The sequence below is a fragment of the Prosopis cineraria genome, unplaced genomic scaffold (assembly GCF_029017545.1).
Source record: "Prosopis cineraria cultivar Desert tree isolate PC_DT_omini unplaced genomic scaffold, ASM2901754v1 PC5, whole genome shotgun sequence".
In the NCBI taxonomy this organism is placed as follows: Eukaryota; Viridiplantae; Streptophyta; class Magnoliopsida; order Fabales; family Fabaceae; genus Prosopis; species Prosopis cineraria.
This window is the reverse complement of record NW_026555336.1, coordinates 35,730,926-35,801,448: the sequence shown is the minus strand read 5'-3', so window position 1 is coordinate 35,801,448 and position 70,523 is coordinate 35,730,926. Positions and strand designations below refer to the sequence as shown.

Here is a 70,523-nt window from a genome sequence, read left to right as displayed (position 1 = left end):
TTTTTCTTCTTAGATTGGCATGTTACTGACAAGAAAAATAATTTGATGATTAAATTTATATTTGGTTGGATTGGATCAGAAACAACGAGGAGATTGTAAAAAATGTAAATAAATAGTTATCAATCTTAATACCCTTAACTTGCTCTTTGTCATCCCAGAAAAATTCAGCCACCCAAACTAACTTATTAAGGGCCCATTTTACTGCCAGCATTGAGGGCCCATTTCAGACAACCGAACAAGGCCCAAGTTCAAACATCAAATTAATAATGCATTGCACTGATAAAAATACTATTTCAATAACGAGATAATCCTACATTTCATAATTGCAATTAATAATGAATCATGCATGCAATACTCCTGGTGCGTCATATTTTTTTGATAAAATAATAAATCAATTTATAATAAAAGATTATAAAATCTCACAGAATTGTTTACACAGAAATTCAAAAATACAATAAGATGACAAAAGTTGTACATATTTAAACTAAAGCTTTCAGACCAGGGAAAAGAAAAACAAGTAAAACTAGTGTCGGTCCTGGAGATGGACGGAGGACGGTTAAAGTATTTTCAAAAGCAAAAACACACACTCACACTCACACACACTATATAATAAAAGAACATTGGCACGAGGCAGAGGCCCATTTCTCTCGTCAAAATCTTAATTAGGGCCTTGTCCTTTATTGAGCTGATCGACTCTGCTTCACAGGCCTTCCATGTGACTGAAATTGGCGATATTTTTTACGTGGTCCCTGGTTTCAGATATTTTATATTTACGAGTATTTTCATATTTTGGATAGGCAAATCAAATAATAATCCCGTACAAAATAAATAAGGGAAAATCACAGAGAAGTCCCACATATGAATTCTAATAACTAAAAAATCCCATGAAATGTAGAAATGATTCCAAAGCCCCGTGAGTTTTAGTTGTAATTAAATTTTAAAGAGCATTTACCAAAAAAACCTCTAGCATTCACTCCCCCTCACTCGTCTCTCTCCTCTCCTCCTTCTCCAATGCCTGTGACGAGAGGACCTATGCTGACGTGGGAAGGCCCACCAAGTGAAAAGAGTGAACCTCAGGCCACCCACTTCATTCTGTGTTTTGATCTGTTTATAATTTTGCTCGTCTGTAAATATGCCTAGATCAGATTTTGCATTTCTATTGAGGTTTGATTTGTTATTGATTGATAAACATAGGCGAGAAAGCAAAGATTCTTGCCATGTTCATTGTTGCTTCATGGTAAGTACGAGCCCAGTCATCTTCTAGGTCATGACACTTTCATCGAGGCCTACCACGCCAAGAACTTTGTGGGGCGGGAAAACCGTGGCATGGGCTTGATGAGTTCCTACAAGCCTCTCATCTCTAGGAGGCTTGTGAGGGTAGATAAATCCTCATTAAACTGCAATTGACTCAATCGCTATTAAAAATACATTTTAGATGGCTTTATTAATGGGTGATTAGACATTATTAGAAGTCCAAGGTCGCGAGGAGTTGCAAGTGTTCTTTCCTTTCTCATCAACGTGACCAATTTGAGTTGGTTCGGTCAAATCAGTAAATTGATGAACCAATTTTCTGGCTGGGTGAATAATTTCAAACATGTCTATTGGATCGGATTTTATATTTTTTTCGTCCCTTTACTTTGTCTGAAATGATATTGTTTTATTAGATGATGTATGGTTTATATAAAAAAAATGTTATATTTAGTTGTAGATTAATGACTTTCTTATTTAAATATTATTCCCTTCCGTCTAAAATATGAATATCTTTTGATAATAATTCATGCACCATTAAAATTTTTACTATTGTAAAAATATATATTACTTTTGCTTTTTATTATTAGTTTCAATTATCTTTTGATAATAATTCATGCACCATTAAAATTTTTACTATTGTAAAAATATATAGTACTTTTTTCTTTTTATTATTAGTTTCAATTTATTATAAGAAAGTTGTAAATTCATAAATAAAAAAAATTTAAGGTTAATAAATACAACAGATAAAATAATTTTTTTATAAATATTAATTGTTATAATTTTATTTAAAAATATTTTATAATTTAAAATTAAAAGATTATATTTTAATTAAATTATATTATTTTAATCATGATTTACTTGATCTTGAACTCCAACTACTGGTATTTGAATAACTGCCTTATCTGATTCAATAAGGATTTGATTTTAAATGGCTTGAAATGCCCAACCCAGCTACTGTTTTCAGTGAAAGGTCAAATACGGTCGTAGTTAATAAGTGGTAAGTTAAAAGTACGCTTTTTCATTCTGTCACGGCTGTCACGGTGCCGGAGCCGCACTATTTTGGACAACACAGTCAGTCATTCATCCGAATATTCTAATCAATTCTTTACGATCACAAAATCAACGATCCAAACCTCGTCAATTATCACGTAATTATATTGGTGAACTCATCATTTCAGAATCAATTCCTCTCTTTTCAATCACAGGCTTTCCTTAAAACTCGGCGAACCAAGCGTAAATCAAACGTGATAGGATCTGCTTTCTCTAGCTTCAAGCGTGAACTTTGACGGCCAAATTCCGATTCTCAGAAACCGCCTTCTGCAAATCCCACAGACCCACGTCACTACACCCCACCACCATTCCCTGCATTAGAGATTCGTCCTTCATAACTACGTTTCGAACGTTCCTCCATTTGCAGATCCCGTTCACAATCTCGCCGGCGATCATCTCCGCCGGCTCCGATGGATTGTGAATATACACGAAATCCCCCATCGCGTTCATCGCTATTGACGCCACACGTTCACTCTCTCCTTTCAGTTTCTTCACCATCTCGTTCGGCATCTCACCCATTTCCATCCACCGGAACTCCTTCCCCAATTCGCCCCTCACTTCCCACAACTTCACACCCTTCAAATTCTCCATGTCGCCCACCAGTCCCGCCACGATCAGGCTCCCGTGGAGAGTTCCAATGACGCAAGAGTACACACGTTGATCGGGTCGAAGATCGTACGGCCCGTACCAGATCTCGGCGTTCGGATCGAAAGAGTATGTGACGCCGGAGTTTTTCTCCGTCATGTGCATTCTCTGCTCGTCGACGGCAACGGACAGCCACATACTGGCTGTGGAATCTTTTAGGATCTCCGGCATGGAAGGACCCGTGCTCCAGGTGCGGGTCCCTGGATTGTAAATCTCCACCGCGAGGGGATCATCCTCGAAGTCGCAGGCACCGCCGGCGACGACGATGAGGTGGCCTACACGAGCGACAATCGGGTCAATTCGCCAGACGCGGGGGGCGTCGGCGTGGTGCCACGTGAGATGCAGGGGGTCGAAGGAGAAGGCGAAAATGGTGGGAGACAGAAGGTAGAGCAGAGTAGAGTGGGATGACCGGAGGGCGGAGGCGCGTTTGACGGACGGTGACTCTGGGCGGCGAATATCAAGCCAGAGATGGGAACGAGGGTCGTAGGCGTGTGTAGCAGTAAAGTGAGGAGACCTGGAGCTGTGAGTGTGAAGGATGAGCCAGGGCTTGATGGGGTTGAGGTGAGCGAGGGAGGAGGAAACAGCACGGTTCCAGGACCTGGACACGTGGCAGGCGGAGAGGAGGTGAATGAGAGGCACGTGGGAGAATATGGCCTCCAATACGTCTCCATGAATGGAAGCTTCTCCTTCTGGTTCAGTGGTATTGTGTTGAGTCATAGTGATCTGAGTCGTGTTTGGTTTGAGAGATGAGAGCGACGGAGGAGGAAGTTCGATGTGCTTAAATAGTGGGCAATGCTCAGCTTGAATTATTGCATTGCCTCTTTTCCAGTTCTTGCGTCAAGTCTGGGCAACTGTTTTTGCTCAAAAAAAAAAAAAAAGTCTGGGCAACTGTAAACTGGTTTCTCTCTGTTCCTGTTTTCCCCAACAGCCCCAAGAAAAAAAAAAAATCGTAAATTATTGTTTTTAACAAGTTGAGAATCAAAATATTATTGTTATTCTATATTTTAATTCTCTAAAAATTTAAAGAATAAAATGCAAAAAAAAATATTATATCATGAATTTGAACTATTTACATTAAATCTAGATGGCAAGGATTTCTTACAGAAACATATTACACTAAAAGAAAATTATCTATAAGTTCTTATAGTTTTTTTTTAAATTTTAAATTAAATCTTTGTAACTTATTTTATTTCAACTCAACTCAATTCTTAAAGTTTTATCTTCTAGATCTTCTGGAGGTTGAACTTATTAATAAATAATTAATATTTTAAAATTTATATAAAATTTAATGCAATCATTTTGGCTAAAAAAGAAAGAAAAGGTTAATTTAATACAATATTTACATTTTTATTGAAATTTTTGTAAAAATTCTACCTATGTGAAAAATTAGAAAGCATAACCTGTATATAAAATCTAAATTATAAAAATTATTATTTATTATTTTCAAATTTATATATATTAAAAAATATACAAGTTCTTAATCAGTTTTATTTTAAAAAAAGCTTCAAAAATTTTACATTTTTGGGATTAACATATATAATCGATTAAATTATAAGAGGATGATCAAAACAAAATGAATTATAGGAATTTAATTCAAAACAGCGTGAAGTTATAAGGACATGCAAACATGAAAAATTAGCATCATGCTATTGGTCATAATTAATAAAGAAAAGGGTAATGAATTAGAGCTGATAGAAAAGGGATTCCTTTCAAACACACCAACGTAACATTAATGGTTAACCATGATAGTAATTTCAAATATTATTTTGTATAAGTATTATTTTTTATTGCTGACGTGTTGTTAGGTTTATCTGATTCTCCATTGTCTTGATTAATCCATTACTCCATGGTCCATGCCCAATTTTGAAAAGTGCAATTATGAATCGGTTGCTAGTCATGCCGCTGATATTATAAAAGGGCCGGCTCCGATTTTTCTTTTAAAAGCTACTCATATTTCTACTTATAACATGTATAAAAATAATTTAACAACTAACCATAAAACATTAAGTTAAAAATCATATTCATATTTTATTTTTTCAGTGGAATAAATGAAAAATTATACACAGACACACACACCTTCCAATATAATATACTCCATTTATTTCAAATTATAAATCACTTTTAGATAAAATTTTACGTATAAATAAATTTTATTAAACATACTTAACAATTTTATTTTTTCAAAATAAAAATGTAAAATTTTAAAAATACTCATAATTTAATATATTGAAAAGAGAAGGGATGAAAATTAATTATAGAGAAATAAAGAATAATATTAAAATTGATGCATTTAATGAAATCTTAATTTACTCAAATTGTCTTATATATTAGGATGAAGAAACTTCTTTAAAAGTGTTATATAATTTGAAATGGAGAGAGTATCATATTAAGTCTGTAGTTGAATTTTTTAAAATGATGATTTGAGCCATGTAATAAAAAAAAAGGGGTCAAAAAATAGAAGAAAATGTGGAATTCGGGTAGAAATGACTCTCGAGTATTGATGTTAAAAAAGAAAGAAACAGAGTAAGAAAAAACTCGCATAACTGTATTTAAATGCAGAAAAAAGCGAACACTTCTAAATAAAAAATCAATATAACGTGAGAAGTGACGTTAATTTAAAAAATCATTTTCCTGTTGATTGTGCAGACATCCCAACCAAACGTCCAGTTTAAAGAATCAAACAACCAACAAAGATGCTATGCATGAATGTGACGAGTCGTGATATTTTGCACTCATCAATAATTCATAATTGACAATTGTGATTTTCTCCCACACTTAGCTGGCTTATACCCCACGTGTCACTTGTTTAAGACGACTCCTTCGTAACTAATTAATAGACTCAAAAAGTTTTGTTAATTTGGTTGTGTCGACCAACAAAGTTTTTTGAAATTCTCGCACTATTTCTAAACGCTAGCTTTGTACTTTCACTTATTTTAAATTGGAATAAACAGTTATCGAAGTCGTTGTTTTATCTTTTAAATAATTTTACGTATATCATATATAGCATTCGATGTTATTAAATTAGATTCCACAGTCATGGCAAAATTATTAAAAATATTAAAAAAAGAGAGAGGAAGGAGTAGATTCCAGCAGCTTCACACAAGGAAGGTTCTCTCATGTCTAAATTTTTATTCTTTCTTCGTGATACATGAACTTAATATCTTATTTGAAAATTCATTTACTCTTAATTCAAAAATAAAATCTCCTACCAAGAAAAGAAATAAAACCTGTTACATCAATATTAAATATAGAACAACTTTTTTTTGGGTTAACTGAAGAGAATTTAAATCATGTATGTACTTCTATTTACACCACACCATATACCTTGATGATCAAGCTTGTCATTTGGATTGATATAGTTTTTGAAATAATAAATTGAAAGACACTATATTAAGAAAAACTAAAACGAGCTAACAATAATTCTTGAAGAATTAAATTGCCAATTTTTTTAAAAAATTAAGAAGTGGTGGAAAATAAAAAAAGAGGTCCAAGGTTTCCCAATCCCAATACTGTGCTTGATTACATGGTTAAGAAAAAACAACAGAACTTAAGAAGGATCGATGAAAATTTCTCTTGCATATTTTTATAAAAATAATTTAAACTAAAAAAATATTAAATGATAACTACAAATATAAAGTTTTTTAGTGATCATAATGTACTTTGTGAGAGAATTATAGCAGGGCTCCAAAAAACATATTTAATAGTAAATGGACATCGCAAGAGTATTTGCAAGTTATTCTCTATAAATTTGTAACTTGTAAATAAAAAACTATTTGTTATAGATAATTATTTTATTAGTTAATTGTTATTAAGATAGTTTTTAGACATAATTACCATTTTAAAAATTTTTCCCCGGCGTCTATTATTCAAGATGATCCAATTACCAGAATGAGCTTTTTCCTTCTAAACTTCCTCAGCCATGTGTTATTTTTATTCTTCATAAAGTAATTTTTGTTACAAGGTTTTTAGGAAAAAAAATAAATTATAAGTCCCTGCAATAATAAAAATTGAAAAGCAGATTGAGGGGATGTTGTATATTCACTGGGCGTTTAGAAAGTCGATGTTGTAATAACGATAATTTATTTATTTTTTATTTTTATTTTGTAAAAAAAAATTATATAAAATTCAGTTGGTTGGATAAGTACATCGTCATATCATATACTGCTGCATGTATGAACGAATAAACGTGTGTGAGTGCAAACGTGGGCATATGAACAGAACAATTTAATTTAAATTTTTGAAACGGCCTGATGGACCTCAATTTACTTGGTACATTTTTTATTTGAGCAAAAAGACAACATTTTAAATTTATTTGGTACACATTGATCTTTATCCATAAAGTAATGATTTTTATAACTGAAGAACACGTAGACCATACATTTTTTGTTTGGATAAGTTTCCTATCCACTTGTTTGAAAATATCATGTCCTAACAAATTAACATGACTTTAAAGCAGCCCTTCTTTTCAAAGCATGGGTACTACACCTCATGGATAGAAAAAAAATATTTTTTAAAGATATTAAAATTAAATATAAACTTTTCTAACTATATTATTGCATTCAAAAGTATCAAGATTCAAATATCCTGTCAGGGATTTTTGAACCACATTAATCAAAATAGTAATTTATTAGCATAGTAATTTGTTAGCATCTCTTTGAGAGTACGTCTTTCATAAAGAATTTAATCATTGCTGTATATATCTAAATTTGGATATAAGATTTTTCATTCAATTAAATTGACCTCCTTATTAGTTAATCCAAACACTGTATCTTTGAATTTTTGTGGTGGTGATGGGTAATTTACCCCCTTCCCTTTCTTTTGTTTTCTTTTTCATTGAGGGAAATTATATAATTTTAATGTTGTGTTAGTAATTATTTAATTAAAATATAAAAAACTTATATATTTTTTAATTGATGTATATATTATTCTTTGTAATTGATAAGATAAATCATGAGCTTACAAAAGCAAAGCCCAAGTTCAAGTCTAAGACGTAGATTAGTGCATGGCTGTTGTAACTATTCACCTGATGTTGTCATTCAGTTTGTGTTATTTGCTTTGTAGTTATTTTCTTGTTGTAACCTATTGTGACTTTCTCTTGGTTATCTCTATAAATAAAAGGCAAAACACCTCTGTATATTATCAAATACAGAGTGTGTAATTCAAATCTTAAATTTACTATTTAGTTCTCGCTTGGTATCAGAGGAGTCACTGACAAAAGAAAGTGAAGGACCCAATGGTGAAAGTGATGAATTAGACATAGAAGTATCAAATACAGAAGAAGAAACTGGAGAAGCAAATTCTGAGACTTCAAACCACTCAGATGAATTATCAATGGATTGAACAATTGGTGAAACTTCACTATCTGATAAAAACTCACTTGTAAAGGGAAACCCATTCTCATTAAAAATGACATGACGAGAAATATAAACATGATTTGATGGAGCCATACATCTAAACCCTTTGTGATTGCCACTATACCCAAAAAAGACACACCGTTCATTGTGAAATTGAAGCTTATGCTGATTGTAAGGCTTTAAACAAGGATAACACTCACAACCAAAAATTTTAAGATTACCATAATTTGAAGACTTATGCCATAAAACCACATATGGAGACTTGTTATTTAGATCAGGCGTAGGTAACCGATTTATAATATAAACACCAGTTGCAAAGGATTCCCACCAGTAGACTAACGACATATGGGCTTGAGCTAAAAGGCTTAATCTAGTTTCAACCATACATCGGTGCTTTTATTTTGCATGTCCATTTTGAGCAGACGTGTATGGATAAGAAAATTGAGCAATGATGCCAGCTTCAAAAAATAATGAACTAAACCATTTATATTCACCTCCATTATCATTCCTGAACGTCTTGATTTTAAGACTAAACTAATTTTCAACCATATTTTAAAATGAACAAAAGCAAAGTATGCATCACTTTTGAACTTGAGTGGATATAACCACGTGTAATGACAAAAATCATCAATGAAATATATGTAATAATGAAAGCTATCAGAAGAAGAAACTGGTGCAGCTCCCTAGAGATTAGAATGAATAAGCTCACGTGGAGTAGAAGCACATGAGTCAGATAAAGTAAAAGGTAATGCATGTGCTTTCCCATACTAACAGGCAAAGCAAAAATCAATTGTTTCATTGCAAGTTAAAAGAATATTGTAGCTAACATGTTTAAATATTTTAGAGGAGCAATGGCCCAATCGACAATGCCAAGACTCAAGAGCACTACACACAGCTATATTGTAGGATTAAGCAGATGCAAAAGACACAGTTGATTTTGAAAGAAATTCTAGTTGTTGATCAGCACGATATAATTCTCCCCCATGAGGCTTGCCCACTAGAATTGCTCTATTTGTTGCCTTGTCCTTAACACAACAACCAAAGGCATCAAACATAACAATAGAATTATTGTCTATAGCCATTTTATGAACACTAATTAAGTTTTTTTGAATATTAGTAACCACAAGCACATTGTTCAACTTTGTTGGCTTATTCTGACTATCAAACAATTGAGCATTGGCAATATTCTGAATTTGAAGTTTATGTTTACCTCCAACTTTTAAAGTACTTGAACTAGTCATAGATGTGTTAGGAATTGGTGTGAGTCATATGGTGTGTTGCACCACTGTCAAAATACTGTGCCAAATCACTAACTACTTCAGGGAAAGCAAAGTATGCAGTAGGTTCATCAAATCTCTAAGAATCAAATCTACCATAGTTTCTATTAAATCTAAAATAACATTTATAAGCAAAATAGACTTATGATAAACTTGACAAATAGGACGATTATTATGACTTGCACATCCACGTCCATGAGATCGTCAATTGTTGCGACCACTGCCTCTAGGTGGACCTCTGTTTGGAGGACGAGAATCTAAATTGAAAGTGAGATTAGCAAAAGCATTACCAAGACTCGCTACTGGACGATTAACTCAATCAAGTCTAGACTTATATGAAAGAAGTTTTGACTGTAATTCCAACCATGTTAGATTTTCTTTATCACCAAGTTAAACAACTATAGGAGTATATTCTAAATCTAAACTAGATAAAGTAGCCATAATCAAATCAGAAGTAGAGATAGGACTCCCTGCTAATGCCAAATTATCTAATAGAATCTTCATCTTGTCTAAATATTTGTCCATACTCGGACTACCTTTCTGTGTCTGCTATAAATCACCCTTAAGTTGCAACAATCACGATCGAGTTTGAGCACCGATGAACTATTGACACTGCAAGCCATAGTTAAGCAAAGGTTGTACAGTGTAACATATAGGAACTGACTTCAGCTGTCATTAATTCAAGTAGCCATCTATATAATAATTGATCAGTGGCTATCTAATCCTCAAAATTAAGATTGATACATACTCCTTCATTCTCAACAATATACTTTGTTGGACACAACTTTATTCCAAGTAGATAACCATCTAAACAATGTCCTCTAACTATGGAGAGAACATGTGAGCTCTATGGGATATAGTTTGTGTGATCCAGCTTGACCGCATCAGCTTGATTCAAGCTGTTGAGAAGTGGTGTAACTTTTATAGTCATTATAGGTACTTGCAGAATGACAGTAACCACCAACAAATGAGCACTTGACGTTTTGATCAATGGCATAGTAGTTGAGGTCTCTATGGACTTTCTGCTCTGATACGTCTATGGCTACCTCACCCATCACTTCTTTATCTTCACCAACCCCTTCTACTCATTCTATGGTGACTTGTGCAAAAAATGGCATTTTTAAGCCTAAATGTCCACTTGTAGGTGTTGTTATTGGTCCTGATAATATTAAACCTCATTTTGTATTTAAAGCACTTCAGCGACCATATTGGAAAACTGCTATGCAATGAGAATATGATGCTTTACTTTGAAATCACACCTGGGTCTTAGTTCCACCACAACCTCAGTATAATCTTGTTGGCTGTAAATGGGAATGGTGTATCAAAAATAATCCTGATGGTTCTCTTCCTATCCACAAAGCTAGGCTCGTGGCGAAAGGTTTTCATCAAGGACCTGGTGTTGACTTTGGTAAGACATTTAGTCTTGTGGTTAAGCCCTCTACCACTCATATTGTTCTTACATTGGCAGCTTGCTTTAACTAGCCTGTTTGACAGCTTGACATTAACAACGCTTTTTTAAATGGAGTTCTTCATGAAACAATGTTTATAGTGCAACTTGAAGGTTTTGTCAATCCTCAGCATCCTTATTACGTCTACAAGTTAAAAAAAGCTCTTTACAGGTTAAAGCAAGCACCTCATGCTTGGTATGGTTAGTTGAAAGGTACTTTGCTGGACTGGGGTTTTGTTTGTAGTTGTAGCGATTCCTCTCTGCTCATTTATACATCTAAGACTTAGATTCTCCTTATTCTTATATATGTTGATGATATCTTAATCCTTGGTAATGATGATATAAGCATTTCCATATTTGTCTTCAAGCTTCACTCATGCTGTGCTCTCAAAGATATGGGACCCATTCATTATTTTTTAGGTTTTAAAGTTTTTCGTGATGCTTTTGGCTTCTATCTTACTCAATCCAAACATACCTTTGACTTACTTCAATGATTTAATATGATTGACGCAAAGCCATGTTCTATTCTGATGAGTACTAGCACCACTCTTTCCGCTTATAATGGTTCTCATTTTGCATCTCCAACTACTTATCATCAAGCCATTGGTACTCTTCAGTACTTTGTGTTATACTTGGCCTAATCTCAATTTTGCTGTCAATAAATTGAGCCAATTTATGCAAGCTCCCATTGATGTGCATTGGTAGGTGCTTAAATGAGTTTTTTGATATCTTAAGGGTACTCCTTTCTTTGGGATTCTGCTAAAGAAAAACTCTCCTCTTTCTCTCATGGCATATTCCAATGCTAATTGGGCTTCTAGTGTTGATGATCGTCGGTCTACTGGGGCATGTCTTGTATTCTTTGGTCTCATGGTCATCCAGAAAACAACATGCTGTGGCTCGTTCAAGTATTGAGTCGGAATATCGTTCTCTTGCCAACACTTTTGTTGAGCTTCTTTGGCTTCATTTCATACTTCAAGAACTTACATTTCTGACTTGCATTCCTTCTATCATTTGGTGTGATAGCACTAATGCAACATCACTTGCTTCAAATGCTATTTTTCATGCTCATATGAAGCATATTGAGATTGATGCTCAATTTCTTCATGATCACGTTTGAAATAGTCGTATAGCTATTCATTATATTCCTACTAAAGACTAGCTTGCAGATTGTCTCACAAAACCTCTTGGCTCATCTCAGTTTATCTCTCTTGGCAACAAACTCACTTTGGCCGTTCCACCCTCTTGTTTGAGGGGGGATGATAAGATAAATCATGAGCCCACAAAAGCAAAGCCCAAGTTGAAGTTTAAGAAATAGATTAGTGCATGGCTGTTGTAACTGTTCACGTGATGTTGTTATTCAGTTTGTGTTATTTGTTTTATAGTTATTTTTCTATTGTAACCTATTGTGACTTTCTCTTGGTATTTTCTCTATAAATAAAAGGCGAAATGCCTTTGTATATTATCAAACATAGAGTGTGTAATTCAGATCTTAAATTTACTGTTTAGTTCTCGCTGTAATTTAATATCACACCAACAGTGTTTTAAATATTTTTTTATATAATTACTGTAGTATAAAAATTATCTGGTAACATGAGTATAAGAGAGTTGACTACTAACGTGAGCACGTACACAGAAAAAAGAAGGGGGGGGGGGGAGCAAACAGAGGAAATGATTGGTGATTATTTATTTATTTTTTTCAAGATGTTAGAGGATCAGGATGTGATTTGCAAAAATTAGGATTTTTCTTCATTTTAGATTGAAGAGTAACCATGGCTTGAATTTTGAAAGATTTCATATGATGTGGCAGCGAAGTTTTTTATCTATGCAAATTATTCCAAGTTATTATGTATACATTATAACTAAAATTAATTTCATGTTATAATAATTTTAAAAACATCAATTGTTTAAAAGTGTCCTATCAACTCTCAGGTATATCTTAGAATTAAAATATTACATCCTTTAAGTTGGCAGAATGAATAATTTGATTTCATGGTCGTCAATTACAATTTGTTCTTGAATGAGTTTTGTTCGAAATATGGGATGTATTTGGATTTCAAGTAGAAAAAATTGACTAACATAATGTAATTATGATTGGATAAGATCTTATAAAATTGATTTTGCAAAATCGATTCAGCAATTGAGAAAAAATTAGCTTCTGCAGAATGAAATTTCAAGAACTAAATGAAGCTTCAAAAAATAAGAGATGTTTGGTTAACTTCTATACAATAGAGTTTGAAAAGATTAAGAGTATACTGGGAGATGATGCTCTCCTTTCCCTTCCCGTCCTCTTTTTAATTTTTAATCATTTGATTTTTATTTGAATGGTTTAGATTTAATCTCCTATAAAATATTTTATTTTATTGTATTTTTTGGTTATTTATATTAAATCTTACTAGTTTGTTTGTTATTATTTATATTTCTTAATAATTTAACATTCTAATAATAATTTTATAAGAGATAAAGTTTAAACCATTTAAATTTTAATCTAATAGCTTGTAAGAAAAAAAAATGGAAGAGGATGAGAAGGGAAAAGTAGACAATCCTCTCCCGTCTTAATCTATGTCCGTCTATCTATCTATCTTTTTAAAAATTACCTTTTTTCTAAGACTCTAGTCTATGTAATGTAAATTTATATTTAAAAAAATTCAATTGTGCAGCACTGAATAATTATGAAAAAAATTTGTATTTTTAAATTATTTTTTAAATATGGAGGCATATAATAAATAATTTTTTTCCCAAGATCTATAGTTTTTAAGTAATTTTTTTTACTAAAATGTGTAATTTATTCAAATAATGAGCTCAATGTGTTTTACATTTATTTTTTAAATAAGAGAAATACATAAATTCAAGAAAAAATTGACTTAGCTACGTTCTCGACTGGTATGTAAATTTCTACGGAAATTATTTGATACCTTTAAAAAAAAATCCAGTAAACTGTGAAATTGATCCAGCAGAGAAATTCATTTTGCATTCTGTGAGTTCTTGGGTATAATTTTCCTTTATTCCAGAGAGTTCAATTCACCAAGTGATTGAAAAGTACACATATAATTGGTGATTAGGTGACTTGCTTTATTTTTTTTCCGATTAATATTGGTATAAATAATTTAAGTTAGTCTTTTCTTCTTCTAAGTGAACCATGCTGATTTGATGTTGATGACCTACCTTTAGCTGATGGGATTAATATTATGACACTTTTTATAATTGTAAATGACATATATAATATTTTTCTACATGGAATATAAAATTCAGGGCCTCATATTATTTCAAGGATGAAATTAAATTCAAAGCTGCCTGCCTTGACATGACTGGTGAGGAAAAATGAACCTTAACTTTAAAGAAAGACAATTTGAATTTTACAAGTTAATTGATAACATATAAGAAAGATTTTCAGAAAGAGAGGAATATATAAATCCGTCCAATTTTAAAACAAAAAAATGGCAATGCATTTAATTCATAGTGTTGTTATCAAGGTACCATTTGGTAGGTTACTGATCAAAGTTTAAAATATAAAATTTTTTATATTTATTATTTATAATTTTTTCACCTGTAAAATAAGTTTTAAATAAAAAATGAAATAATATTTATGTTAATCATAATTTATTGCTACGCAATACTCACTATGCTGAGCTTGCATATATCGAGATGAGGAAACCTAACAAGAGGGGGGAGGGTCTCTCCATTTTTTTTCCTCCATTTTTCTTCATTTTTTCAATCCTTATCATTTAAATTATTTTATTAAATAATTTTTTTAAATGATAAAATTAATGAATGATGGGGATGAGAGAAATGAAAGAAAATGAAGGAAAAAAAAAAATCCCAAATCCTAACAAGAGCGTGCCCCACAGATCGGGTCGGGTAAGAACTTTTCGAGTAGCAAGTCCTACAACCAAATTTGTTATAATGTTATATTTTAAGATTTAAATTTGAAACTGCTAGTTAAGTTTTTACAATTTCTTAAGTTAGAGGTGGGTGATAGCATTTTCGTTATTTTGAGTTGCTTTGTCGATGTAATGATGTAACTTATGGGTCGTTTGGTTTTCTGAAAGAATAGAAATATAATAGATTAAAATGTTAAAATAAAAATAATTTACATTACATTTTTTTATAATAAACATAATAAAATTTAATATTATATATTATAAATGTAAAAATCATCACACTTTTAAAAAAACTTATTGAATCATGACTTTTAATTCTATAAAGTAAATTTCATGAATATGATTAACTCCCTTTTATATTTTAATGATCTTATTTTTATTCTATTTTTTCCAATTTATTCTGTTTTCATTTCATTTTGCAACCAAATAGACCGGTGACTTACGTTGTCGAAGAGGAGACAAGCTACAGCAATGACCAGAGAATTTGAAGTACAACTAAACTTTCAAGAGTGAAGCGTCCTAACTCGTGTTTTCAACTTTCCAAAGTCGTCTAGTCCACTACGTTGGGGGGAAAAATGCCCAATCCTACGTGTACGGCGTACCTTTCTCTCCATGCCAATCAAAGAGTCGTGTAGTGGCAGAACAATAATGTTGACTACATCTGATCCACATATCATATTGTTTTTATTTCTTAAAATCAAGGGCATCAAATTAAATTATAAAATATTAATTGATGCCACTAAACTCTGAAAATATGGAGGATTTTTTATTTTTTCGGGAAAAATAAACTCTTTTAGTGAACTGTAAAATGAGTTGTTTACTTTTGACTCTCAATTTAACTTTGTTGAAGATTTTAGCTGGATTTCTTTATTAATAATATTTTATATGAAATCAGTTTTAACATTTATTATTATCATAAACATTGAGAATATATTATCTCTGCATCGTTCAGATTTAACCTGAAGGGTTTAGATTTATAATATTTTACTTTTATTTCCTAAAAAATTATTTTAATGGATACAAAATTTAAAATAAAAACTATCTTTTAATTATTAGTTTTTCAAAAAAATTATTTAAAAAATACTTATTAAAAAACTATAAATTTAAATTATGAAAATTAAATTTAAACAGCGATCAGCTTTCCATGCTTATTAGTGTGATGTGTAATGAAACTAGTTCATATTTTAGGATGACGCATGGATTACATGATTCAAACGTAGAATTCTTTTATTTATTGACGCATGGATTACATGATTCAAACGTAGAATTCTTTTATTTATTTATTTTGATAAAATGCTATTGATAATTTTAAGGTGACATATGGATTACGTAATACATGGAATTATTTCCAAGTCAGCCGCCGCAGCCACATATTTTTTCTTTTCCTTTTTTTTTTGGGAGAAAGAGAGAGGGAAAAAAAAAAGACCTAATATTGTCTTATGCGGCTAATCAATCAATTTTAGTTATGTAACGACTTAGGATTGGCCTCATGTTTCTGATCAATGGGCTTTTAGCCCAAATAACCATTGGGCCTCCTTGAATTCTATGCTCGGGTTTGGCCCGAGAGATTTTTTTTAAAAAAAACACAGTTGTTACATTTCCCCAACGATGTTGTTGACCAAATTACTCAGATAAAAAAAAAAAAAAACCCCGGAAGTATCGGAGCCCACGTAAATAAGAAAATATTTATAAGATGTCGGCAAAAAATTTATTTATAATACGCCCAATAAAAATAAATATAAGAAATTCGAAATTCATGTATGTGACAAATCAAAAAGGAGTGCTAACTTCCCCCTCTTCACACACACACATACTCTCTCCCTTTTTATTTGTTTAGATAAGCTTTCACATTTGATTTTTTTTATAAGTAAAATCACATATGCCCTCCGATTCTATTTGCATGACAGCTTTTAAAAGTAATTTTTATTTAAAATGTAAAACATTTTGTAATAATTAAATAATTTTTTTAATTTTATTATCTCTTGATTAGTATGTGAGTATTTAATGTACTTGTATAATGATTAAAAGTTAAGTGTAAAAATAGAAGTATATTTCCTTCTTTATGATATCAAAAAATTATTTTTTTTAAAATGTGAAATGGTTAAAAAGGTTCTATAATAAAGATCAAAAGAGTATTTAAATAAGTATTTATTACAGATTTTTTAAATTATCCTTTATAGTTTACATTACAGGAAACAGTTAAAACAAGGCATTTTAATTTAATTTCTTTATATTTCAGATATATTTATTGTAGTTAATTAATTTTTTTAAATTATGTGTGATACAAGTTTTTTTTTTTACATATAAAAACAGAGAAAGTGTGTGTGAGACAAACTCACTTCTTTTTATGAATAAATGCTAAAATTATTTAGGGAACTAGTTGTAGATCCCATGCCAGACCCCCAAACCTACGTCGACCATCCAAATGTTTAGAAACAGGGTCAAAAGTTTTTGAAAAAATAATAGCAATAGTAATCACATTACATGCCACCCCAGCTATTACTGTTCATGCTATCCAAATAGTGTTGTAATGTCATCTAGGTAGAAAAATACTTTTTAGAAAGGAAATGATAAATGCACTAATTATATTTTCTTTCCAAGTATATTTTCTATTTTCTTTCTAGAAAATACTTTTCCATATACCAAACATTGTCCAAGTTTCCCACATATTTGAGTGTGTATGTTAAATAAACTATTGAACTACGCCTTTGAAATTTCCCTTTCCAAATGGAATTCATGTGTCGAAAGTTTCATCGTGCATCATACTAATTCAACAACACATTATGATTCGAAAATAAACTTACTGTGAAAAAGAAAAAGGAAATAAGAGGCGCATGGGAATCCAACCAGACTTGCACAACATAAATGAATGACACTGGACTCTCTTTTTTGGGTAAAAGACACTGGACTCTTTATTTTGTCAAGGAAGTTCTCATTCATTTCATAATAAGATACGAAACATTCCGGCCACAATTTTTTAATGGCTGAATTCGTATAAACCTGTGCTCTACTTCACTAAATTTCTGGGTTCTAGGAATTCAAATAGAAACCAAGAATCATCAATCATTTCCAGACTTGCCATGAAAATACACACAAAATAAGGTACTCATCGAAATTTAGGATGATCAAGCAGCGGCAGTGATGTACTGGATTGCCTCTTTGCATATTCCGGTCATTGTTGCTTCTGGTCCGTAAACCTGTGAAGAGACCTCAAAAAAATCAGAGAAGGTTCCTCATGACTCGTACTTTTTCTGTTAAGGATCAGAAAAAGTACTGAATACTATTGGCTAAGGAATTGTTTTTCGACCTCAATGGGGATTCCAATCTCCTCTCCAAGTGCTCTCATTTTAGCAAGACCCTTCTGGTAGTTGGGGCCTCCTCTCCTCACATATATGTGCATCCTTGCCGCTTTTAACTTTGCTTCCTGGTTTTCAATAGCAAACAATCCATTATCTCTATCACAAGCATATTGCTAAGGATTGCAATAGAATCATTTGTGAGGTTTCTTTTGACAGCTCAAGTTTATGTCAGAGACTCAATTTGACCATATGACAAAAGGGCTTAGAGTTCAATTTTGACTCTCTCTTTATCTTAAAACAATTTTTACGTTTTTTAAAGATGAAGTGGTGATTGACATAAATTAGCACGATAAAAATTGATGATAAGCTTACCTTCTCTTTCAATGCTCGAATTATGCCACTAAATGTAGCAGCAACATCAGTAAAGTTAGCTATTCCCCCTCCAATCACAAGGGCTCTTTTTTGGCCGTCAGGATTTGCAGTTGCACACTGTAAGAAAACAAAAAATGAGATGGTAATAGAGCAGGGCATTAAGTAGTTGCTAGTTTCAAAAGAGGATAAGGGGAGATAAGAGTCACTTACATCAATTACTACTCTAGCATACTGTAACACTTCCTCTTCCTTTGGTGCCCCACTATATTCCGCATAATTTCCAAGCTCAGATGCATAGCCAAGGTCTCCTACCTATTTCATCATTATGTTTTTAATAAATTAGAAATTAATGGGTCAATGATATCAGCAAAGAAGACATTGAGTATTGACTTTTTAGTCAGGTTGTCAACTGGGAAAAACACACCGTATCAGCATAAATCACACTAGCACCTCCCCCTGCTACCATTGTCCAAATCCGGCCCTTTGGGTTCAGCACTGTGAATTTCAAAGATGCACTTGTCTGCAAGAATTATACATGCAAACAAAAATCATGAACTTTTCACAGACAAAAGTTACTATAGACCTAAAAGTGACAGGTTAGTTGGTGGAAAACTGAAACAGAGCTTAGAAATAGCAACACGTCATTCTTGGAGCCAGTTCGTTACTTGTATTAAGAAGAAATAAACCCAGACCCAGACCCAGACACAAACATATACGTAGCCTTCTAATGGACAAAGCTAAAACCGATCAAATAAAGATAGAAAGACAGGTGCAAGTTACATTACTTCACCTTTTCATCTAATTCATGAACGAAACTCTCTGTGGGGCTCATAATCCTTCCAAATGGCAATGGAAATTCAAGGTCTCCCCATCTGGGAAAAAAAAAACAGTAAAGAAGTTGAGCAAAATATTATTCTGGTTTACAAGATGGATTGGAGTTGATAGTATTCATATTTAAAACCAAGTGGAGATATTGATTGAAAGGAAGGAACTCACTTGTTGAAGTTCTTGAAAGCAGCAGTGTCATCTAGCTCACCCCTCATATCCAATGGGTAAGGCTTTCCATTAACTAATGTGAATGGGTTCATTTCTAGGAAAGTGAAATCCAAATCTGGTACAAGAGCGTACACAGTCAATGAAGTTATTGAACTCGCATATCTTCTGGCACATAAATATACAATTCATTAACATACCAAGAAATATAGCAAAAACTAACTTGAGAAACTCCTCAATTTCTCCCTTGATCTGTATATGCAGGAGTAAATTTCTTATCAGTAACAGGGATAAAGTGCCAATGAAAATAATCATGTATGATATCAACGGAATGGTCCTGTTGGTAAACATCCGGAAATATGGTGATAAACCCAAAAAAAAAAAAAGCGACTGAAGTAGTTTACCTCCAATGGAAGGGTTGCCACAAGTGGGGCAACAATTTCTGAAGTAAGAGAAATTCCGGTTGGAACAAATATAGTCTTAACCTGAAATAAGGGAAAACCACTTTTAAGTTACAAGGGAAGGTTAATGAGCTGAACTTGCAACAAGTATGTTTATAAGGGCATAAAATCCACGCCTTAGTACCTTATCCCAGTTTTCTTCAATTTCAATTCCTCCACATTCTGAAAAGCTTACACTGTTTCCAAGCCTCTTGGAGACAATGTTAAGGTAAACTCTTCCTTGTGCGGGATGAAAGGTTCAACAATGAAAGTAGTTATGGGTCCTTTGCATCCACTCATCTCAACCTATACATTTTAGAGAAAAATATCAACTGTTTAAAAAGCAACAAAAGAAAACATGTAATGGTACTGGAAAAAAGGAAAACTGTAAGAAACATTGAAGGGGCAGAAGCTAAAAATCACCTCTTTGCCTAGACGCTCCTTCACAAATGAAGCAACTTGTGCCAAATCCAGGTTCAAGGCAACCAAACCACTTTTCCCTCGCTTTCCAAACAACATGTCAGGTTTCACAACCAATTTGGAAGATGAAAGCCAAGGTTCCTTCTCCACAAGCTCATTGAAATCAGTTGACTGTGTAACCTGGCAAAGAATGTAGAGTAGATTCATTACTCAAATTCAAAATTCAAGTGATGGTCGTCTTTAAGACCAGACAGGTAATCGTTTCAACAAAATAGGAGTTATCACGGTTATAAGCATCATGAAGAAACTTAGCTTTGAAAAGAAGATACCACATTGACAGTAAGACATCCAATAACTTTGTTGACTCCAATAATATCAAAAACAACAATGAGCCTTATCTCACTAGGTGGGAACTTTATAGGAAATTTAATTGCCACAAATTCAAAATGATCCGTACAAGTTCCATTTTAGAATTATAATTAATATGTACATCCATAATAACAACCATGTGAAGACTTCAAATTGATTCATCCAAAAACCAATAAAAATTCAATCACAGCAAGCTTAAAAATCCAGGATAATGTATCCATCTACTAGCAGGAAGTTTGATATATAAGAACTGCTATTGCTATCTTGATGTAAGACAAACTTACATGGTACCTCAAATTTGTATAGAATCTAAATAATTTTTGGTTACCATCATGAAACAGAAACAAACAATCACAAACGTAATTTGATCATAATCTTAATCCAATAGAGTAGGAGTGCAAGATTCACAACACTGTAGTATCCAAAGCAATGAACTTAACTACCACCCATGGCAAGAGTACTTACTTGTGCAGATTTGATAGGCAACTCTTTGCCAGAGAGTCTCTTATAGTGCTCCCTTAACAATCTCTTGGAGTCGTACTCTCTGATCTTCTTGCGCGCCATTTCTTCCTAATATGTTCATACAACCCAAAAAAAAAATGTAATCATCAATTCATTAATATCGGATCCAACCTTACCATCACCGAATGTGAGAACAAGAGCGGGAAAGGAAGCTAAAATAGACCCATTAACCTCAAAAATCCAATCAAAATCTGAGATTCAAAATTCAGCAGATTGTGCGCAGAGAAACGAAAAACAGAATAAATAGCAGCTCAAGCGCAACACAACAAAATCTAATGTGGAAACGGAGATCTGTAGGTTGGCAAGGGAATGCAATTACCTTTGGAGAGAGAAACAAGTTAGAGGGGAAGAAGGTGGGTAGACAAATGGATAGATCCAACAAACGACAGGACGATGCGCGGGTTGCTGGCTGTATTTATAGATAAAAAGTTCGATTTTTGGCGAAGATTTTTTTTTTTTTTTTTTAAAAGAGGGGTAGGTTGGGTTCAGCGCAGAAACGAGAATTTATTTTGGTGATGGCTAGAGGCGAATTAGACGAATACGCAGAACACATGCGGTACCTACCTCCTTCAATTCGGACCAACGTTTCAACAACAGCGAGAACGACAACGGATTTTGAATTTGATAACCTGTTTACGTATGCACGTGGGAGTGTTGGATGCCGTTCATCTCCTTTTGGTCAATGATCACCGTTGATCAACGCAACGCTTTCTGATAATTAATTTTTTCTGTATCCGCTACTCAAATATTAAAGAAGAAAATATGCGAGACATGAAAGGGATCACAAATGAGGATATCTGAATATAGCAAATAACTCATCAGGACCATAAAATTAAATTTTAAAACCATAGTCCCTTTTTAAAAATTTAAAAATAATACTTTAATTGTCGATCAAAAAATAACACTTCAATTAAAATATTTCTATTTGAACTACTAACTTAAAATTTATTAATACTGAAATCACTTTAATTTAATTAAAACTTTAGTTGAAGGAAATTATGAAATTATTTTATTTGAGTATAAATTTTTTTTATTCTTTAACTTACAATTGATTAACTTAAATTTTTTTTTGGTCGAAACTAAATTTAGTTATTAGAATTATGAATCACTTTATTTGAGTTGATTTTTTTTTTGGTTCCCTAAATCACAAACTTCGTTATCAGGCATGGATATTTTAATTGAAGTATTGTTTTTAAAATTACAAAAAAAAAAGAAAGAAATGTCCGAGTCCTAATATTTAATCTCATAATTTTATAGTTGTGATTGATTGCTTATAATATTAAGAGGTCCTTGTTTGTCATTTTTCCTTGGAGAACAATAAACGCAGCTTTTTCTGCCACAGACGTAGTTTCTTACAGTTTTTTAACATGCTTACTCTTATCTTATTCTTTATTCCGTTAAGCTTTTTATCTTGTACTGTAATTTAATTTCGTTCTATAATGTTTACGGTTTAGTGGAATGTTGTTGTCTTCGTTAGTTTCGAGCATATCGTTTAATGAAATGTTATGTTGATAGAAAAACAAACTTTCTACTTATTCTTCTTCTCTTTTTTACTGAAACAAACTTTCTTTCTAATATAGTGTCAACAATGCCGTTACATAAATAAAACATGTCTGGGGAAGGGATTGTTGCTGTTTAAGTCTGGGATCTTGTATTTAAATTTGTGCGAATAAAAAAAAATATTTTCCAAAAAACTACTTTCAGTTTAATCATTCAATGTTTGAATCTAGCCATTCAAATCATATCAACAAACATTATATGTAACCCAACCACCGATGCATCATTGTTTGTAAAAACCGGACTGATCTGATTAGGTTGACTTACAAACTAATGAACTAGTCACTTAGCTAGTTGATTGATTGAAGAGATCGGTTACGTATGACTTAGTTTCAACCCGAATAAATCTAGCTAAGTCAATGGATTGATGGGTTGATCCGAGTCATATTTTATTATTTTTATTATTCTTTATTTTTTCTTTCTTTTTTTTAATATTGAACCTTAAATTAAATATAAATTTTTTAATTAATAATTTTAATACTATTGTGTCTTATTATTATCAGAATTCAGAAACTTATCATTATTGTTTTTACAAGACATGCAAAAGATTTTATTGATAAATTTTTCATTTACTGGAAAAATTAAATACTTTTATTTCAATATTATGGTATTTCAAATGAATATTTTATATATTTAATTAAATTATATTATTTTAATTATGACCGATTTGATTTGAAGTTAACTCCTGATTGGATCAGTAATCCTTAAATAACTACCTAATCTGGTATAATGACTGGTCCTGTTCAATGACTTGGTGCATTATTGGCACAAAGCTAAAACAAAAATTATTATTTTACAGTTACTTACAATTTTCAGTTGTGCGCTATAGTTTTAAACTTAACTGCTAATAGTTTAGTATTTTCCTGTAATCCGTAGGACCATTGGTGATTCCGCACTGTTTTATACCAGAAAATTTACCGGTTATATTATAGTACTGTAATGTAATATAATATAACAAATAATATAAACTAGATTTGCTCCCCTGCGATCTATGGGATCGAACAATTTCTTTGTTTTTTTTGTGTAGAAGTGTTAGATAATCTTATTTGACACATAGTTGAGTTCTAAATATAAATAAATTTTAATATCAGAGGTGTGCAATGGTCATCAATATCATATAATTAACTTCAAAGCACATAATTGCATAAATACCCTTGGCAAGTTTTTGAGCCATAGTTTGAATTTTATTTTTATTAAATACATGTGCTTTAATTAACGTTTAATGGAGAGTAACAAAAATTATTATAAAAATTCAATGACATGATTTATAAATATAATTAATTTTTTTTACTCTTATAAATAAGATTGGAAGGAATGTAAAATATAAGTAACAAATAACATGTCATGCATATTATGAATCTCATGTCCACCATTATCTTTTACCATGAGTTTTATACTTATTTTTTGGGGTCTCACGTACTCTTTTAGCATACAAAATTAAAAAGGAAAAAAAGAAAAACTATTCATCCAACCATAGATAAATAGTAACAATAATAAACTTCATGTGTGTAATATAGATAGATTATAACCAAATTGCAAAGCCCTTGCTTTGCTTCACATGACGATGTGACATATCACATTATTTTTAACTTAGATAGATAAATAAATAAGGGACCAAACTCACAACTTGTTTTTATTCCAATGCATATTGTGAGAAGCAAGAAAATACTAATGCGTTCCGGAAATGTACATTTAGAGTTAAGAGTCTAGAATGGAAAGACAAACGGAGCATTAATGGCCTTCTATATTGAAAAGTTTTCATCTTCAGAGTTGTTCAATCGCCAATATATATTTGTCAGGTGAAAATATTGTTCACGTGCTTTCAAGAAAGAGTGAAGTATTTTTTTTCATGGACTCGTTTAAAAGTTTTTAAAAGAAAATGTGTTATTTTTCGCTTTTTAAATCCAGCTCCACTTATTGAGATATCACACCACGTCAAAGTAATCCTAATAAAATCTGACATGAAACTGGTCAAATGTTAGTTTGACCCATCTACAAGTCAATAATCTTTCATGTCTTTTTTTTAATAAAAAAATCATGACGTTTTTCATCTCTTTAAGGAAAGACTAGACTATATTTTGAAAATGAACAAAAACATTATAACTCAGATGTATTTCATTGACCTGGTTTAAATTTGAATCAGGTTTCACCTAACAACTGCCCATTCAATGTTTGTTTGGCAGCAAGACACTATAAATTTTATAATCATACTACGCGATTTTTTAGGATTGAATTCATTTAGCAATGCATTTAATAAATTACTAATTATGGGGGGAAACTCGTGCTATGAAGCCCCTAGCACCCCAATAATGGGTGAGCCGGTTGATTCTATCTAGAAAAGTTTTATGTAAAATAACTACCCATTCCATTCTTTCTGCATTCTAAAGTATTTTTAATTGAATTATATTTTTTAAAAGTTAGTTAATTGGATTTAAAACTGCACATTCTGTTTATGTTAATTAGCATATTGATTAGAAATATTTATGAGTTACACTTTTAATTAAGGGATTTTTTTGGTTGGAAATGTCATATTTTTCACATGATACTTTTAAAAACATTTTATAATATTGACAGAGGGAGTATTGCTATTGTGTAAAAATAAATGGATATAAGTTGATATTCTATTATGCATAATCAAATAATTTATAAATTTCACTGGCAAAAAAAATAATTTATAAATTTTATAATTACATTACGTTATTTTTTCATCAGCGAAATCATTTGGATACATACTCCTCAGGTCCTATGGTGGGGTACATTACAGAAGAATCCTTTGGTCATTGATCTAAGACATATAAATTGTTATTTATTACTTCATTCATTAAAAAATATGAGTATTTTTAATTAAATTTTACCCCTCAATAAAGTAATTATTTATTTTTAAACTAACTCTATCTTTTAATATTTATCTCTATTAAACATTCTATAATAAATATAAAACCATTATCAATGGGAAAACTTTTGAAAAAAATATAATGATTATAACTCAAAAGATTAAAAATGTTTTACATTTTTGAATGGAGGGAGTATCATTTTTTAATTTTACCATTGTTGTGAATTTAATTTTATGGCTTATTGTATACTTTGTATCTCTCCTCTTATCTTTAATATGGTTAAAATTGAATTTTTTTCTAAAATTAGAATCCATATTACTTATTTTTAATTTTTAAACATTATAATTTATATTTTAGAAAAACAGTATGTAATATTATAATATAAAAATCAAATTTTTAAAAATAAAAAAGACAAAAATGGTTTACAAGTCAAGCTTCAAGTCTGATCAATAAAAATAAGGTTTGAAGAAATGATTAATTTTATAATAATTGAGGTTTTGAGGCTTGAACCCATACAGGCCAAGTCCATCAATTTACTGATTCTACTATTTGGTGCTTATATTCTTAACGTTTAAACTTGAGGTTTTTTTTTTAAATAATTCTTTTAGCTAGTTGAACGAAGTGCTTGTTAACATAAAAATCATATTTGAATGGAATTTAAACCATCAGTTAGTAATGTCAAAAAGGAGAAAAACGTAAGAGAGAGAAGCTCCACCTTTTCTCTAGTTCCTGGAGAAAGGTTCATCTTCCTTCTTGATTTCTTAATTTGTTTTCTTTTTCTTGAGCTATCTTATGATCTCTGAAAAGCCATTCGATCCCAACTTCACCTTCATAGCATCCATATCTCATAAGAAAATGATGAATCCCCCTGCATCCAAGGAGGAGATGGACTTATTATTGAGAAATAATTCAAAGCCAGATGAGGTGATGCATGAAAAAAGCTCAGAAATGCTACACCATTCAAATGCTATCAAACATATTGCAAATGAGAATACTCTTAATCATCCAATGGATACACAGCACACCTATAAAAATACTACTAATCCAATCAACAACAGGCCTGTATCATTCCAGAGTAACAAAGCTCCTTTATCATATAAATAATCCTTAATTGGCTACAATGGGTGTTATGGAAACAACATTGACAGAAATGCAAGCCACAGGAATGAGGATCTTGTTAAAGAATTGGATCGTGACTGGTCACCTTCAGATAGAACTAAAAGTTTTATGGAGCAATATCCAGCCATTCATATTTATAAGGAAGAATGGAAAAATATATGCCTTTCATGGATGGATGCCATAGTCATCAACACACTGGGTCTGCACCTCAATCCTAAGTCCCTCAAACCTAGGTTAGCTAGAATGTGGCAGCTTAAAGATTTTGAGCTAATAGACTTAGTCAATTGTTATTACATTGTTAGAACAAAGGATTATCTAGCATATGATAGAATTCTCAATGGAGGCCCTTGGATAATATTTGATCACTGCATATTAGTGCAACGATGGTCACCTGATTTCAACCCGAGTGATAATATTTTAAGGAAAATTGCTTTATGGGTTAGGCTCACAAACATTTCGATACAATGTTACAATAAAAAAATCCTATGGAGATTGAGAAATTGCATTGGGAAGACGCTGAAGGTGGACTCAAACTCACTATCAGAATCAATTACCAAGGATGAACAAGGGAAAACTAAAAAAAGGAAAATTTGTGCGCTTAAGTGTTGAAATAGATCTTCAAAAGAAAGTGGTGCCCAGACTCCTAATCCGAGATGAACTCTACAATGTTGAATATGAAAGCTTAGACTTGATTTGCTTCAGCTGCTGTTACTATAGGCATAATAGAAATAGCTGCCCTCAGAATTCTAAGAATGCTAATCAGGAGAAAGACGCAGGATAGGGGAAGCATGAGCACGAATAGGAAAACAATTCCCAATAGCAAAATAACAGAGCAACTAGAAATAATCAGGGAAGAAAAGCATCGGATTCGTCGGAAAAAAACCTTAACTTATTGGAAGACGAGTACGGAGAATGGATGAAGTACAAGCATCCAAAAAATTCTTGATTTTTGAGATACCCAGCGGACCCTCGGCCTCAACGTCACAATCGTGATCTGGGCTTCTCTTCTAGGTCAAGATTTGACGTCCTTACAACTCTAGATCGTGATCTCGACGGTGCAAAGCAAAGAAAATCCACGCCCAACGTTACACCTACAGTTGCTCCCACTAAAACTGTCAAAAAGAATGGCGGAGAAAGGACGTTGCAGGGGTTAAACGTGCTCGGCAGAAGGATATTGAGCAACTGGATGAAAAAGCTAGGGCTAAGTCAAGGAATAATGAAGTCACGTGTGTGTCCAGCGATTTTGGGCTGACCTTCAAATGGGATGGGCTGAGTGAGGTTAATTTAGGCAAAAACAAAGCAAAAGGAATTCAGCCCAATAACACAAACAACAAGGCTTCTAAATGGGTTCACAATGTTATTAAAGGGAATAAAAGAGATTTAAAGTAGGTAGTAGGATGAGGATCAAAATTAGCACAGATATTGGGCTTGCTAATAATGTTAGACAACTCACATCAGGAAAAATTTATTCTCTTAATCGTAATATCTGGATCAATTCGAATTCTGAAAGAGAAAATCCAGCTCCAGAAATTCTCCATATCTCTTCCACCCTTCAGATTGATAACAGGAAACCTCCTGATCTAAATTACTCTCCTACATCTGTACCAGAAACTCAATTTAATGAGGATGCTCTAATAGAAAATCACAATCAAGTTTTGAGACTGGATAATCCTCTTAATGATCTTGATCAAGCTGGCATAGAGGATGATATTTCGGATGATGATCTTCTTAATGAGGAATATGATCAGCCAATCCATAATGATAATTATGAAGATGATGATTTTAGTGATGATCAGATTGAGGACTCGCAGAACTTCGAGAGGCTTAAGCTTCTTTCGGGTTTTTCTATTCCTATTTCTTATGGATTTAATCTACTAGAATTGTAGAGGTACATGTACTAAAAGTTTTCCTAAGCATATAAAAGATATTACTAAATCTTTTAATACTCAAATTCTTCTTTTACTTGAGACTAGAGCTAGTAGTATTAGAGCTGATTCCATTGTTAGGAAGCTGGGATTTTTGGACTGGATCCGTGTGGAAGCTACTGGTTATGCTGGCGGTATCTGGCTTCTTTAGAATAATGATTTTGTTGACATTGATTATATTTATTCTAATGTCCAATTGTTACACTGCAGGGTTAATATTTTAGCTAATAATCAATCTTTTTTACTTTCTGGTGTTTACGGAGATCCTAATCCTCTTCATCGGGATCTTCTTTGGTAATCTATCAGTTCTCTTGCTACTAATATTTTTGATCCTTAGCTCATTATTGGAGACTTTAATTCCTACCTCTCTTATGATGATAAAATTGGTGGGGGAAGTGTCAATTAGAGATCCATGAAACAGTTCAAGCAATGCTTAAATTCTTCCAATCTTCTTGAACTTAACTTCTCTGGCGATAGATTTACCTGGAAAAAAGGCAATGTTAAGGAACGACTTGATTGGGCTTTTTGCAACACTGAAGGGAGGCTAAAGTTTCCCCAAGCCAATTCTTTTCATATGCTTCGTTATGGTTCTGACCATTGCCCGATTAGAATCCAATTACTCAAGGAGCCTAAAAAGAATATTAATTCTACACCTTTTCGTTGCCACACTGCTTGGATGCTGGAAAATTCCTTCCACCCTGTGGTTAAAGAAGCTTGGTTAAACAATGATTGGAAGAATAGTAACATAAACTTCACAATACAGCTACCGAATGGAACAAAGAGAGAATTGGTAGTATCTCTGCTAAAAAGAAAAAACTTCTACGAAGATTGGAAGGTGTTGACAGAAACAGGAATCACAAAGATGATTATTTCCTTAGGAAACTGGAAAAATCTCTCTGGGAATAATATAACAAAGTTCTCTTACAAGAGGAGCTGATATGGTTCAAAAGTCTAGGTACAAGTGGCTTAATTGGGGAGATCAAAACACTAAATTCTTCTACACCACATCCATTATCAGAAGGAAAAAAAACCAGATTTTAATCTCTTAAATAGGATGATGATAATTGGGTCGAGGATCAAAATTCCCTCAAAATCATGGCTGCCTCCTTCTATGAAGATCTCTTCAAGGAGGAATATGAGGATAGACCCAAGCTTATCACTAATATCAGCTTTCCCCCACTCTCTGATTTTGAACTCCTTATCCTACACAGAGAAGTGACTGGTGATGAAATTAAAAATGCCGCCTTTACTATTGCCCCCTTTAAAGCTCCTGTGCCTGATGGTATCAATGCTGGCTTTATTCACTCTTATTGGGATGATCTTAAAGTTAGCATAATAAACCTTGTTAAAGGAATTTTTAGACAACCTGATTTTATCAAGGAGATTAATGACACTTATATTACTCTGATTCCTAAGATTGACTATCCCACTATTATGAAAGATATTCGTCCCATTTCTCTCTGCAATGTTAGCTACAAGATTATCACTAAAATTCTCTCTAACCTTCTATGTGAATATATGAATCATCTAATGGGTGACACTCAAAGTAGCTTCATACAAGGATGAGAAAAGCAGTGATAATATTATCATCGCCCAAGAGATTATCCACTCTATGTGGAATAAAACTAGGAAGAAAGGCTTTATGGCGATTAAAGTTGATCTCGAAAAAGCTTTTGATAGACTATCCTGGAGCTTCATTGATGATACTTTCAAATCCATTGGGATGAATAATCACTATAGGAAACTTATTTATAATGTTATCTCCACATCTCGCTTGAGGGTCCTTTGGAATGGTGAACCATCTCACGAATTCACTCCTTCTCGTGACATCCGTCAGGGGGATCATCTTTCTCCCTATCTCTTTGCTCTTTGTATTGAACACCTTAGTCATTGCATACTTAGTAGTATTGATAAAAATGATTGGAAACTAATTAGGCTAACACCTAACGGGCCTCCTATTTCTCACATGTTTTTTGCTGATGATCTTTTGCTTTTTACATAAACATATCTCTCACAAGCTCTTATTGTTCAGCAATGTCTTTTAGACTTCTGTGATGCTTCCGGTCAGAAGATCAACACTGGGAAATCTAAACTCTTTTGCTCCAAAAATGTTAATATTAACAGAGCTTTACAAATCAGCAATGAATTAGGAATCCCTCTTATTGGCAACCTTGGAAAATATTTGGGTATTCCTATTATCCATGAGAGGATTACTAAGCTTACCTTTATGCCCTTTCTTGATAAAACTTATTCGCGTCTTGGTAACTGGAAGAATCGCTACCTTAACATAGCTGGGAAATCTGTTCTCATAAAATCTGTACTTGTAGCTATTCCCAGCTATACCATACAGACTATGCTCTTACTTGATAATGTCTTGGTCGAATTGGATAAAATTTCTAGAAACTTTCTTTAGGACTCTACTGATGGGAACAAAAAGCCCCACCTTCTATCTTAGGATTGTGTTACTTCTGGAAAAAAGGAGGGGCCTTGGTCTCAAAAAACTCAAGAATTAAAATATCACTTTTATAATGAAGTTATGTTGGGGTCTCATTACTACACTCGATAGTCTTTGGGTACGAATCATTCATGATAAGTACAACTACAGTAAACCTACTATTCCAATGGTGATCAAACCGAACTCTTGCTCCTATACTTGGAATAGTATATGCAAAATTTGAGATGTCTTCCTATCGCACATTAGTTGGAAAATTGGTAAAGAAGATAAAATCTCCTTTTGGTATGATAAATGCACTTCTCTTCCTGAACCTTTGGTTTATCATGCCTTTAATAACGCTGAGTCTATCCTTCACGCCAGAGTATCTGATTTGTGCAAGACTAATGGTGGATGAAATTTTGACATTATTAACAAATATCTCCATCATGATGTAGTCAAACACATCGCTCATATCTGACCTCCGAATTAGTCTAGTGGGGAGGACATACTTATTTAGAGACCTTCTTCTGACGGCAATTTCTCTATCAAATCGGCCTATAAAGCTATGGAGGACCACAAATATTAAAACTACTCACATATCTAGTCTACAATTTAGAAATGGCCTACTTATGAGAAAATCAAATTTGTTCTCTAGAAAGCTAGTTGGGATCGTCTCAAAGTCATGTTCAATTTTTCTGATAGAAATAACCAATAGCAATGCACTTGCCCATTCGATTGTAACTCCCTTGACTCTTCCATTCATATTCTAAGGGATTGTAAGGTAGCTAAAGAGGTTTGGGAAAAATTGGTAAGCCCTAATAAATTTAACACTTTCTTCTCTCTTTCCATACAGGACTGGATTCTTTAGAACGTAAAAAATGAAGTTGGAAGCACATCCACAAAGAGATTGCCTTGGAAGAAACTCTTTGCACAAACCTACTGGAATATATGGAAAGCAAGATGCAAGAAGGCCTACTCTGAGGAAAATAAATTGAATAGTGATATAGCTTTCACTAGTACGCAACAAATCATCCATGACATGAAGCTGCAATCCAAAGTTAATCTTCTGAGCAATCATGGCTATCGTGATACAACTAAGTGGATCTCACCAAAGCCGGGATGGGTTAGACTAGATGTCGATGGCTTTGTCAACCTTAACAGAGTTGCGGCTTGTGGTGGACTTATTAGAGATGATAAAGGCAACTGGGTTAAAGGTTTTTCTAAAAGCATTGGCTATCTTCCTAGCACTATTGCAGAGCTAATAAGAATCTTGGAAGGTCTCAAACTTTGCTGGAATGCCCAGATCCCTAAAGTCAACGTTTACTCTGACTCTATGGAGGCCTTATCTCTCATTAACTAGAGCAATACTCATAATCACCCTTATTCAGTCATCATCAGAAGCATAAGAGATATTACCATGCGTAATTGGGAGATAACTTTTGAGCACGTTTTCAGAGAAGCTAATAGATGCGCTGACCTTATGGTACACAAGGAGTCACCGAATAATCTCAATATTTGTCTTTTTGATATACCGCCAATTGATTGTATAAGTCTTATGGCTTCTGACCTTACTTGATCCCGGTCCTGCACGGTTTTACCGTGGCCTTTTATTCAAAAAAAAAATCAGTTAGTAGAAAATTTGTAGGTGTTTGGTTGTTGGCCCAAAAAGAATGGAAATTCAGATCCACTGAAAAAAAAAAAGAGCGGAAATTTTGGGAGTTATGTAGAAATAGAGAACAATTTCGCTCCGGTAATCTTTTTTTTTTTTTTTAAAATAAAAAACACATTGCACTTGGGTCAGAAGCAAGGGACAAATGAGCGTGGAAAGATGCCAAACGACACCCCTCCGTTGCCGTTTCCGATTTGATTTCAAAAGGCTCAAGTGATCGTCGACCCTCCAGATCTCCAGATCGGAGAACCTTGGTCTCTCTTGGCATCGGCCGTTCGGTCGTTCCGTCAGCTCTCTTGCTGCCTCTCTCTCTGGGCCGCCGTCGTTATCCGGCCGGTAAAATTGTCTTCCCTTTCTCCCAATTTCTGCGATTACTTTCTCCATTTCTCACTTTCCTAACCGAGAAAAATCTGCGTGTCAAGCGCAATCATAAAACGTCTCAAACTTGGAAGGTCTATGCTTTTATTCGAAACTGACCATTTTTTTATGCTCTCTTCAATTTTATTATTTCAAATGCTCTAGGGAAAATGGAAGAATTCGAACAGTGGAAAGAACAATTTGCTTACTGGTGGCGTCTGGGTTTGGAATTTCTTCGTCAGATTCCTCCGGAACAGCTGTATGCTGCTGCTGCTGTATTGGCATTTACAACCATACTACTTCTGTTGAGTGAGTGTTTACATTCCTATATTGTTGCGTTGTTCCTCATAATTACTGATTCTTTTTAATGGACAGTGTAGTCTTGGTTCGTGTGTGCTTTTCTTTATGTATAATATTGCTCATTTTGATCAATTTAGAATGATGACTGATTTTGCCATTGTTATGTGTTATTTTGTAGTTCGTTTATTTAAACGTGCAAAGTCTAATACCGTTGTACTTACTGGCTTGAGTGGGAGCGGGAAAACTGTTCTGTTCTATCAAGTAAGCTCCAAATGACATTCTTGAATAATACTCATCATGTTGGCTCCTCAACTCATTGTATTTGGTTGGCATATCTGGATGCATTTGCTATGAATACTTGACATTAGTAGTTCATTTACATTTTTTTATGGGCACAGACTAGAAACATTCTTTGCTTGATTCTATCCTTCACATTAGCTTATGCCATTAAATGATTGGATATAGTCTTTCGTCTAGAGAAGTATGGTAGAATATTCTCCTTTTCCTTTTTTAGTCATCATCTTGTTAGTTGTTGAGGTTATTGATTTCTTACACCTTTCATAGAATATTTATTTACATACAGTGTGCAGGCAATGCTCTGCATTTCTGCTGCTGACACAATGTTTTGGATGTATTTTTTATACTTGTGTCAGCTTAGGGATGGCTCTACTCATCAGGGCACTGTTACGTCAATGGAACCTAATGAGGGCACGTTTGTTCTTCATTCTGACACAACCAAGGTACGACATTAAACGTTTGAGTGGAGGGTGCAAGTTTATTCTTTCTTGTTGACTTTTCTATATTTCATTCGCCATTTTTTGGGGTGAAATTTTATTTGCCAATTTATATTTTTATAGTATTAGTATATAGTTTAAATGAAATGTTTTCCTTTGAACTTTTGAATTAACCCAAACGAGATTAATTCAATAACAAGATCCTGACTTTTCTTCTCCTAAATTTGTTAAGAAATTTGAATCTAAATGGGTCATGTAGCAATTTCACTAAAACACAAGGGCATTATTTAATACCCATTCAGTATATATACATATATGCAGCATAACAAAGATCCAATTAGAAAACAAAAAAATACATCTTCACTCAACAACATCATAATGTGAAAAGAAAAAAAAATATAAAAGTGAGGGAGAAATAAAAAAGATGGAGAAAATTAAGAATGGGACCTTGGCAAGTGGCATGGTTCTTACTTTGAAAGTCGATTTTTAAAGTTTGATTTCCTATATGCTTGTTTGGGTCTCTATCATAGACCTTATTATCTATAATTTTTAGAGGACACCTTTTTTCCTTCTAAATAGAGGAAACATTGCTTTAAGATTGGAATGGTAAAATGGTGGAATTTATATATTGTTTTTTCCTTCATTGATTGTGGAATTATAACACTAGAACAACTATTGTTCCTGTTTCCTTAACAGAAGGGTAAAATAAAGCCTATTCATCTTGTTGATGTGCCTGGGCATTCTCGTCTTCGGCCCAAACTGGATGAATACTTGCCTAAAGCAGCTGGCATAGTTTTTGTGGTTGATGCTTTGGAATTCTTACCAAACTGCCGTGCTGCATCAGAGTAATTCCCCCTACCTCTATTGTGGCAATGCTACTTTGTGTGCAGATTATTTTTACATCTTCTTGTTGCTACTTTCTGAATTATCATCTTTACAAAAGGTTTCATCCTTAATGTCAATTGTAGTATGCAGCTAGTACCTGTAAGGATTCTAACACTTTCTTTATTCTCTGAAGGTATCTGTATGATATTTTGACTAAGGGAAGTGTTGTGAAGAAGAAGATCCCTTTGCTTATTCTCTGCAATAAAACTGACAAAGTCACTGCTCATTCTAAGGACTTTATCCGCAGACAGATGGAGAAGGAGATGTATTACTTCAAATCCCAACTCCTTGATGCTACTCAATTGATCTTTGATCAGTTACTTTATAGTGCTGCTTTTTAAAGCAGTTAGCATACTTTAGTTTGGCACAAAATGAGACCAGGGTAGAGTTGGATAATTTAAAAAAAAAAAATTGGGGAAAAGCATTTTTTTATTTTTGAGCTAGGGGGATGAAATTAACTTCTGTAAAACTAGAAGGACCAAAAGTGCATTTGAACCTTGGAGTTTGCACGTACCATCACCTGGTGATGATATCTTTTTCTTTCACTGCGAAATCAAACCCCTTAATTAGATGGAGATTTTAGAGGGAATCTAATGCTTCTTTCCATATCCACTAAGTGCTTTTTATTGTTAATCTTTGTAGATTCTTTCATTTATTTTTTCACTCAGAATCAAAAGACTTCTTTGTTCTCATCTAAACTACATCTGACATTTGTTTAATTTTCCTGCGACTGTACTTTTTTAATCTTCACTTGGCTTTTGTTATCCTTATACAGTGATAAATTACGGGCATCAAGAAGTGCAATATCAGATGCTGACGTAACTAATGAGTTTACCCTTGGGGTTGATGGTGAACCATTTTCTTTTTCCCAGTGCTATAACGAAGTTACAACTGCAGAAGCTTCTGGTTTAAATGGTGAGATATCTCAATTGGAACAGTTTATCAGAAAATATGTGAAACCTTAGCTGGATATTTAATTTCAATGTATGAACTGGCGTGGGTTGGTCTGCTTGGTTGTTAGAACTTGGAAGCCTTTCAATTTTTCTTGTAATTGGCAAGAAGGAAGGGAAGTAGTAAAGTAGAGGAGGATAAAATAGGAGGGAATATGGGTAGAGAAATGTTGGGATCAATGAAGATCCAGCGGATGGGAACTCCTGGTGTATGATCGGATATAATCCCACTGATTGCACCATGATTTGAATTTGGATGATTTATCTTGTCTAAGTGGCATTTTGATCTGTTGGCTGTCCTCTACTTGTATGCTTAGTGATATTCTTGGCACTTGCATTCTATTCATTTCTTGGGTCAGATTAGTCCTGTCTCATCTGTTCAGCTTCATTTTCACATTTGGTGAGTTTGGACTTTGGACATGATGTAAAGTTCCTGGAATTGGAAAATGATTCTTGTATAGGCCCTCCCTCCTGAATGCGGATCCCATTAATGTGAGTTACCTCTCCTGAATTTTCTGAAGTGACACATTATTACTGCTGGTTTGTTCTCTCTTTCTTTTTTTCTTTTTAAATGAAATATGGATAACATTAATCCGAAGAAGCTGAAACAAAGTTAGACACATCAAAGTCAAAATGGAGACACATTTCTCATCATCCACCATCTCGTCACAATAAGGTGGGAGAAAGAGTAAAATGAATTAGTTTAAAAAAAAAAGGGCATTGCTAAGCTAGCAAATGGGCACAATAGTTTGCCTCTCTAAACATGAAATTCAAAGAAATATAACAACTCTAAAGCAGTAAAAACTTGGCTCGATCAATGATATCTTGAAAGGATGATTATCAGCATCAGCTTGGATGAGAAGATTTATAACTTCAACGCAACCAGCAAAGACTTGCACATGTTGAAACCCTGACCGAAAGCTTAGCTCAAGTCCTTGAAAGATGCTAGCAATCTCTGTAATTGCTGGAGGGTAATTACCTATGTTTGAGTTGAAACTCACTACCCACTCAGTATCGCGAAACACCCCCTTTAAAGGAGCCGTTCACATCCAATCTTACTCTTGTTTCCCCAGAACAAAACCAATGGGCAAGTACGGATCTTGGTGATTTTGAGGAATGCTCTTTTGGAGGTTGTCTCCTTTCGCAATTCATTCATTCAATTCAACAGATATTGTAACCCAACTGCTGCTTTGGTGACGTAATTCTTAATTTGAGTAATGGAATTCCCATTTTACCCAATTCAATAGATCCTGCCATTTGTCTCCCTCTGGAGAGTTTGATTTTTAAGATCCCCCACCCCCTCAACCCAAAAAATGATCAAAATTTAATTTATTTTCTTTTTAGAAAATCCAATCTTGTCATCCGATTTTTCACTTGGCCACTTGGGCAATGTTTGGCTTGAATGTAAATGAAAAATTCAACCATGTTTGTCCTCGCAAAAAAGGAATTCCACTCTCAGAAAAGATATAATGTAAGATGCACAAAATATACAATATTACAAAAGGAACAAAAAGAAACTATCCACAAGCTCTAAAAAATAGATACATCTTAAACTCAAACGAATTGAAACATCACCTCTACATACGTACGTACGTACAAATCTTCCCCTTCATCAATGCCTTTGTTGGACGAAAAAAAGTGCGCTCTAGTAAACACGCTATTTTGTTGGCACTAGTATAATAGTTATCTCGTATTATCAAGATCTAATATCTAAGACGGCTCAGCTAGGATTATTAATGTGTTCTTAATAATCTTGGAATGTGTTATTAACGGACAAACCGACAGGAATCAGGAAAAGCTCTTGACAACCAAGAGTGCTTCAACCTTATTATTAGAGCAAAGGCGCCATAGCATGGAATATGCAGCACACCCACAGCGAAGTACCTAATCCCAATAGGTCAAAATAATAAGCTCAATTAAACCAAAACTCATGGAACTAAATACTGCAACATTAATTCCAACAGCTTATTTCAAGGTTGTCATATTTCAGGGCCTTGAGTTGACCAGATCTAACCAACCACAAATTCCAGCTTCACTGGAAAATGTGCTTGCTTACTTATGTCTCTTTATGATTAGTTTGGTTCGATCTACCTGAGAAATTTTCTATCCTCACATCTTAAAAGAAAAGCATGCATAATTAGCGAAAACATTTATCTTTTGAAAATCTTTCTGGTAAAGCTCACGTGCAGCATTGGACTGTGTTCATTTGAATCAAGAGGCTGAAGCTAAAGCTAAAACAGAGTCAACAACATACCATAGAGGTGCATATGAGGATGACAAGTCAAGGAAAGGATAAGGCCACCTGTAACAAAGGTCAGCATATTGTAAACTTTAAGCCCAATCTTCTTCATGCACAAGCTATGATCAAAAGAAGGGAAGGGATAGGCGTTTTCACCAAATTGAAACACAAGCATGGATGATCCACTGAAAAACAACAAATATTGTCGTCCACAGGACAAAATATGCAAACCGAAACATCGGAAATCTCTGTATATGTCAACAGAAAATGGGTGTAAATTTGAGTTCGATGATCCAAGGAAAATATAAATCACCAGAAAGTTAAAACCAGACTCACCAAGCAATTCAATGATGTGTCCCCTAGGAGGAAAAGAGCATTAATGGAGTGCATACAAACAATCAACTGAAATTGAGAAGTTCAACTACATTCAGTTGAAAGGAAAATAAATCCTGTAGGTAGTAAAAGGACAGAATTTTGTAGCATATTTACCCTGTCTTCAGCCTAATTTTCTTGACCATTAAGAAAGAATGTTACACTAATACACTCATTCATCATATTTCATATGCTATTTGATATTGGACAGATGATGAAAAGAACAAAAAATATGATAAATAAAAGTTTGGAGCACTGCCCTCTCAAATTTAAGAAAAATATCAAGTGCTTTCATAGATATAACATGCAAAATGGTGACCAGACTGAGAAGCCATTTGAAAATTGAATGAAAATGTACACTTTAGTTTCAATCTTTTCTGTAAATTTAAAGATTGGAAGAAAGAGCACAGACTTTCTATTGACAATTTTATCTGTCTATTAAGCATAAAACTTGCCCTCCAAAAGGATAAATAATAATCAAGGCACAACAAAAATCATACTTACAAAATTCAGCCTGTAATCTTTGGATGTCAAAAACGGATAAATTATGAACCAGAACACAAAGTCAGTGAGCAAGACAGCACCTGCACAAGTCTGATCATTTGAAAGAAAAAAGAAGAAAACAACAATTAATTTCCTTGAGTTCAATCTAAAATAAACTCTTCAAAGCATTTAAAAACACATCAAACGCCAAAATGTATAACAGAAACCTCAGCATTTAATGAATAATTGGACTGCAGACAAGATGCCATAGAAGACATCCTAGGAGAACGACTAAATAGAGACTGTTTCACAGATTTTCAGCATTTTGCAAACTTCTGAGAGTTTTGGATGCTTTTCCACAACTCAACAGGCCCCAATTCAAACCCTTTGCTCTTTGCAAAACTAGAAATCATACTCAAACAACAAGGTGGTGTTTTCCTGGTAAGGATACAAAAGCTGCTCAGCATAAGCATACAGCTGAACTGCATATTACCTGAAGGAATCTGCCTTTTGAGCCATGGCAGAATCTTTCTTGCTTAGCATAAAGCAAAGACAACTGATCGGTAAGGATTCAGACAGTTTAAAACATATATCCAGTTTCTTTTATAAGTCCAACATCGAAAAAATAGTCAGAATTGCATGTTGACTATACACAATAATGGTTATTAGATATTGTTAAAGATTACAAAGAGGGACAATGGTTTAGTTAAATTTAAAAGATGAAATTATCATGTAATATAAAAAACCTGCATCAGTAAAATGAAAAGACGAGGAAACAGTTACCTGAAAAAGTATTTGAAAAATATAACCCCATAAACCAGCTGTTCTTGGAGCATGAGTTTCTTGATGGGAATGTGAACTCTTTGGAAAGTTAGACATATCTTCACTCCCCACATGCCTAGGAGCCACATAAATGCCTTGCTCTCTATCTAAATAAGAATGATTGACCGTGTCATCCACAAATTTGTTTGGGTAAATGAAACATCCAAATATGGAAAAACATGATCCAATCTACAGGTGAAATTGAGAACAAAAGTCAGTTATAGAATATATGAACTAAAATACATAAAAAAGGAAACTCCACAGATTAATTTTATGATTTAATTATCTGAATCAACATGTTGCATTAAATACCTTAGTCATAACTGCCCCCAAAATGGGGTTTGAGAAATAAATACAATTCTATGAAAGTTTCATGCTATGAACTTTTGGTACAATATGCAAGAGGCAATATGTGAAAAGCTTACCCCAAAGTATATGGTGACTAAAGTAAATGTCCACCTGCCAAGAAAAAGAAAAAAAGCGATTACATCATATTAGACTCCGCAGCTAAGATAAGCACTCTATTGTTGACATAATGGAACTGTTGTATATAGGATAAAGAAGCTATTGTTAAAAAATTCTGAAACTTGATCTATAGTAAAACAGGTTCAATTACACATGAACTTCCCTGAGTTTTGGTTTAAGAGTAGGAAATTCGCAAGCCTTCAAAATCTGATAACGAAACTATTTTGCTTATAAATTTGTACAGATAACCCTCCTTCCCTTTGGTAGTCTATTGTTTCAGTAATAGAATTTTGATATGTCATGTGGTTATTTGTAAATAACCCAAAGTTTTAGGATGTTATCGATATAAAAAATAAAGTTCACATTGCTTTGGTGTCCCTGATGAGCCATGCTTCTGTTTGATAATGAAATATCAGACTAATGACAGGGAGTTATAGGGGTAAATTGGAAAGTTTAAGGGTATTCATTGTCAAATTTTAAAGGTTGGGAGGTTATCCACACATAACTGAAAGTTCAAGATTGGTTTTGTATACAATTTAACCAAAATAATATAAAAGGCACACAAATAAACATAAAAACTTTCTAACTTGCTACCTTAAGGTAGTAATAAAACAAGAAAAGTTCAATTTTAACAAATGGAGCAATAAAGAATAATTTTCTTCTACATATTTTAAAGAGCATGATATATGGAAGCCTTGAGCAGGGTTTATTATTTCAAAAATTCCCATAATTTGTCTAGTCCATCTTATCATTGAGTAGATGCTAACAAGACTAAAATATACAGCTATGCGAGACAATGCAACTTACTGAGTGTAGAAGTAAAATATGCCCCCCCCAACAGCAGCCACGTTGGCAATGATCAATGCCAAAAGTACAAGAAAAGCAACTACTCTAAAAGCAAGCAGCCAAGCAGGATGAATTCCTCTAACACATGTCTGCCATGCTTCATCCTCATATAACAGTCCAGCTTCTTCTCTTTGATTTTCTCTCCTCTCATGTCTTGATTTATTGAATCCTTCATGCCTCCAAATTAAAAATGCTGCCAGAGACATAGAGATGAAAATCCATAGTGCACAGAGAAAGAACCTCCAATTTAACCAATAGCTTGGGTTAGTAGTATCGGCAGTCATGGTGGGTTGCCAAGTATGGCTTGAATATCCTGATAAGAAACTCATGAGTCACTTACAAATGCTTCAGAAAATGTCTTCCTGGGGTGATTTTTGATGCTCTATGTACTCAATTAAGCCTAGAAACCTCCCAAGTATGCATAAGCACGTGATAGAGTGACAGTTCAAGAAAAGCAGTGCAAGGTGAAGAAAAATTTTACAGATATCATTGAAGCGGAAAAATCGGGAGAGAAAGATGGCTATAATGACAGTAGAAAGAAAAATGTTCTTCCCACCAAAAAGAAAAAAGCAATAGTTGAGGCGCTTGAGTACATTTGAATCATAAAGTAGAAAGGAGATAACAGACAGCTAGGAGTCCACATAAATTTTGGGGAAAAACTAAGAATCAGTCAAGAACATCTCAAATTCTCAACTAACTCACCCCCAGAAACCACGAAGGAAAAAGGAGCCGATATCAAATATTTTGAAGAAACATATAAATAAACTTAATCAAGACCAACGATGCTTGAAGCATTGCAGGAATTAAATCGGGAACAAAACTACGAATTTAGAAAAATAAAACTTGAAAAATGCAGGACTTCAGGAAAGAAACGTATGACAGCTTCCCAACTAGCAAATGCTAATTATGGATTGCATGTTCAAGCTTGAATGTCTCCCAACACAAATGCAACCAAACAACTAGAATTAAAACAGAACTTTGTTATAACCATCCCTTTTCAGAACGAAAACACAAGTTGTGCAAGAGAAGGGACAAAACTAAGAGATCAGATTAAAAAAAAGCTTGCTCATTTATCAATCTATCTAAAACTCAGATTCCTTTCTTCGGATGGGTTTCACCCAAAGTCCCAAAAGTTCGTTGCCTCCGTAAAATGATTCTAAACAAGGAACAAAAACAAAAAGAGAAGGAAAGGAAAATGACGAACTTACTGTAACAAGTAAAACTCAGAGAAGAGAGGGGTCGATGTTAAAGGAAGATGCTTTGCTTCTTCCTTTTCGCTAGGAACGAAAGAGAGAGAGAGAGAGCCCAGAGAGTTGTGTGTACAGTTTAACCCGTAACGAATTTGCTTTGGGCAAAGAAGCAAATCCTACGTTTGTTTTGTGCGGAAAAAAATAAAGCAGCATCCTTTGCTGATATCAGAGAAGATTCAGGATCCCAGTGAAGACGGAACTCACTTTTCCTTGAAAATAGTATTATTTATGATTCCATGTCAACTTAGTTGCGTGTTCATAACGGACTTGATTATCATCATCATCATCATCATCATCATCATCATTATTGATCAATTGTCAATTTGGCTGTAGTTGGCAGCTATTTTTTGGCCTGGCTGTAGTTGGCAGCTTGAGCTCGTTATTACCATTATTCTTTTAGATTGGATGAGGTGAGGGTTGGAGCAGACGAATGGGAGCGAAGCAGAGCATGCAATGCAATTGTGGAGAACCATGGTTGCATTTGATTACAGGTGTTTTTTTTCTTGGTAGGAATGATTACAGGTTTTACTAACCTTCAATATCGTGTTGGGAGTTATTGGGAGTTATCAGAAATATATTAAAATATAGTATTTATTTAATATAAAATTTTAAGATTTGATATAATAATAAAACATGCTCTTTCAATTTAGCATTATAAAACACTTTTAACTGAATTATATTTCTAATAATTAGTTAATAACCTTTAAAATTATGCAACTTTTTTATATTAATCTTTATTTAATAAAATGTCATAATTAAAAAATTTTATTAATTATATGCCTAATTAATTTTTTTCAAAAATCTTATTAGTTTTATATTGAAAGATCCAAATAGCTTATATTTTTTAATATGATCTTCAAAAAATATTTTATAATATTCAATGAAAGGGATATGCATCTAAATAATTGAATTTTAATTTCAAGATAATATTCAAAAGGTGACTAGATCAACAGTGCCGGGTAATTTATTTTTTTTTAATGAGAAAAAGGTGTCAACAGAAATAGAAATGGCGACTGGGACAAAAATGTACAAAAACAAAAGCAAATAGTAATTTTACAGGGTAATATATTCTCTCTCTCTTTTTGGTTAGTAGGGTAATACTATTCTAATTAGATTGTTGGTGTAATGTTTGGTATGGGGTTTAACATAGATGATGTATTATTTATAATTCATGAATATAAATTTAATATCATATATATAATATAGATTTTATATGATATTATCATGTAAATTTAGTTTAGGACACTCCTCCCCAATTTTTTTTCTGTTTATAAATATTTGTTTCATTGAATTTTTATTTTGCCATCTTTTTACAAGCCATCCAATAGAAAACTAAGAAGAGATATCTTTACAATTCTAATAATCTTTAAACAATGTTCATTCAACTTATTTTTTTAAGAATTTTTTTAATAAATTTTGCAAGTAAAATGTATGCGTTCAATATAACTAGAAAATTCCTAGAGATTTACCCAAACAACTTTTCCTTTGGCCAAGATACTGTTACCCAACAGGTCAGCAAAAAGTTGACTGCAGGTGGCTTCTGCCAATTTATATGTTTTTTTTTATTTTTCTGTGGACAGCCTACCAATCTCCAATTTTTATTTTTTATTTTAGTAAAACTACCAATTTCCAATCCGGACAGAAAAGTATTCTTATTTTTCTTTCAGGACCAAGGTCTCAGGCATTCTAATAATCAAGGGGACTGGCTACTGTATAGTATATACACATTACTAATTGGAACTTTCTGACACATTCTTTACGTTTTCATCTCCTTCCAAATACCACACAAACTCTTCAAAATTACATAGGGAGATATGTGAGTGACCCCCATCATAAAATTCTTATTTGTCTGATCTCATTCTAAGCTTGTCAGCAATTAAATCAATAGGTAACGATCCAGGTGGGGCTGATGAATCCACCACACTATTTGATTCATCCTCATCATTTTCATTATAGTTGTCATATAGATAATCCTCATCGTCGTCCTCAGTTGCGAAGCTATCACTAGGATAAGTGTTGTCTTCTTCAAAGTCTGCAAGTGAACCTTTGGCAGTAGAATCACCATCTTCACTGGACAATATGAAAGCTGGGGATGAGTGTTCAGTGGCTTGTGAAGCAACCTCAAATTCCTCTACCTTCTCCAAGAGGCATCAGGATCAACTATAATCTCATCCAGCAACAGAGCTTTGCTCAACTCTATCGCGCGCTTCCACAGAGACGTCATTCTAGGGCTTGATGACATCATGTTGCTATCATCCTTATTTTGATCATCCTCACCCTCACCTGATTAACATAGTCAACATACCATATCAAAGCAAAGCCACACAATACTATTAGCCAATGATGCTTTCACGTTTCACCATGTGGGGATGATGTGGTAAAAATATAGAAACAATCATGTGTTTGTGTAATTGTGTGTGTATAGTTACCACCAAATCATACTTTGTAATAATCATTAAGGTATCTCTAGGTAATGTTGTTATCATGATTTCATCAAGTCATTGTATATGCAAACGCAAAAGAGCCACCTTATGTCAAAAAGTTATCAGAATGAAATTGTCAAACAAATTTAAAAGGAATTTCTGTGCTATACAACACTCCACGTGGGGCTGAACTTCATCTCATGAATTTTAATTCTTCCAATACTTCTCTGCAAAAATCATTTCAAAGTGGTTCCCAAGTAATTGTATTTTCTAGGAGCTCATCCAAATAAAACATACTAGCATTAGTTGATTTATAGATCAATTGACAATTATTTCCAGATTTTCAAGGAAGTAAATGGAAGCTTAAAAAATTTCAGGTCATGCAATAATGCATTTCTAGAACATATTCACTCCTTAAATCTGTAGCAATTACTCCACCATCAAAATTCTCGTATCACAATAAATAATTATGCCCAACCTCTATTTTATTTAGAGAACAAACCAATTCTTATCTAGATCTGAGTTTGCATAACAATCTTACAGTGGACATAAATATTGAATTATTGCACTTCTAAGTTTCACTTTTCTGTTTTGAGGTCTCCCGCCCTTTGTTATTAGAGAATATCTTTGGAATCATACTCTTGCTACCTCTTCCTCACTTATTAATAAAAATTTCGGATAAATAAATGCACACGCGCACATATGTACACACATGGTGCAAAGACTCGGCATCATTTTTTTTTTTTGAAAAAAATTGGGCAAAAAAATCTGCAAGTATAGAATGTTTCAGCCAAGTGTATTTCTCTTTAATGTACCTGAATTGTCCAAATTCCTTGAAATACCAACTTCAGGAAGCCTTAAAACTGGAGGAGCTTGAGGGTACATTGATTTCCAATCCTTCCCTCTCCACATCAATATCTGTTCATCATCAAAAGACAACAGCACACAAGGAACCAATTCCTACAAACACAAGAAGATCAAACCACATCATAATATTCTGACGTTTCATTAATTGAGAAATACATAAATAGATAAGCCAAGGGGGAATGATTACACAATTATCATGCAGCGCAAGTAAAATTAGTGGGGTCATGTATCAACAGGCCTGAAAAGAAAATTAACCTTAAGCTTGGCTCCTATTTTCTTGTAATCACTGGGTTCCAACCCCTTGCAGTCAACCTTCACCAAGGGACTTCCTTCAAAAGCATGTTTTACATCTTTCACAAGGGAAACGTAGACTCCATTTTTAGCTGCAGTATGACTAATGTAAATCAGTAGTCTAAATTTAACAGTCCGATGACGCAAAACCACAAATAATGCGCCCATATATATGTAATCTGTGCCAAGGAGGAATGTAATTACAATTACTTATAACAAAAAAAAAATGCTTAGAATGTGAATAAATTATATGCACTAATCCTGTACCCATGTTTATAAATCACAGTTCTATTCCCTTGTCAAGCATGATGTTGTAAACCTTTTAGTTTTGAAATAAGCTTTATGTCATAAATTCAAATTAAAAATTTAGCAATCACATGATTTATGATGTGCTTGAATGATTAGCATTATGTATTTAATTTAACTTAAACTAAAAAATTATCCCACTATACCTACCAAATATTATAAAAAGATTTACATATTAAAAATAACGATAATATTCTTAAAATACTTTCACATAATATGACACTTATAACTTGAATTATGCTGTAAAATTTTGAAATGAAATTGCATAAGACCCATTGTTCTCACTTCCACCAACTATAAGCATGCCAGAGATATTGGAAACTGCTGAAAACTGACTGAAATGAGACCAGCTGCCTCTCATGATGAAGATACTGAGCCACGCAATGAGCTAAACATAGTAATATAGATGGATAGTTTGAAGGAACTGATTCTACGACAACTGAGTTGTTTACCATTCAGCTACCCTTTTGAAATATACCTCAAATCAAAGACTTTGAGTTTAAGCACAGGCTTGCTTCACATTCTATGATTCTTCTCTTTTTGACAAGACAAACTAGGGAAACAAGTGATGTTAATTTGGCAAATTTCTCCATCCAACTGTGAATAGTGTAAATGAAGGAGAGGTAGTTATGGGATGCAAGCATTAACATACATGACAGAGTGATTTGATGGTCCAAGTGGATGGCTCACCTAATTTACATATTGGCAATAGCTTTTTTCCTTTCTTACGGAATTCATCAGCTTCAGCTTTTGTTAATCCTTCTGGAGCTTCTTGGATAAGTTTTGGGTAAACAGGAGCAGCTGGCTTCCAGAGCATCAATGGATATTGTGGACGGGTACGATAGTTGTAATTTCTCCCACGGAAAAGATAAACTATGCCACCAACTCGATGGATTATTTTACCCCCAGTTTTCTCCTATGTAAAATGGAAAAAGGAGATTAATAGTTATTAAAGAGCTACATGAAATGTCAAAAAAAAAAAAAAGAGTGACATGCCATGATTGGTCTCCGCACTTTTTTTTTTTTAACCCTACACCAATATTAAAATGAAAGTGAGACTCAACCAGAATACAATTTGGAAAGACATTCAAATTCAAAGCCATCCAAAGTAGTGCATTTACTTAATTCAGAAGAAATTAAAAAAAAAAAGGCTTCAAATCAATATCGGTATATGTTTTTTAATAGTAAAAGCGGTGTGGGAAATATGGCTGCCACAGCTCTTCCAAGGCATAGGGGCATTCTCCTTCCAGACCAAGGGTTCCATTATGAGTCATGATTGTATGCCTCAAAACACAAAATGTAAGGTAAATTTTGGAAGTAACTTGCTGTGCCTTGCTCAACAAGTTAAATGGAAACCCCTCCCAGGCCCAGGGAATTTGAAAGCAAAGTCCAGTAATTCAAAGCATGCCCATATCATTGAAGAAGAATCAACTGTGATGTAAGATATAACATGATTTTGAAATACATTACAAAGATTAGAACTTGGAAAATTCATAGGAAACCAGTTTAAGTCTGAATAAATGATTTGCCAATTTCCTGGTCATGTTCTGTTCTAAAAATTTCATATCTGGGAAAGTGGGAGTCATATTGTGCCAAAGCCAGTGATAATCTACTCATGGATAAAATGCAAGCGGTCCGTGCTTACCACCTAGCCAGATTAGACCTTAGAAAAGATTTAAAAAAAAAAAAAGTAGGATACCTCAAGATGATAGCAAACGTTATCCATATCTACGGTTGGGACCCCTTTGCAACGAACTTTACAAACACGGGCTCGCTTCCAATGCGAATGTATTAATTCCAACATGTTATGTGTGAATCCATCCCTTCCTAGACAATGCCATTAAGAAGTCATGGTATTCAATTCTCTATAAACACAAAAACCGTGCAGGGAGCCACAAACCCAACATAATACGCAACACATTGTATAAATCACTCATTATAGTACTTGATGCGGACATACGGTATAGTGAATACATAATTCAATAACGTAGCATAAACGTCAGAGAAACAACAAACACTCAGTAAAATCTAGAACTGACCGAGATTAACCTGGCGATTATTTCCCAACATGGGTTTAACAAGCATTCTTATTTCCCACTTCTTCAAAGGCTCCCCAAGTACCTCCTCCCTCGTCTTCCCCTCCTGTGGATACTTCCCCGATGGAAACGGTCCTGGCATTTCAACGTGCTTCACTCCTTTCGTTCCCGGCGGGGGAGGATTGAAAGAATCAAAGAGTGGAATTTTCTTCTTCGAGCTCTTCAACGGCGCTTTACCAGTCCAAGGCCTTGGCATTGTGGGCGGCGCGAACGGTAAGAACGCCGGCTCTCGAATCGCCATCGGCTTTACCTTCGGCGTCTCGGAATAACTATACTGGAATTCGAATGGGGCTCCGGGAAGAAGATAGGACACTCCGGACTCGCCAATGACCACCGAGCGATCGCCATCCGATGTAATAACGCCATCTTTGACAGGTTTGTAGTACTTGGAGTTGCGATGGAGCTTCAGGGCAGGATTCGATGCGGGTTTTGAGGGTTCAGGAGGGGGTTTCTGGGACTTGAGGGATCTACGAGGAGGTGGGTATTTGGGAATTGGGATTGGAGGGGAAGGAGTGGCGGTGTTGACGGTGGGGTCGGACGGTGGCGGCGTCGAAGGTAAGGAGGAGAAGAGATTGCGGCCAGGTAGTGATGCTACAATCACCATGGAAGTTTTGGAGAAGATAAGACTTTAGTTTAAGCTAATTGTGAATATTGATGCTGCCTCTGAACTGGATAGGAATTTAGAAGAGAGGGAACATAGATTTCTGGTTTTTCAGTTGCAGGTAACGACAGGGGAGCGAACAAGGGGGTGGGTGCAATGCACTGATAGTTTGTGCTCGTCCTGCATCATCTTCTATGCCGTTTAATCCTCAATCTCCTACTTTAATGTCGTCTACCGTCAGCTACGCCTACGACACAGACCACGAATCATGGTCTACTCATTCCTCTGTCGTTTATGTGGTCTATTTTTTGCTTTTATTTTCGGGCCAAAGTTTTTATTCATTTTTGGATGTGTTTTATCCTTAAGAACCAAATTATTCTTTAACATTTCATCACAAAAATTACTTTTTATTTTAACATACTGCTGATTAATGTTGTTAAATTCACAATTTTAAATAAACTTATAATAAAATGCAAATTTAAAATATAAAACCGGATAGTAAATTCTTAAAAATTTATCTTTATTAATAAATAATTTTTAAAAGTATATGATTAAATAATTAAAATATAAAATATGAATATAATTTAATTTAAATATATTTTAAATATAAATTATTAAAATTAAATTTATATATATTTATATATTATTATATTCAATATAGAAATTTTAAAATATGACAACTTATTTTTGATATTTTTTATTAATTTTTAGTTTTATTTTTTATTGAATCAAATCCCATTGCTTCTATGAATCAAATTTTATATAGTATATATCTATCTTATTTAATAAATTTATGAGTAGATTAACACAATTTTATAAATTAAAAATATAAAAATGATAAACTTATAAAGTCAACTCGAAAATTTAATAATAATACCTAATTTAATAATAATACCTGATAACATTTCTCTTATTTGAGAGATATATTAATTATTTTATTAGAAAAGACAAGCAAATAATTTAAATAAGGAGCGAGATTAAACTCATAATTTCTTTTTTAAGAGAGTTTTTATACTATTGTTTTACAAGGATTACAAAGACGTACTCTTAAGTTGCACACCTTACAAGGGTTTGAGGAATATACAATCACAAACAATCAAATAAACTGCTTTGTGGGTTTTTATTTGAAAAAACTAATATTTATGAATAAAATGTTTTATTTGAATAGGCTGTTCACGCCCATTGGGCTAATAAACCCTTGTGTAAGATCATCCAACATGGTTCTAAAATTGGGCCGGACAAATCTGATAGCTTCGAGCACAATTTGCGCCAAGTCCAAGTTCCCCTGTAAGCCGCCTCTCCATCGCTCTCACTGAACCCGCGTCGTACCAAATCTTCAATCGCCTAACCCTAGGAGACTCGGACGAGTATATAAGCCACCCTGCATCTTCTTCGGCCTCTCATCCGAAGGTTTCTGAATCGGTGGCACCATGCAAATCTTCGTGAAAACCCTAACGGGGAAGACCATAACCCTCGAGGTTGAGTCTTCTGATACCATCGACAATGTGAAGGCTAAGATTCAGGACAAGGAGGGAATCCCTCCGGACCAGCAACGTCTCATCTTCGCCGGTAAACAGCTCGAGGATGGCCGGACCCTAGCCGACTACAACATCCAGAAGGAGTCGACGCTTCACCTCGTGCTCCGTCTCCGTGGTGGAGCCAAGAAGCGTAAGAAGAAGACCTACACAAAGCCCAAGAAGATCAAGCACAAGAAGAAGAAGGTCAAGCTCGCTGTCCTCCAATTTTACAAGGTCGATGATTCAGGTAAGGTCCAGAGGCTCAGGAAGGAATGCCCCAATTCTGAGTGTGGGGCTGGAACTTTCATGGCTAACCACTTCGATCGCCATTACTGTGGCAAGTGCGGGACGACTTATGTCTACCAGAAGGCCGGTGGTGATTAATTATTTCGTTTTGGATTATGGGCTCGCTACTTTCTATAATGTTGCCTTTTCTTTTTTATTGTGACAGTTTAAATTTTTGTAGAATAGTTCAGTAGACATCGTTTTAAATTGTATTCGACTACCCCAAGCTTTCGATCTTTTGGGCTTTGCTTTTAACATTTTTGTTTACATAAACTGATCGTTAATGCTCTGTTGCCATTATTAGTCGTTTTGCTTTTATAATTTAGCTCTATGGTATTACTGGGTATTTCAATATTGCCATTAGTTAAATTATCTTTTGGAAAATTTCATTGCGTCATAATGTTGTAAACTGTGTTGTTGACACTTTCGTAATCAAGCATATTATGAAAGGATTCTGGCATTTCTGGCAATTAAGTACATAACAGAGAGTTGAAAAACAGTGATACTATCAGGTTTTAAATTGTATTACATGATGTTTATTTATTAGAAAACTTGCAGCGAATAAATTGCAAATCTTGATTTCAGACCAAACTATATGTGAGTTGAATTTATGAATAATTTTAGGGCTTTTAGAGTGACTTAGTCAGCATTGATATTGGACCCAAGCATTCTTTAGAGGAAGGGTATGTGGAATTAGCTCTTGAGATAGCCATTTGGTTCCTCGGATAGGTTTGACATTACCTTTAGTGGTTATATGTATCCACAGGCTTCATTTGGATGGGGAGGAGAGCCGTAGAGAATGTTACAGGGAAAACTTCCTAAAATAGTTTTTTCCTCCTGATGAAAGATTGATGATAGTATATGGTAGACTAAATCATAGTTGTGAAGAGTATTGGTACTTAGCCTACGGCTAATGAATCTTGTTCCGTCCAACGTGCAAGCATTAAAAGGGTGTGAAAACTTTGTAGTAAAGATGGCTGTTCAACGTAGAATGGAATGAATTTATAAGTCTGTGTTTCTAAATTGTTTTTTTTCTTTTGCAAAATCTGAGCGTTTGTTTACCTGGGAAAATTTGTAATACGTTATGACCTTTTATTATGAAACCTCAGGATTGCATAATTGTGTTGTTATTTTGGAAGAATTATGTTAAAATTTCACATAAGAAAATTAATTACTGTCGTTTTGCTAATAGTCTTAATTCAGTTGTTAATAGACATTGTAGTTATTAATTTTTTTATATGGAACCTATATGTAATTCTCCTTATTATTTTTACAACTCATTTCAATCGCGAGCATGTCATGCTTTTGCCCATTGTCTTTTTTTTTTTCTTTTTAGAAAAATTGCATATGTGCCTCCTTCTATTCGAGATAATCTTATTCAAAGAGTGATTGAGTACTAAATGGATTCCTCTCCTAATAAGAGTTTGAATTTAAGTTGTCACATTGGGAGGGATTAACCCTTGTTGGTAGTAGGCTTTTTCCCCTGTTCACGACAATAATGTAATATTATGTTTATCCTATGCTTGCCCAGAACTTGAAATCTGTGGTTTCCAGCTGAACACAGCTCAGAATGGTCACACATAGTGCCATAGCGATAGGTTAGTACTAATTCCAACACCGACTCTGCATGGTTGGGGACAAAGTTTAAGTTGAATAGAGGACCCAACTTGGAGTGTAGATTTCGAATAGGAAGGAAAGGAAGGAAATGAAAGGGAGATGGCGGGTGACAACAGATCCCACGCAGGAAATGAAATAGAAAAATTTTAGGCAGCGGACAGATGCACCAAGGTGCTGAATGTGAGATTAGGAATAAAGCAAAGCATGAAATGGAATATCTTATAGTCCTTCTAAATGATTGCTTCGCTTCGTCAAATTTATATTTGTTTATCTATAATCCTTTGTTTAAAATATAATTGAAAGTTGTAAGTTTATTATGCTCTCAAATTTTATTTTTTTGAAATATAAGGCTACTTACAAGAAAAAATAAAATTAGCTTAGATCAGAACACAAAATCCCTATTTCGAAGTGGTTATGGTTTGTTTGATAAGTAAACCAGTCAGCATGTTTATTCTTGAATTATTTTTAATCAATTAAATGTACTAGTTGATGTTAAAACATGATTTCGCAACTAGTCCATAAAATCCAGAATAGCCAAAAACCGATTCAAAATAAAGCGAGGAGAAAATAACATTTGGATCCCTTGTAAAGAAAATTATAATTTTTTAGTTACATTTGACAATACTTGAAGATAACTTGATAATGTTAGATCTCGTATAATTGTAAAAAATATATTGGGATAAAATTTTATTTTCGTCTTGAATCAAAGTTTTCACATGAATTAAGATAAAATGAAAAGTATAGCTAATTAAAAGCTTCGAAATCCATGCATTTCACTAACTTAAACATATATATTGAACAACTGTATTGCCATTGGCTTATATTTCATCATGATCTTTCCTTTCGAACACTTCCAAACATGACGAGAAAAAGAGCACGGATGTGAAAATGATTTAATGCGGTCAATGTTATGATACTATTTCAATTGAACTTGTTGGTGATCAAAGTCACAACAAATGCTACAAATGCATGTGATCAAAGCTGTGATGTGATTTTAAATAATTGACAGTTACAAAGCAAAAAACATCTTACTCATTCTTACCCTCTCACCCCGTGTTGCTTTTCCACAGTCCACTTCCTCTCCAGGTATGACTAGTGAACATCGGTCTCTTCATGTGCCCGTCAAGTGTTCGTACTTTGTGTAGAAGTTCAACACTTTAATTTTAAAGAGAAAATGAGGTCATTTGTAAAGGATTAAATGAAAATTTTACTCTTAAATTATAGGCTCAAGAACATTTATATTTTAAATTTATTTTTAATATAATAAGTTTAGAATATAAATGCTTGTTTTAATTTTTAAAAATAATATAATATAGCTTCTACTACTAATGAAAGTTAACTTTAATAATTAATTAATTAAAAAACAATTTTAAAAATTACCAAAAATTATAAAAAAACCAAAAAATTATAGAAAAAGATAAAAAAAATTTCTTGATCCTTGTCTATAATATTTTTAAATAAAAAATTAATCTTTTAATCCTTTAACTTTTAACTCCTTTAACTTCCCTCAATTGTAACTCACTGTAACTCAATCCTTTAACTATAACTCGCTGCGACTTAATCCCTCAACTTTTGATTCACCTATAACACGGTCCTTATTTTTTAATTTTTTTAAAAATTTCTTATCAAATAAGAGGGATAAAAAAATGCTCATATATTATTTTAAATATCCTCCCTTTACTCATTGATGTGAGATATAAATTAATATGAAAAAATTAACAAAAGTTTAGGAACTAATTTGTAAGTGATTCAAAAGTTGAGAGACTGACTCATAGGTGAGGGATTGAATCACGGCGAGTCATAGTTGAAGAATTGAGTTACAAGTGAATTAAAAGTTGAAGGACTAAAAGATTAATTTTTTCTTTTTAAATTAATCATTAAAGTTAATATTTGTTAACAATAATAGTTATATTAAACTGTTTGAAATCTTGAAGCAAAATTTTGCACTAAAAACAAGTTTGGAGTCCTAAATGCTTTTAGATTTATGCAAATTTGTTATTTAACCTTTTGTAAAATGATACTTAAGACTTAGTAACCTTAACTGTCCAAATAAGTTGTAAAGACTAGCAAAACCCATTTTTTCATATATGATGCCAACTAAATTTTATGATAATTTACAACTCATTTTCTAACATTCGTAATTTGATTGTTTAATATTTACAAAACATTTTCTATTACTAATCAGGTGAGGGCATTTTTGTCCATAACTTTTTATTGGTTGGTTTTGATGTAACATCTCAATTTAAAATTTAATAATTAATTTAGGTTAATAGAAATTTTAAAAAATATTTAAAAGTAAGTAAATTAGTAGAAATGATTATTATATCTAATTTAGGATATAATTCTAAGTTAAAATTTTAAAGATTATTATTATTATTATTATTAGAAAAGAAGAAAGAGAAATATAATAGAAAGAGAGATTGAGAAATGAAATGTAAATATATATATAAATGTATGTGTGTGTGTAGGAATTAAATAAAAAAAATGGGGAGGTGGAATGTTTTACTCGCATGGTTACATATATATATATATATATATATATTAGATAAATTAAAAAAAAAGAAAAAGAAGGAGCGGACGTGCTGTAATGTACATACATACATACATACATACATACACACACACACACACACACATATATATATATATATATATTAAAAAAAAGGGAAAGGAAAGCAAAAGGAGGTAGGACCCATACTTTTTTTTTTAAAGCCCACGCATTCTCTTCTTATTTTCTCTTCATTTCCTTTCTCTTTTGTGTGCGAACAGAGAGAGCATTTGTGAGCGTGAGTTCGCCAATACTAGGGAGCTACGTTTTTAAGATGAGACTTTCTTAATAGAATATTTTGAGTGAGATTTCAAGCTTTTCAAGATTAAGTAAGTGTTCTAAAAATTTTTCTTAACCATCTTTCCTTTTTGGTTTTAGATTTTGTGGTGGTAGAAAATCTAGAATTTAAAAGAGGGATGAATTTATGTTGAATAAGTGTGATTGTTGAAGTTTTTAGTGGTATAATAAATATTCTAGAGTATAAATTTATTGATGAACTTAGAATTTAAAGCTTATGGATCAAACCCTAGGCTAGATTTTTATTAAATCCAAAAATATATGTTAATTTATTGAGGTTTAGATGATTATTTAGGATGAGAAATGAATTATTATGGCTATAGGATGATGATTCTAAGCTTGAGATTTAATTTTTAGGTATTTTAGGTGCAAATTTATGAAATAAAAAAAATTTGATAATAAAATTGGTTTAGAGGTTGATTTTAGCTTATTAATATTTATTGATGACTAAAAGAGGAGTTAAAAATTTTACTTAATAATACTAACCCTAGATTTGTATTAAGATTGAGATTAAAAATTATGTTGTATTTTCTAATCCCATTATTAGAGTTATTTTATTAGTTTAAATAATTAAAACTAATATTTATATTATTTATAGATTGTGTTGTTAGTGAAGATTGTGGTGGGAGAGAAATTGTAAGGAATAATTTATTGAAAAAGCCACAAGGTAACCATGCTTTTAATTTGTGTTTAGTGTTGCTTCATGTTAATTGGGTAATTATTGAGAAAATTATGAATTGTTGTTGAGAAATTACTTTATTATGTTTACGAAAAAATTGTGAAATTGTAGATATACATTTTCAAGTATTTTTGCCAAGTGGGATGTCATATTATAATATTGTTAAAAAAAAAAAAATTGTGAAGATTGTAATATTGTATAATTGTATAATATTGTTATGAATTTGTTTGATTAGTGTGGGAGGTGTTGGGAGACTGTTGTTGTTGTTGTATTTATGTGCCACGTGGTACGTCCCTATTGGAGCCCAATAGGTGGCTTGTAAGGGCTCGGGCTAATCTACCTTTGGCTAGGTAATTTAGCACCAAGTAAGGGTTACGGCTCAAGATTAATGGAGGGAGATAAGGATGGTTGTTTGTTATGCACTGTAATATTTTTTGTATTTTGTTGAAATTATATTACTGTTGTTTCCCCACTTAGCAAGCACATATTTAACTGTTTATATATACTATCATATATTGGCATTAGTTACTGGAACTTTTGAGTTTTATTATCTCGTTAATAAGTTTTAGGAGAAGAGCCACGAGTGGCGCGTGGAGGAGTCCCTAAAGTTTAGTGGCATAGATCCACTGTCTCTTTTGGGTATTTAATTTATAATTTTTAATGTGTTATATTGTCAATACTAGGGCGTTTGTTTATTGACAATTATATGAATGTAATCATGTAATCATGCCCTTCAAACTATTTCTACATTTGGTACACTTTGGATGACTGTAATTTTAATCTTTGATTTATTTTGGATGGTTGAAATGGTATGATTATGAGGCTAAATAATTGGCTTGTTTTGGGAATTGATTAAGTTGTTAGTTATTGGTTTATGGTTTGCATTTATTGGGCTTATAAGAATGAAAAATGTGATTTTAACTCAATGGCATGTGGAAAGTAAAAATTTATCTGAGATATTGTATTATGCAAGTTTAAGCCAATTATAAAATGTTTTATATAAAAATTCATCTGAGATATTGTATTATGCAAGTTTAAGCCAATTATAAAATGTTTTATATTGAATTTATTGATATAAAATGTGTTGGGTGGCTGTAACCCAATTATGGTTGTAAATATATATTAGTCGTATAAAATTATTTTGTATTATTTAGAAAGGAGTTTAATCTTTTTTACCATGGTAGTGTTTTAAATTATAGAATTGTTTTAAAAAAAATATAGAATAAGTTGACTTCTGTTTATCATGATAGACACTTTTCTACCTTGATTGAGTTAAATTGTTTTTTTAAAAAAAATTAGGGTGTTACATTATATTTGACATGTAAGGACTTGGGGACTTGTGTATCGCACATATTAACCAAATTTATCTATCATTATCTTTCTTTCATGGGATTACACCAAATATCAATTATTCAATTTTAAAAGCTGTTTTTGTACTTTTTTTTTAAAAAAATGTTTTTAATCCAATCCTTTTTCATGAGAAAAAGGGACACACGCATCCGTTCATGCACAATAATGATATTAACATTAGGTTTAAATATAAGATATCTTCTAAGAAAGAGAGGTGATCTTGTCATTGGGACAATTAAAAAGTTATTTTTCTATTTGATAGACCATCCAAATCATATTCCATGAGATAATTAAAAGAAGACAAATGCAAGCTACAAGGGAAGATATGAAGAAGTAGAACTATCCCTTTTTTCAAATCATATCCCACGGTTTAATTTTGGCACTTTATGCTCATAAAGATTGTGTGATTTCTCATTTACATTGAGAAGAGTGGTATGAGGGCAGGTGATAAATGAACATGGATGATGGAACAAGCAAGTCTTTTAGAGATAATGACAAAAACAAGAAGGGGTTATAATTTGGAGGAATTTTAATAATTAAAGCACCTAAATATGCGGTTCTTGATTCCTACCTGCCACCCAACTTTGATTCATTTTATCAATAGGAGATCATGATCCCATTATTATTGAAAGGATATCTTCCTACAATTATTCTTGATCGCTGCTTATATCCCCATAGTTTTGGACATCGATATCAATCTTGTTAAAACATTTTCACCTAAATAACCGTGAAATAGTTCAGATTTGATGAGGCTTTGAGATGAATTTTACTGCTTCCATAATTCCAAATGAATTATAGTGGCACAATCTTATTAGTCTGAGTTTGAGGATATTGCTAACTGTTGTGCTTGTGTTTGATTTCTTCTTATTTTCATTGTTGTTATTCAGGATCCAATATAAATCCTATATGATTGAGTCATCTGTTTTACGTTATAAAAAAAATCACATTTAAGTCACACTTAAGCAAGTTAATCTCAAATAAGTCCCTTGAGTTAGCTTAATTACTACGAAGTTTCAAGAAATCTGAGTGTTCTTTCTAATACATATGAAAAGATAAAATTACTCCTAAAAAAAAAAAGAAGATTTAAAAAAAAAAAAACCTCTTCTCCAACTTCCAGGTTAGACTCTCCCCAAAATCACAAGAAGAAGACGCAAATAAAGACCAGGCGCTTCTTTATCAAGTACCCATATTCAACTCATTTGTTATTGAGCGTGCATAGCGTGGACGATGGTTTTTTTTTTTTTTTTTTTATCTTCCTTTTTATTATTTACAGTATAATTTTGTCTTTTCATATGTATTAAAATAACAGACAAGTCCTTTGGGACCTCTCAGTTATTAAGCAAATTCAAGGGACTTATATAAGATTAACTTGCTTTGGGTAGGACGTAGATGTCACTCTCCTTTATTTCTATCTTCTCCAGTTGTTTTTTGTGTGTCCATTGTCCTAGTCGAAGTTGATTTTTTTTTTTTTTTGACTTAGGCTTCTGTGTACTTAATTTTATCCTTCCACAAACTGATTTTATTTTTTCAAAAAAAAAATGGAGTAAAAATATGTGGTTAACAACATTACGCGTATGGTATGTATGAATGGATCTCCTTCAAGGGGAAAAGAAGAGAGAGAAATTCGTCTCTCCTATTTTTGGAATTTTTAATTCGTTTTTTAGGATTCTTATTTCTAGCTTTCATACATTTATACAAAACCAGCCTCTTTCATACCTAGCAAGTGTTTTTGGATCTCTTAAAAAAAAAAAAAGACTTACATGAACGTCTCTCTCCTACTTTGTTTACTCTTCTCTCACTCTTAAAAATGACTCTTTAATATTTAGGTTCAAATGATAATTTTATTGTATATTATTATTCTTTTCCAGCTTTCATACATTCATACAAAACAAGATAACTCCCATCCATTTTCATGTCCATCAAGCGCATTTGGAACTTACAATAATAGCTTACACGAAGGTCTCTCTCTTCTTCCTCTTCTCTCTCCCTTGAAAATGACTTATTCCTATCAAATATGATCTAAAATTAGATGATTAAAATTTCAAAATCAACACAGCCGATTTATGTAGTGACTTGATATTTTTTTGAACAAGGCTATACCTCCAAATCTTTTGGATGCAAAAAGTTAAATCGAAATAGTTATATTTCTATTTAGACTCAACAATAATTAAATCGAATGCTCGTTCAATCACCAAATTGTACACGTCAAGGTCAACATTCCTTGCTTGTACATGTGATGAGTAAATGTTCTGTTTTCATAAAGACACATGAAACAAGTACTTGACCCCGCAAATAAGCGTACAAGTTTGAGCCACACACACAAAGTCTCATGAGAAGAAGAAGAATTATATGGGTAAAGTTTCTCTGTCATTTCTCAGCTGGGACGTGACTGTAATTTGAGAGAGGCTTGCTTAGTCTTCCCGCACTTTAAGGTGAAATGTTGGAGCAAATTAGGGCAACGAAAAGCTCCACAAGTACCTCGCAGTACAAGTAATTAAGGCAAAGATTATGATTGATTGAGTCTTCTATCTGTTTGGATCGCTGAATTATTCTAGTCAATTTCAAATGAATTTGATCGGTTTATTAAGAAAACCCTTGACACACATGTTTGAGTTTCATCCAATCAAATTAAACTGGACCAATATAATTGATTGAGTTACGTGACATATATTAGATTAAATTCGAGAATTATTGACTTTAATTAAGAGTTGCTCTTCCAATGTAATTTTGTAAAATTCAAATTGATTATTCATAATTTGTGAATAATACCAAGTTTTATAAACATATCACTCATTTTTGGCAATAGATGCCCAACCTCTGTTGCTATTATAGTACCATTTATTTGAGTGTTGCATCCAACAGGTCACCATTTCTCATGTCATATCATTGACTAGTGTCTTGCCACAATGTCCAAACTCTTAACTTTTGATACTATTTTTTTCTCTCATGCAATTCGAAACAGGACAGAAGAAAAAAAATCATGAAATAATTTGTTAATAACGAAACATGAAACTTTGTTCCATTCTCCACCTTCAACTACAAATGCTTCCTCGTTTCATCTCAATATCTCAGCTTCGTCCTCTCTCTCTCTCTCTCTCTCTCTCTCTCTGACTCAGCCATGTCAACACTCAATGATCTTCATCTTCAAGAGCACATATGCTACGTGAAATGTGGATTCTGCACCACCATCTTACTGGTACTGATCATTTCACCTCTTAGTTTCTCTTCACTACTATTCATTTTTATAGCTTTTGTTAGTGTTACAAGATCCAGTGCTACTTAATACAAAAAATAGTGTTTCTATTGCTAGAAAAACGCAGAGAGAGAGAGAGAGAGAGAGAGCGCGCGCGGTAGCTAGCACTTCTTGTATGAAGCGCTATGGCATGTATTTATTTATTTTGTTTTAGAAAACTTATAGGTAGCAGTTGCAAGAATAAAACACTACTTTTGGCTAGGAAGCATAACCGCTTGTTTTAATTTCTTTTTTCGTGGTAATGCTGATTGATCACTTTCTTTGGTTTTATTGTCTCTTTAATTTGTTTTCATTAGGTCAGTGTCCCATGCAGTAGCTTATCAATGGAGGTGACTGTGAGGTGTGGAAACTGCACAACCCTCCTCTCTGTTAGTATGATGAAAGCTTCTTTTGTCCCTTTTCAACTCTTCCCCTCTCTTACTTGTCTGGATCAGGTACTTCGTTCATTAACCTTCTCAATTATTCTAAGTTCATTACATGCATGCTGATTTCAAATGCTTTTGTGATGATGATGACTATATATATATATATATATATATCTATCTATCTCTTCAGCCCAAAGAGGGTCGCCCAGAAGAAAATATTGCAGACAAGAGTACTTGCTCTGATAGTGGGGAAGATGATGCAATTCCAATGAGTTATTATGCCATTAATGAACGTAAGTAAGACCAACCTTGATTGATCAGCTTTGCATTATAATAAAGGTGTTTGTTAGCTTTTCAAAGAGGTCATATTAGTCAAATAAAGTGTTGCAGAAAAATGACCATTTGATGGAAATTAAACTAACATAGTATCGGAAGTATAGTTTCACATTAAACACTATATGTATCACATATGTCCATCAATTTACGTGTATACTCCAAGTTTAGGGGCCTGTTATGTGAGGTGTAAGGAGCTTAATGTGTGTTTGTTGTTCTGTTTCTAAAAAAGACTTTTCTCAAAAGCTCCAATTTATTGCTTCTCAAATGTTACCTTGAAATTCACTTAAAGGCACGTTTGGAGTCTAAAAAGTGCTTCCAAATGGGTCATAAACAAAACTTGATACTGAGTTTGAAACAGGTTTTGATAATCCCCATTTCCTCTTTTAATTTATTTATTCTCTCTGCATAGGCCCAGGGAAAAGACAAAAAACACCTTCAGCTTATAATCGCTTCATCAGGTAATATTTCAATATATACACAGAACTGTACTAACCATTAGCATCAGAACGTGAAGATAATGTAATTCATAATATTGGTTTGATATGCAGAGAAGAGATCAGAAGGCTGAAGATTGAAAATCCTGACATGGTCCATAAGGAAGCTTTTAGAACTGCAGCAAAAAATGTAAAGAGTCAATTCTTTTTTTCTTTTTCTTTTTTTTTTCAAAAAAAAAAAAAATCTAAGGGCATTATCATTAGCCTAATGCCTGAACAATTACTTATGTTCACATTTCAGTGGGCCAATTTCCCTCAAGCTCAATCTGAAGGAGATGAAGGGAGTAGCCAATCAGGGCAGGTTGAGAATACAGACTCAACATGTGGACCCACATGAAGATGATTGAGGAGGTAAAAGTACAGTAATTTCCAAATCAGATTAAAGCTTATCATCAGTACAAGGGCTTTTTTGGTCTCTTGCTAGCTTCATGAAATTTCTTATCCTTATTTATCGTAGGAAAAATATAACTTTCAAACCCTGCATTTTGTTCATGTTTTATTATAAGTTCTTGCACTTTTTTTCTTGTTTTATAAGTCTCTACACTTTCAATTTTTGGTGTTCTAGGTTTCTAAATGAACAAAGAGTAGGACTTTAGAGGGACCTAGAACACCGAAAAATAAAAGTGTAGGGACCTAAAATAAAAAAAAAAAAAGTATAGGAACCTATGATAAAACACGAGTAAAGTATAGGGATCAAAAGTTTTGTTTTCCCTTTATAGTAATAGCTAATGATATATGCTTGTGATACGTGTCCTTCAAATCCTCCACACTCATGCATGTATTCAGAGACAGATAAGGAGAAAATAGCAGACCAAGAATGTAATTGTAAAATGTGAACTGAACCTCATTTACAATCAAATTTTCTAGTGTCTCTTTCTCTCTGTATGTATTTTATATATATATATATATATTGCTAACATTTTTTTTTATATCTGTTTCTCTGGTTTATCCTCCAACTGACACATGTTAGGTCTTTGTGATCTTAGAAACAGTGAAACTATATGGTATTTCTGGTATAGTACTTTTATGCTGCTGTAATTGGTGGAAGACTTCATGTGTGAAACTTTTATGTGAATGAAGGAGGTTAAGGCCTACGTGGAAGTACCAACAAGGAGTTACGTCTTGGCGAGGACAACTTTTGAATGATGAAACCTCAATATGACAAAAACTTACTATTTCTATCTTACCTTAGAGGTTGTCTGTCTCTGAATCATTTGTCTTCTGAGAATGGAAATCTAAATAGAAAGTTAGAAACAAGTGGGTATTATTATCATGACTCATGAGAGATTGCCTGTCAGAGAGGGTCCATTACCAATAATTGATTATTATTTTTTTTAATTTTTCTCTGATTCTTTTTTTCCTTTTCCCGAGTGAACCAGCTCCATTATTAGTCTTCACAATAAGTTTATGGTTAGAAATTGCTTGTATATGACTTCCAGTCTTTACCGTTCATCTCTCTCTTTGTTTCCTTCATAAGTTGATCCAACCAATATGGCAATAATTTTGATTTGTGGTCACATTAAAACAGAGACTTAGGCATGTGACTTAATAGAAATCCTAATACTCCAATGGGATGTATTTGAAACAAAAATACAAAGTTTAAATCAAGAAAATGACAGTCTAAAAAGCTATCTGGAGTGTTCTAAAGAGTAATTTTTACAAGTATTATTTATGTTTGGCTAAAGTACTTTGTATATGGTCTGAAACAAACGAAACAATATTTAGATTTGCAAAAGGACTTTTAGAATCCTAAAAGTTGTAACCAAACGGGCTCTAAATTACAAAATAAAGTCCAAGTTCTTAGAATTATGTAGCCTCATTAGTGAAATCACATACATTGCATACTGCATATTTATTTACATAATTGGATGAACAATAAAAAGAAAGTAACTAAACTTTGGCTTAAACTTTGTCTTCAATCTTCGCATTTCATTAGCGAATTGCTTGGGCTTTACGCATGTCACTTGCCAGCATAATATATATCCGAAGGGCTAGATGCAGAAGATAAACAAAATCAGTGTATGTAATAATCACCATTAATTCTAGCAAGTATGGTAATAAATATATCATAAGTGAAAACTTCACTATCTCAAAACCCATGATACATCTTTAACTTGCAGGAATTAATAAGAGTTCATCATGCTCGCTAGCTTTTCCCACACGTGATTATTCATTAATTACTAATAACTAATCCTTTTACTTCCACTGTTTCCTTCTCGCTAAACTCTGTCCTCTTTGAACATATCTACCTGAAAAGTAAAATAAGAATCCATGTGAGACTCTTTCTGTACTTTTCCGCAACTAAATGCTATCATATTACCTCTCGACATGCTCATAAGCTTCACTTAGCCTGTACAGGCTAAAAGGATATAGAGAAGATTCAGGTCTCTTACGTGTAAAAGGCCTTGGTGAGATAACTTGGAAATATGCTCTGAAGAAATCTTTATTCTCCTTTTGTAGCTCTTTCCACACTGCCCAACGTAACAAGAATAAATTTATATTCAGATAAACCCTTCATATTGTGAAGTATAGACATACCATATATATTTTCTTTTTTTTTTTCTTCTTCTGAAATACACACACATACAACTGACACACACCTGTAAGTGTCACAAGTGGTGTAATCCTTGCATGCTCAGCTAGAGCCTTAACGCATTGGTCTTGGCTCATGTGTAGGATCAAGCATCTCTCTATGAGATTCTGAACCTGTATTCAATTTCAAAGCATGAAGATGAAGTTATAAGCATGATATATTCAAAGAGTAAACAGATATTGAAGCAGAAGAGAATATATCAGATGTGGAGAATCTCACCATTCTAATGTATCTTTGAGGGTGGCAATAGAGACAAGGAATGAAGGGCTGGTGAGTGTGATGCTGATGCATAGTGTAGCAGTGGACGAAGAGAGAGAGAGAGAGAGAGAGAGAACAAACAAAGAAGAAATAGAAGTAGAAGAAGAAAGCAAACAAATGTGAAGAAAAGTGCATGAACTAGTTGCAGATATTTTCAAGTGTTCTTTTTACACACACACACGCGCACACAAGAGACAGCTAAGAAATGAGAGCCTTATGTGTAATGTTATCCTGTCATATCCTAAGTGAAGGGCCAAAATAGCTCAAGAAATCCTAACGATTGATTCACCTCATCTTCAAAGAGATAAGTCAGGCCATGTTACCATCTCTTTATCTTTTTTTTTTTCTTTTCTATTTTTGGGAGTGAATTTTCTGTGCTGCTAAAGACTATAATGTGGACAAGAGCATAGCCACTAGAATCACTCTTATTCTACCCCGTCACTGTGCTATCATAAAAGGCATGAATTAATATACCTAATTGGTTAGATATGTTATATGGGTCCTATGTGATGTATATGCCATGAATGTAGTGTGGTCCTCCATGGAAGAAAAGCCAATGAACTGGTCCACTCATGGGTAGATGAAGAGTTCAATTTCATCATATTAATAATGGAGACGGTGAGGTTTAGGACAAAAGGAAATACAAGTTGAATTTCATTTGATATTTGAAAACTGACTCAAGGTTTCATCTATAACTATATTATATTTGAACCTCGTTTGGTCCTTGTGTGTGTTTTTATTGAAGCATTATTCTTCTGTTAGTCGTTCACAATCAAAGCAATTATGGCTATTCTCAAGCAGACGATATAGCCCTTCTGTGTAAACCCCCTCTTAATGTCATCCTTTCTATTTATAAAATTTCAATTTATGACTTCTATTTAAAGGGTGTTGGAGTATTTTGACATTCGATCTGATCCCATCATTTCTCGTGATATCATTATGAAGATGAAAATGCTTGGAATTATCCATCGTTTCTTCTGAGTATGCCCAAATTCCCTATCGATGTCATAATTTTGGCTACGCTTGAAAGTGGGAAAAAATATGCTAAGTGAAATTGTATCTAAGACTCAATTAAATCTTTCGGAGTTAAAATGTCTTCACGTGAAAGAGCAAATAATATAATCAATGAAAATATGAATAGATTTTGTTTTCATTTTTCTTTTCATTACTTCCCCCCTCTCTTTAAAAATACTTTAGAATAAAGATTTTAGATCCCGTGTATATAATTTCCAATAGTTTAAATACATTCATACATACACATTTGTTTGCATCAATATTTATCATAGTACATAAATCCAAGTCAAAATACTTGGTTAAGTCAGTAAACTATTAAATCAATATCCTTTTGCTTTAATAAAATAATTTGTTTTAGCTGATTTGATTATGGTTTAACTATACTTTTGACCATTAATTTTTATACTAGTGCTATCATTGATTTAATAATCAGTTCAGTTTTTAGCATCTTAATATTTAGGGTAAAGGTATAAATTTAACCATGAATTTTTTTTTAAGGAGCATCTAATATCTTATATTATGGAGTAATACACAAAATAAATCATCAACTAACAAAATGAAGCATGTCAACCTTCTGTCGCTATCAATTTATGCCTAACATTTGTTCATTGTCTTCCCTAACCTTCCAAATCCTTGTTGAACAAGTAATCTAAAACCATTCACTCAGTGATCAAAACAATGATTGTATGTGCAAAATGTATTTTGGTTTTACAAAGACAATTCTAGGTTCAAGAAGACAAAGTTGAAGAATTGGGAGGAGTGGCTAATGGAAAAACAAAGAGAATGAAGGTCTCACAAATTTAAGTTAATGGACATTAGCTATAAATTGACGGAAGGTTGTACATGCTTCATTTTTTTTTAGTTGATAATTTATTTTGCTTCAACTCATAATATAAGATATCAAATGTTTTCAAAAAATGATTTACAGTTAAATAATTTACACTTTTACCCTAATATTTATAACAATACTTGCTTTCACATGAGGCGCACATCTATTCTGTTCCTGTTACTCAATTTCTTCTATCTTACTTCTTCAAACTTTACAATAGCTTCATTATTAAAAAATCATTAAACAAAAGTTTAAGTGGATATAGACTCACAGGCAAACTACAATTTAAGAGATTTCATGTTATTGAAATAAATTCCCAAAGCCAATACAACCAACAACAGAGATAACAAACTGAAAAGTTAACTTCAACAACCCTCCTAAAGGAATATAACATTCAACCTGCTCCGCAACAGAATCATTAATTGAACATTTTTCTGATAATCCCTTCATAAAGTGCAAAGTGTATTGGCAGATTGGTTAGATAATATAGGGGAAAGGAGAAACAGCTTTACAAATGAATCAGAAGAAAATTAGGGAGTTTGGGTAACTAACTTCTAACTTTTAGAAAATATTTTTAGTGCTTTTCAAAAATTAGAAGTTGTTTGAGAAAAAATCATGAAATAAAAAGTGAATCTTAAAATTGCTTTAAAAACACTATTCAATCCACATTCAACCTTAATCTTTAGTGCCTGTATGGTTTTTCATTTGTCAAAAAGTGAATCTTAGAAGTGCTTTGTAACCAAATTTTTATTTAGATATATTTTTTTAAAAATTAATTTAATAAACTAAAAGTTGTGCAAATTAATATAATGAAAAGTGCTTTCAAATGTACCATTACTAAAAAAATACATTAATTTTTATAATTGATCCTTTTGTTATATAATATATTATTAAGTGAAAGGTTGAAAAACCAAACACAACCTCAGTCATTGCAATAAAACCAATGCTTTCTCAATCCAACTGCTAAGCAGAAGCCATTCTTGTACAAACTTGTTTAAACTGTAATACGCACAAAAGGCTGCATTCCTACATATAAATTCACATGACAGCATCAATTTCAACACAAGGCTTACCACGAATTTAGTCTTTAAAGTCATAACATGATGTGTTCTGGCCGGAAAAAAAAAAAAAAAGGAGTCATAACATGATGTGATATCACAGTCATCACACTGACTGATACACTTTAGTGGCTGAGTAGCTAGCATACGCTGCATCATATGATAGTCTTTTTAAAACTTCACACAGCTCAATTGGCTCGAACAGACTAAACATGTCTGATGATAGACAATTTGAAGAAGTAAAAGAAGGCAAAATCACTACACTTGACCAGAAGAAAGTGACAAAACTGGTTTCTGAGTCATCTGTAGTTCCATAAGCTGTCTTAGCTGGGCTCAGACTTGTCCAGAGCTGCAACCGAATGTATCAGCAGATCAAATTAAATAATATTAGAAAAAATGACGCAAATCCAAACAGAATAACAGAGGAGTATGAATTACCATTGTAGTTCAGTAGCTTCTCAATGAGGTCAACATGGGTCATCAGCATGCGTCTACAGCAATAACGAACCAAACCCAAAGCGTCCAGTGCATCTCTGCATTTCATCAATATCAATACATATTAGTATAACAAAACTAATACGCGGTAGAAGCTAGACGCTATGAAAATGTGGTTGAGGAATACAGCATTGCAGTAATGTCATCTAGTAGTCATCAAGGGTGTGTTGCAGCTATAGAAAAGCTATTTTATACGAGGTAATTGCAAAAAAAAAAAAAAAGGTTTGCAAATTCCCAAAAGATGATGTTGGCATCAGAAGTCACTTTTCAACCTCAGAGAAAAGGGAGAATGACATTTAGGTCCTGAAGGAATTAATTAATGACAGTTCAGTCCTTGACAAAATTTTCTACAAAACAAATTAAAAATATCAATTCAAACAATTATAAATAAAAATTTTTATTACAATTTAAAAGTTATATTTGATATTTAAATACTAATTTGTAATTGAAACTTTTGAATTTGTAATAATTTAAAACGATATTTTTAATTTATTTTTCAAAAAAAATTTTGTCAGAAATTTAATTAGTATTAATTCATTGTTTTGAGACTTAATAGTTATTCTTCTAAAAAAAAATGCAATAAGCAGGACCTATACGGCTATGTCCATGGACATTTCAAAAAAGTTGACAAATATATTAGATAGGTATCTGCATGATATACATCCGGTACTTCAAAATACACAATATATTTTAAAAACTTCTATTATTGATTTTCTCCCCCTCTAAAATGTTCCAAAATAACTCAAAAACCTAGTTTTGTTATTAATATCTCCATATCACTCTTGAAATTCTGATTCATTACTCAAATATGTTTATATTGTTCATCTTTTATATGCTGACCTGTTAAATATATACATAATTACATATGTATATTTCCTGCATCCATATCCTAAACTTTAAGAACTTGTTGTACCCAGTGTATCTATTTTATCACCCAATGCGCAACCCGTATCTATGCATTATAGATGTCCATGCTTAAAATTACAAGGCCAATATATTCAACTTAAGTACAGCAGACATTTGGCACTAAAACAGATGCAAGTTGAGGAAAATTGATATCTGAAAGAGTAATGATGCATGCTCCGTCAGTCAAATCATGTAAACGGCGGTTAGCGATTACAATTTATGAATACTTGAGCACAACTACAACACAATTATAAACCAGTTAATAAATCCAGAATCTCTCTACGAGCTTTAACAATTCAAGAAGACGATACATGTTTCTAGTTTATAGAATTTAAGGAAATAACACCCGTTTGTTGGCAGTCGATATGATTGGAAACACGCAGTATTGACCCAAAAACACATACGAATGGTCGAGCATGTTTCGTTCAATTATACAATATTTGTAGTCCCAAAGTCAATTTTAGAGATTATATTCATAAATGCCAGTCAGAAGCTAACAATAAAGAGAGAGAAAAAAAAAAAACAGCCCCAAAAAGGACAGATTGAAAAGTGAAATTAAGGGATGTTTAAAACTGTTTTTATTTTATTATTTTAAAAATTAATATTTTATTAAATATATTTTAAAAATAAAAAAATAATAAAAGTAGGTATTTTTTTATCTCTCTTATTATTTAAAATAATAATTTCAAAATACTTGAAAATTATTTTTATTTTTTATTTTTTAAAATAATATTTTACTTTCTTTTTAAATACTTTTTGAAATCACGTTATAAAAAAATTTTTTTTATTTTTTCCTTCTGAAAAATAAAAAGCTGTTTCTAATTTACCAAACAGGCGCTAAATTTTGGAACTGATCAATATCTCAAACTCAAAAAACAAAGACGCAAAAACTGAAAAAATAAAAATGATATACCAACCCTTCACTGTAGTCCGCCTGCAGAAGATCCAGATAAGTATCCCATTTGTTTCCGATCACCTGCGGACAAAAATTGACTATCCAATTAATCGAAACCCTAAATCCTGCTCCGAGAAACCATAAAAGGTACAATCTTATATCTACCAACAGTGAAAAGAAGTGGTTTAATTGGCACATGGAGCTGCAGATGTAATTATTACCTTTCCGCAGGTGAAACAACGAACGGGAATGATCATCTTTCTCTATACACAGTGGCTCAATGCGTTGTCTCTGAGTCCGTTCTTCGTCACAAATTTCTCTGATTTATGTAATTTTTTTTATTTTCTCCATCTGAAAAATAAAAAGCTGTTTCTAATTTACCAAACAGGCGCTAAATTTTGGAACTGATCAATATCTCAAACTCAAAACAAAAACAAAGACGCATATACCAACCCTTCACTGTAGTCCGCCTGCAGAAGATCCAGATAAGTATCCCATTTGTTTCCGATCACCTGCGGACAAAAATTGACTATCCAATTAATCGAAACCCTAAATCCTGCTCCGAGAAACCATAAAAGGTACAATCTTATAT

The 70,523-nt window shown here is 33.0% G+C and overlaps 9 protein-coding genes across 14 annotated transcripts; 3 read left to right on the top strand and 6 right to left on the bottom strand.

The window, feature by feature from the left end:
- Positions 1–2,329: 2,329 nt before the first annotated feature.
- On the bottom strand, positions 2,330–3,769 carry LOC129311490 (F-box/kelch-repeat protein At1g23390). Its single transcript, XM_054953821.1, has one exon. It carries the CDS (start codon positions 3,661–3,663, stop codon positions 2,521–2,523), a length of 1,143 nt encoding a protein of 380 aa, XP_054809796.1. The 5' UTR covers positions 3,664–3,769; the 3' UTR covers positions 2,330–2,520.
- A 14,044-nt stretch (positions 3,770–17,813) lies between these two features.
- LOC129310374 (ATP-citrate synthase alpha chain protein 1-like) lies at positions 17,814–21,796 on the bottom strand. Its single transcript, XM_054952195.1, is given in 14 exon segments — positions 17,814–18,099; positions 18,210–18,326; positions 18,574–18,690; positions 18,784–18,885; positions 18,998–19,093; positions 19,364–19,445; positions 19,570–19,684; positions 19,767–19,818; positions 19,971–20,051; positions 20,152–20,240; positions 20,243–20,312; positions 20,430–20,606; positions 21,261–21,361; positions 21,637–21,796. Coding segments are annotated over 13 exon segments (1,269 nt in total). The 5' UTR covers positions 21,360–21,361; positions 21,637–21,796; the 3' UTR covers positions 17,814–18,027.
- An 11,238-nt stretch (positions 21,797–33,034) lies between these two features.
- On the top strand, positions 33,035–36,369 carry LOC129311224 (uncharacterized). Its single transcript, XM_054953359.1, has 7 exons — positions 33,035–33,191; positions 33,378–33,521; positions 33,691–33,773; positions 34,166–34,252; positions 34,943–35,091; positions 35,265–35,396; positions 35,907–36,369. Exons 2-7 carry the CDS (start codon positions 33,383–33,385, stop codon positions 36,094–36,096), a joined length of 780 nt encoding a protein of 259 aa, XP_054809334.1. The 5' UTR covers positions 33,035–33,191; positions 33,378–33,382; the 3' UTR covers positions 36,097–36,369.
- Positions 36,370–36,783: 414 nt separating this feature from the next.
- LOC129311223 (uncharacterized) lies at positions 36,784–42,863 on the bottom strand. Of its 2 annotated transcripts, XM_054953358.1 has the most exons (9): positions 42,517–42,863; positions 41,270–41,621; positions 40,423–40,456; positions 39,959–40,186; positions 39,197–39,286; positions 38,657–38,722; positions 38,477–38,568; positions 38,336–38,383; positions 36,784–37,965 (listed from the first exon to the last, which is right to left on the bottom strand). In XM_054953358.1, the coding sequence occupies exons 2-9, from the start codon at positions 41,590–41,592 to the stop codon at positions 37,848–37,850; spliced, it is 999 nt and encodes a 332-aa protein (XP_054809333.1). In that variant the 5' UTR covers positions 41,593–41,621; positions 42,517–42,863; the 3' UTR covers positions 36,784–37,847. The 2 variants fall into 2 exon arrangements, with proteins under 2 accessions (XP_054809333.1, XP_054809332.1); XM_054953357.1 differs by lacking the exon at positions 42,517–42,863 and having other exon boundaries at positions 41,270–41,640.
- Positions 42,864–44,265: 1,402 nt separating this feature from the next.
- Positions 44,266–49,333, bottom strand: LOC129311307 (CRS2-associated factor 2, chloroplastic). Its single transcript, XM_054953529.1, is given in 7 exon segments — positions 44,266–44,707; positions 44,710–44,841; positions 45,797–45,941; positions 46,104–46,231; positions 47,136–47,361; positions 48,145–48,272; positions 48,485–49,333. Coding segments are annotated over 7 exon segments (1,728 nt in total). The 5' UTR covers positions 49,146–49,333; the 3' UTR covers positions 44,266–44,399.
- Positions 49,334–50,487: 1,154 nt separating this feature from the next.
- Positions 50,488–51,290, top strand: LOC129311308 (ubiquitin-40S ribosomal protein S27a-like). Its single transcript, XM_054953530.1, has one exon. It carries the CDS (start codon positions 50,573–50,575, stop codon positions 51,041–51,043), a length of 471 nt encoding a protein of 156 aa, XP_054809505.1. The 5' UTR covers positions 50,488–50,572; the 3' UTR covers positions 51,044–51,290.
- A 9,163-nt stretch (positions 51,291–60,453) lies between these two features.
- Positions 60,454–63,221, top strand: LOC129310957 (axial regulator YABBY 4). Of its 2 annotated transcripts, none has more exons than XM_054952857.1 (7): positions 60,454–60,631; positions 60,985–61,122; positions 61,244–61,346; positions 61,799–61,847; positions 61,938–62,013; positions 62,125–62,234; positions 62,870–63,221. In XM_054952857.1, exons 1-6 carry the CDS (start codon positions 60,554–60,556, stop codon positions 62,218–62,220), a joined length of 540 nt encoding a protein of 179 aa, XP_054808832.1. In that variant the 5' UTR covers positions 60,454–60,553; the 3' UTR covers positions 62,221–62,234; positions 62,870–63,221. The 2 variants fall into 2 exon arrangements, with proteins under 2 accessions (XP_054808832.1, XP_054808831.1); XM_054952856.1 differs by having other exon boundaries at positions 60,455–60,631; positions 62,964–63,221.
- Positions 63,222–63,639: 418 nt separating this feature from the next.
- LOC129310958 (uncharacterized) lies at positions 63,640–64,964 on the bottom strand. Of its 4 annotated transcripts, none has more exons than XM_054952858.1 (4): positions 64,696–64,964; positions 64,484–64,589; positions 64,204–64,354; positions 63,640–63,874 (listed from the first exon to the last, which is right to left on the bottom strand). In XM_054952858.1, the coding sequence occupies exons 1-4, from the start codon at positions 64,867–64,869 to the stop codon at positions 63,844–63,846; spliced, it is 462 nt and encodes a 153-aa protein (XP_054808833.1). In that variant the 5' UTR covers positions 64,870–64,964; the 3' UTR covers positions 63,640–63,843. The 4 variants fall into 4 exon arrangements, with proteins under 4 accessions (XP_054808833.1, XP_054808834.1, XP_054808835.1 ...); XM_054952859.1 differs by having other exon boundaries at positions 63,640–64,132; positions 64,696–64,955; XM_054952860.1 differs by having other exon boundaries at positions 64,277–64,354; positions 64,696–64,946.
- Positions 64,965–67,506: 2,542 nt separating this feature from the next.
- On the bottom strand, positions 67,507–70,262 carry LOC129312004 (DNA-directed RNA polymerase subunit 10-like protein). The gene is made up of 4 exons (XM_054954539.1): positions 70,153–70,262; positions 69,954–70,012; positions 68,074–68,168; positions 67,507–67,984 (listed from the first exon to the last, which is right to left on the bottom strand). Exons 1-4 carry the CDS (start codon positions 70,186–70,188, stop codon positions 67,959–67,961), a joined length of 216 nt encoding a protein of 71 aa, XP_054810514.1. The 5' UTR covers positions 70,189–70,262; the 3' UTR covers positions 67,507–67,958.
- Between the last annotated feature and the right edge of the window lie 261 nt (positions 70,263–70,523).

Bases quoted from the DNA above. Each gene is read 5' to 3' on its own strand.
- LOC129310957 (XM_054952857.1), top strand. From the start codon at position 60,554: ATGTCAACACTCAATGATCTTCATCTTCAAGAGCACATATGCTACGTG. The intron at 61,123-61,243 runs GTACTTCGTTCA...CTATCTCTTCAG, and splicing joins CTCTTACTTGTCTGGATCAG to CCCAAAGAGGGTCGCCCAGA. The intron at 61,848-61,937 runs GTAATATTTCAA...TTTGATATGCAG, and splicing joins GCTTATAATCGCTTCATCAG to AGAAGAGATCAGAAGGCTGA.
- LOC129311223 (XM_054953357.1), bottom strand. From the start codon at position 41,637: ATGAGTTTCTTATCAGGATATTCAAGCCATACTTGGCAACCCACCATG. The intron at 40,187-40,422 runs GTAAGCTTTTCA...TTTCACCTGTAG, and splicing joins TAGTCACCATATACTTTGGG to ATTGGATCATGTTTTTCCAT. The intron at 39,287-39,958 runs GTAACTGTTTCC...TCAAATGATCAG, and splicing joins TTTTTCAAATACTTTTTCAG to ACTTGTGCAGGTGCTGTCTT.
- LOC129311308 (XM_054953530.1), top strand. From the start codon at position 50,573: ATGCAAATCTTCGTGAAAACCCTAACGGGGAAGACCATAACCCTCGAG.
- LOC129311490 (XM_054953821.1), bottom strand. From the start codon at position 3,663: ATGACTCAACACAATACCACTGAACCAGAAGGAGAAGCTTCCATTCAT.
- LOC129312004 (XM_054954539.1), bottom strand. From the start codon at position 70,188: ATGATCATTCCCGTTCGTTGTTTCACCTGCGGAAAG. The intron at 70,013-70,152 runs GTAATAATTACA...TTTTGTCCGCAG, and splicing joins GTTGTTTCACCTGCGGAAAG to GTGATCGGAAACAAATGGGA. The intron at 67,985-68,073 runs GTAATTCATACT...ATTCGGTTGCAG, and splicing joins GAAGCTACTGAACTACAATG to CTCTGGACAAGTCTGAGCCC.
- LOC129311224 (XM_054953359.1), top strand. From the start codon at position 33,383: ATGGAAGAATTCGAACAGTGGAAAGAACAATTTGCTTACTGGTGGCGT. The intron at 33,774-34,165 runs GTAAGCTCCAAA...TACTTGTGTCAG, and splicing joins AAACTGTTCTGTTCTATCAA to CTTAGGGATGGCTCTACTCA. The intron at 35,397-35,906 runs GTATTACTTCAA...ATCCTTATACAG, and splicing joins AGACAGATGGAGAAGGAGAT to TGATAAATTACGGGCATCAA.
- LOC129310958 (XM_054952858.1), bottom strand. From the start codon at position 64,869: ATGCACTTTTCTTCACATTTGTTTGCTTTCTTCTTCTACTTCTATTTC. The intron at 64,590-64,695 runs GTGAGATTCTCC...AATTGAATACAG, and splicing joins CTCAAAGATACATTAGAATG to GTTCAGAATCTCATAGAGAG. The intron at 63,875-64,203 runs GTAATATGATAG...TTCTGCATCTAG, and splicing joins GCTTATGAGCATGTCGAGAG to CCCTTCGGATATATATTATG.